The sequence below is a fragment of the Coptis chinensis genome, chromosome 3 (assembly GCF_015680905.1).
Source record: "Coptis chinensis isolate HL-2020 chromosome 3, ASM1568090v1, whole genome shotgun sequence".
NCBI classification, from domain to species: domain Eukaryota; kingdom Viridiplantae; phylum Streptophyta; class Magnoliopsida; order Ranunculales; family Ranunculaceae; genus Coptis; species Coptis chinensis.
In genome coordinates, this window is record NC_141458.1 from 100,919,269 (window position 1) to 100,991,357 (window position 72,089).

At 38.9% G+C, this 72,089-nt stretch overlaps 3 protein-coding genes and 3 long non-coding RNA genes across 7 annotated transcripts; 5 read left to right on the plus strand and 1 right to left on the minus strand.

Moving 5' to 3' along the window:
• The first annotated feature begins 5,630 nt into the window (after window positions 1–5,630).
• On the plus strand, window positions 5,631–6,605 carry LOC147512177 (uncharacterized). The gene has a single exon (XM_086598672.1). The coding sequence runs from the start codon at window positions 5,631–5,633 to the stop codon at window positions 6,603–6,605; it is 975 nt and encodes a 324-aa protein (XP_086454798.1).
• A 13,109-nt stretch (window positions 6,606–19,714) lies between these two features.
• Window positions 19,715–20,458, plus strand: LOC147512178 (uncharacterized). The gene has a single exon (XM_086598673.1). The coding sequence runs from the start codon at window positions 19,715–19,717 to the stop codon at window positions 20,456–20,458; it is 744 nt and encodes a 247-aa protein (XP_086454799.1).
• Window positions 20,459–26,082: 5,624 nt separating this feature from the next.
• Window positions 26,083–28,973, minus strand: LOC147512179 (uncharacterized). The gene is given in 4 exon segments (XM_086599450.1): window positions 26,083–26,662; window positions 26,770–26,886; window positions 27,036–27,868; window positions 27,870–28,973. Coding segments are annotated over 4 exon segments (2,004 nt in total). The 5' UTR covers window positions 28,901–28,973; the 3' UTR covers window positions 26,083–26,639.
• A 1,808-nt stretch (window positions 28,974–30,781) lies between these two features.
• LOC147512180 (uncharacterized) lies at window positions 30,782–50,354 on the plus strand. Of its 2 annotated transcripts, none has more exons than XR_015214773.1 (5): window positions 30,782–31,220; window positions 31,870–32,014; window positions 32,291–32,441; window positions 32,694–32,745; window positions 50,299–50,354. It is a non-coding gene; the product is annotated as an uncharacterized LOC147512180 (long non-coding RNA). The 2 variants fall into 2 exon arrangements; XR_015214774.1 differs by having other exon boundaries at window positions 31,874–32,014.
• A 76-nt stretch (window positions 50,355–50,430) lies between these two features.
• On the plus strand, window positions 50,431–51,173 carry LOC147512181 (uncharacterized). The gene is made up of 4 exons (XR_015214775.1): window positions 50,431–50,520; window positions 50,605–50,675; window positions 50,761–50,783; window positions 51,066–51,173. It is a non-coding gene; the product is annotated as an uncharacterized LOC147512181 (long non-coding RNA).
• Window positions 51,174–58,456: 7,283 nt separating this feature from the next.
• Window positions 58,457–62,747, plus strand: LOC147512182 (uncharacterized). The gene is made up of 4 exons (XR_015217145.1): window positions 58,457–58,529; window positions 58,718–58,823; window positions 59,117–59,169; window positions 62,520–62,747. It is a non-coding gene; the product is annotated as an uncharacterized LOC147512182 (long non-coding RNA).
• Window positions 62,748–72,089: the final 9,342 nt, after the last annotated feature.

The following is a 72,089-nucleotide window of genomic DNA, read 5'->3' on the forward strand; positions in this document are numbered from 1 at the left end:
TGATTCCCACCAAAGATCACCTATAATAAACTTCATTAAAGATGTGGCAACTCTTTGTACAGATAAAGTAAAAAACTTTGATAAAATAAAATACACAACAATACAGTATTAACAAAATATGCATTAAGTTAAACCCATGCAAGGTTCAACCACCAATAAGGTCAAGCTTCAGTGATGGTCTTCCAAAAAATGCCAACTCTTACTTGTACTTCTCAATTCATTTTGGGAGGTTCAATTCATCAATTTCCACAATCCACTTGTATTCGATGGACTATAAGGTTGGTGGTACCTTACTGTCAAGCCAATGCAAACACCTTATACTAATTTCTCTTGGGCATTCTTGATTGAGTCGTGTGTTTGATGCAACTGGATGAATACGCATTCCAATATATGCAATAGGTAGCTGTTGCAGTCCTGTGGAAAAAAATAATGTTAGACTTTAGGAGGCTAAATTTCTCATCTAGGATTATCGGTAAAAAAAGCAATTTAACATCTCTCGACTTTAAGCTCGATCAAGTCGACTCAGCTTAGTGAAAATTCCACTATTCGAAAGTACTTATAAAAACTCATCTAGCCATCAACAATAGTGTTGTCTTTGTTCCTAGCCATCAACTTTGTCAAATCTCAAAAAGTCTGCAGTATAATAATTGTTTTTTGTTCCTAGTTGATTTGAAAATGGTATCGATTTCAAATACCATAAAAATTCTATAATTCATAGATTTTTTTCCCAGCTTTCTTGAGAAGAGTCCTATGGATTCTTATTGTATTGTGAAAAAGAGAAGCAAAAGTGTACCTTTAGTCCCAAATTAGGTATGGGGATTGTGAAAACCTATTTACACTACGTTATGAAAAATTTGGTTCTACATGACACCACTCATGAAACCATTTAATCCAACAATGGAGGATGAGTAACGACAACAACACAAAAATGAAATCCTTTCAACAAATTAGTTAGCATATACGATAAAAAAAAACAAACACATTCATTCCATTTCAAAATCTATAAAGAAAAGAAAATGACTTTTATCTTAGAAACTACTATTGTGGAAGTCACGAACATACCTATAAGAAAAAAGGAAAATAAAAAGTCTGACTTCAAATGGTGAAGATTGACTACAATGAATACACACAAATTATTCCCAAGCCAAAAATTGGTTTTATAGACCTGTTGCCATTGCTTCTTATATATACCTCTGGTCCATATAATATTCTACCACTCAAAAAACCCTAGCAAGAATCATTAACACCTACCATGTTAGCCACCGCTTCTTCCACGAACAAAAAATTATGCCTATATGATGACCCTCAAAGCAATTAAAATTGAAAACGTGCTGACGAAGAAGACAAAAGTACTTCCTACCATTTTCTTGGATACATGCTATATGAAAACAAAGTAAAAACATTTGCAATTAATTTAGGATCAGAACCCTATTCATCAATAATAGGATGGTCCTAACCTCGATCAGACATGGTATGTCAGCACTAAATGCATGAACACTTCGCGACTGTAATCCTAAGCGGATACATAATTAAATGATTATTCTTAAAGATGTGGACCTGAAAGTATAAGATTCAACAAAAGTTTAGAATGAACATCCACACAAAAAAAAAATGCTAAACCACAGAAACACAAAGTACAAAATTGGTCATATTATGAATAAACAAATTCATGCTTCATCAATATATGAATCGCATAAACAAACTAAACAACACCCAAATGCCTCAACCCCACTAAGTTATATGTATATTAGAAAATAACATATAGAGATAAGGAACAGGAGTATTTCTTTCCAGTATTATTAGGTGCAAGGGAATGCCTAGCGTTCTAGGCTCCCCAAATTGTATTTTTGTTAACAATTTGCCTGCGGAGACCCACCGGTTCAAAAATGAAACAATGGCCACTACAATTATTAGGAGATGAGATCGAGCATCCCTTGTACAACAATAATCCTCTCCTATTATCTTCCTACTAACCCCTCTTGAGCTATATATTATTGTTTTAAGGCTACCTCCCCATACTTTATGTTGCCCGCCTCCGCTTAGGTAGTATCGCTTGTATATTTTCCAACCTTTTCAACTACCAACTTGCCTCTCATGAATACACAGTTCAGTATGCAAACACGACCACTATATATTATGGCAACTGAAAGGGCATCGTTCTTTTAGTTCAAACCATACTATTTTGTAAACATATATATATAATTAAAAAAATCTGACCCATACAGAAACAACACGACAAACCACGGAAAGTATAGTCTTAAGCATACTGGAAAAGAAAAAGAAATATGAAACATAGCAAAGTCTATGTAAGGATCAAACAACCGCCGGTTGCAAGACTTTGAGTGTACATGTGATTGAAACAATTAAAATTAGAAATAGGATGACCATACCATTTCTATGGAATAAAATGAAGCCTATGTTTTCTTACAATGCTTCTTGTCTCGTTTTAAGGCTCACTCAACGAACTTCTTGTGTTTTGTGTTCTTTCACGGCTCTTTCCTAAATATATGAAGTTAAAGCAATAAATTAAGGAGGAACATCTAAAATTAATGTCATCTTTCACTTTTGCTTTTTCTCCAAATCTTTCGATAAAGTAAAGGCTATAGTATGTAAAATTTTTCACGAGTAATATACCTTGTTTAGAAAAAATCAAAGTTTAGAAAAATAATACAAAAAATAAATAAATAATCAAGCAACCGTAACTTAAAATGAGCAAGTAATATGCACCACACTTCACCCCAAAGAAATATGAGATCCATGAGAATTGATGAAGTGGGATAAGACGTGCTTCAATGCAAATAAAGTACAGTAAGAAACGAAAGTATATAGTCCAATTCATGCCAACGAAACATTAAAAATCTACCAAACTTAGTCCTTTCAGAAAGAAAAAATAAAAGAAACTGAAAATTAGTGGTTTAGTAACTATGCAAGGGCTTGTAACGTGCGTTTGGAATTTATTCTCCTTGATAATGCTATTTTTCAAGCTAACACTATAAACTCATTCCTAATTCATATTGTCTTCTACTCAGTCACCTACAACATCAACATTCATAACTACTCTTAAAATTAGCATGTACTAATTTTTTTAGCTAGATTAAATAATTGTTTATCGATAGTGATGTAAAATAAGTCGTCACTGTCACTATTTGAACAATGATGATAAAGATATTCTTAATAGATAAATTCAAACATACACTATCTAATAAAATTTCATGTGATGTAAGCGAGATACCTCAACAAACGATAGGAACAAAATCGCAAACTACATATTCAAAATTGATATGACAAAGCAATACAATAAAAACTCTATTTAATATAAATTTAACACCCATGTAAAGGAAGTATATGTAGGAAATTGATTAGCATGGAGAATCAGTTCCTTTTATATGTGTTGCAAGGCGTCTCCGCAGAAACGTTAAACACACACAAATTGACCTTAAAGTCTAGGTATATGAGGGGGCAGCCGTACACTATCTCAAAAAAATTTGGAAGGGCAAAGCCTTATAGATTATTAAGGAATTTTTGCATTTATTGTAGTGTAATTTCTTAGGTTTTCTAAAAAATTTGGGGGGTAACTGCCTCCCTCATCCGCCCCCCGTCTCCGTCCTTGCTTGCCAGAAAAGAGCTGACCATATGTGTGGAAGGTCCAATGTAATAAGAATATGTTTTGCAAATGGAATCAGCAAGGCACTAAGCCACCAAGGTCATTTACTAATTTAGCACACACCAAAAATCATAACAACTTTCGTTTGTTATGCTCAAGTAGGTTGCGCACTAAAAACGTATGGTATTAAACAGATAAGACAAATTAAATAAACAAAGCATATACGCTCAACCATATTAACAATCAAACTATCAAAGTGAAATAGCAAATATTTCTATGGATAAACCATTATTTCTACATATTTCCAATCACATAAGCTTACAAAAGTTACTCCCTTTAGCTTCACATAAATCATAGACCAAGGTACAAACAATAGATTGGAAATTATTGGCATGAGGCTATGAGCAATATTAGGATCAATCGGACATCAAACTAAAAAAATTATACACTTTTAAACCTATGGAAATTCTGAAACACTTTTGAAATTTACTCCCTCCCTTTGTTTACAATATAAACATGTGACAAAAAGATAAACTATATAAAATTTTCTAAAAAATAGGCAAGCTAGGAGTGGATTTTACCTTATTAACTGCAAGTGCATAACTTCAAATGACTTGCATGCATAAATACTGACAAAATATAAAGAGAATATTTCATTGGGAAACGAAGGTTAAGCTACTACTACGAAAATGAAAGATTTCTAAATTCAATGAAATGAGACAGATGTAGTGGCATAGTGTTGTAAGTTGGACTGGGTCAGTGGTGCAGTGGATATAATGCAACATAAGATGGAAAAGAGGGGAGTACGAGATCAGTACCGCGGAACCCTAGACCGCGACGTGGCATACGTACGGTATGAAGGAGAGCCATGCAATGATGCAACAGATGGACGACCTAGAAGGAGAGGAGAGATATATATAAAGAAGAGGTGGGATGAGAAAAGGGGGCGCTAGGGTAAGAAAAAGGAGGAGAATTAGTGAGAGAGAGAGAGGAAAAAGAAGAAAAAGAGAGATTAAGTGGGAGAGAGATTTAGGGTCACTACATTTGGCGCCGTTTGTGGGGACTAGAGAAAAGCAACTTAGGAATGGCACCGAAGAGAGTAGTGGGTAGGCCAAAGAAGGTTAGGGTTCATGAATCGACGCCGGAAGCGGTGATTGAGGAGGGAGAAGAACTAGAAGAAGGGCGAGCAATGGAAGAAACACGCCTGATGCGAGAGGAGATTGAGAGGCTGAGAGAGGAGAACGAGGAAGAGCTGCGGAGAGAGAGAGAGAAGACGGAGGAGGAGGTCGGAGAAGAGTTAAGCGAGGGGTCCGAAAATGAGGGATCTGGAGATGAGGAGGAGCCCGGACCGAATCTAGTAGAAAACTTGGTAGCGGGGTTGACAATGGAGCAAGTCCAAGAAATGATAGACAATGATAGGGAGGCGAACCGGCGATAGACGAAGGAGCGCGGGGGAGCGGCCATTCAGGTGGTGGCTGGGTTGAATCGCAACCCACTAGTAGATGACATATGGGCTTCAGAGGTTCCAAAGCGGTTTGCCCAGCTGAGGTTTGAGAGGTATGACGGCAAGGGGGATCCAGCGGACCACATTCATCATTTTCGGCAGCAGATGCCACTCTGGCAGGAGGCTCGGTATGACGGTCTGCGATGTATGATGTTCCCGGCTAGTCTTAAAGGAGGGGCGTCGGATTGGTATTACAGATTGCCAGCGGGGAGCATCAAGAATTTCCAGGAGTTGGAGCAGGTGTTCATAGATCACTTCATACATCAGAAAAAGCGGGTGGTGGACATCGCGACTCTATTCAATGTGCGACAAAGATTCGCGGAATCAGTTAGGGAGTTTCTTTGTTGGTTCAAGGTAGAGACATTGAAAGTTGAAAATCTGGATGAATGGACAGCGGTGATAGCCTTTGAGAGAGGCTTACGCCCGGGGACAGGGTTGGACCAATCCGTGGCCAAAAATGAGATCGCGACACTACATGAACTGTATCCATGAGTGGAGAAGTATATAAGATATGGAGATTCTATGCAGAAGGATTCCAAGAGGACGGGGAAGGCCGTGTTGTCTTTGGAGAAGGATCGAGAACGCCAGAAAGTGGGGACGTTGGAAAAAGACAATGGGAGATACCGCAGGTACGGAGTGCAAGTAGAGGGAAGCCGAGAAGGAATCCGAAGAGAGTACAGGGAGAGGAAGACATACCGTAAGATGGAACAGACTCCACTGAATAAACCGCTCAATGAGATCTTACCCTTAATAAAGAATCTGTCGGGGTATGAGGGACCGCGAACCACGCCAATGGAGATACCGGAGAAGCCCTTCTGTGCATATCATCAGATAAGGAATCATGAAAGGAATGACTGTTATGCTCTAAAATGGTTGGTTCAGAGAATGGTGGAAAAAGGGAGGATGGGAGAATTTGTGAGAGATGGTCGAAATGAGGAGCGCATGCCGCCGCATGGAAGGATACTGGGAACCATCAACGTGATTTACAGCGGGGAGGTTATGAGTCATAACGCTTATAGAGACAAGATACGGCAGACCGCGAGCATCCAGCAGATTAATGAGAGAACGGATAGGCCTCGGCAGCGAGTGGTGGCAGCAGCAGAAAAAGATAGAATCGTGTTTAGCAATGTGGACTTACGAGCAATGGACTCAGCACATGAAGACGCATTGGTCATTACAGTGGCAATGGGGAATTACATGGTGAAAAGGGTGTTGATTGATTGTGGGAGTGCGGTAGATCTGTTGTTCAGAGGTGCCTTGGAGGAAATGGGAGTTGATCCTAAGCAGTTGCGTCCTTCGCGAACTAATTTGTATGGATTTAACAGAAGTATGACAGAGCCCATGTGGGAACTCTTACTGCCCGTGACAACTGGGCCGGTGACAGTTTTTGCCCATTTCATAGTGGTGGATTCGGCTTCGCAATACAATGCAATCTTGGGAAGGCGGTGGATTCATGAGATGAAGGCGGTCCCATCAACGTATTATCAGGTAATATGATTCCCCACCCCACTGGCATGTATGAGGTCGACGGTTTGATCAGGTTACGACAAACAATAGTCATCGGGGAACCGTGAAGCGGTTGATCGGCAGATTAGAAGGAGAGGCTTCCAATCCTAGGAAAAGGCTGACATAGCAATTACAGTGCACCTTGGACGAGGGTGAGAGTGAGACAGTGGCAGATCCAAAGACGCTCGATGAGATAGAGGTGGTGAATATTGGGATAGGAGAAGAGGAGAAGTTTACATCGATAGGATCCAGTTTGCCCGAGGAGTGGAGGGGTAAGTTGATACAGTTCTTGTCAGACAATAGAGATGTCTTCACTTGGATAATAGAGGATGTTACTGGGTTGGACCCCGAGTTCGCATGTCATCACTTGCATATGAAAGAGAACGCCAAACCCGCAAGGCAAAAGATGCGCAGTATTAGACCAAAATATGCTGAAGGGATCTGGGAAGAGGTCGCAAGATTGAAAGGGGCGGGAATAATCCGAGAGGTAGAGTTCACAGACTGGTTATCTAATATAGTTACGGTGCCAAAAAAGAATGGGAAAGTGCGTATGTGCGTAGACTTTACTAATGTAAATCAAGAGTGTCGAAAGGACAACTATCCCATGCCGTGAGTAGATGAGTTGGTGGACAGGACGGCCGGGTTCAAGATTTTTTCCTTCATGGACGCATCGATGGGGTATAATCAGGTCGGGATGTATGGGCCCGATCAGGAGAAGACCTTGTTTGTGGTGGAGGGTGGAACTTACTGCTATACGAGGATGCCATTTGGTTTGAAAAATGCATGGGCAACCTTCCAGGGGTTGGGGGAGAAAATATTCGAAAGCAAGATTCGGAAGGGAATTGAGATTTATATAGATGATATGGTGGAGAAAATTATGTCAGAAGAGGAACATATCGAGGGGTTGCGAGAAACTTTCGGGATACTGCGTGAATACAACTTGAAACTGAACCCTAAGAAGTGTACTTTCGGGGTGACTACAGGAAAGTTTTTGGGGTACATCGTTACTTATAGGGTAATCGAGGCTAATCCTGAGCAGATAAGGTCCCTGGTAGAGATGCCATCTCTGCGGAGCGTGAAGGAAGTACAACGGTTAGCAGGAAGAGTCGCGGCTCTGAATAGATTCATTTCCAAGTCGTCTGATAAGTGCACACCGCTGTACCGACTGTTGAGGAGCACACCAGATTTTGTATGGACCGCGGAGTGTGAGGAGGCATTCCAAGAATTGAAAAAATATTTGGGCAAAGCGCCTCTGCTGTCGCGGCCCGAGACCGGGGAGAAGTCGTATTTGTACTTGGGGGTCACGGAGTATGCAGTCAGCTCGGTTCTAGTTCGGGTGGTCGACAAGGTGGAGAAGCCGGTATATTTTCAGAGCAAGACTTTGTTAGATACAGAGACGCGATATAGTAGGATTGAGAGGTATGCCTTGGCATTAGTTTTTTCAACCCTGAAGCTGAAACCCTACTTTGAAGCACATGTGGTGGTGGTGGTAACGAATTTGCCTCTGAGATAAGCATTGAGAACAGAAAAATTGGGTAGAATGTTGAAGTGGGCAGTGATGCTGAGTTCCTATGAGATACAGTATCAGATAAGAACCGTGGAGAAGGCGCATGCGGTGGTTGAGTTTCTGGCAGAGTTTCCCGCAGAGGATCCCACGTGGGGAGAGGAAATGATTATGGAACCGGAACGGGAGAGTGAGCCAGACCTTCTAGACCCGTGGGATAAGAGGAATGGGTGGAGGGTATTCGCGGATGGATCGGCTACCGACGCATGCAGTAGCATAGGAGTCGTGTTGGTTACACTTGATAATAGCAGAATAGAGCAAACCATGAAACTCGGGTTCGCGGCGTCCAGCAATAAGGCAGAGTACGAAGTGGTAATCGCAGGATTGAGAATGGCCGAGGATTTGGGAGTGAAGGATCTGACAGTCTATTCTGACTCAAACTTAGTGGTGTGTCAAGTTAATGGGGGGTTTGCCGCTCGATGCCCCAGGATGGCAAGATATTTGGATGCGGTGCGTAAACAAGCTGAGAAATTCACAAAACTCTGTTTCCTTCATTTGGGTCGGGGAGAGAATAGACACGCCGATGCCCTAGCATATGTAACAGCTGCAATTCCCAAATCGGAGGAGAGAACAATACACGTGGGAAGGTTGGAGAAACTGAGCACCGAGGATGAGATGGAGATTTGTCAGGTAGCGGAAGAGAATGAGGGTTGGATGGAGCATATTAAGGACTTTTTAGTAGGAAAGGAAGTCACGGATAAAAGGGAAAGAAGGAGATGGGAGCAGACTTCTCGAAGATACGTTCTACTGGAAGGAGAGTTATATCGGAAAAACTTCAGTGGACCACTGCTAAAATGTTTAGGTCCGCGACTATCCCAGGAGGTGTTGGCAGAACTACACGAGGGGGATTGCAGGAGCCATTCAGCGGGGAGAATGACGACACATCGGCTACTGACACAGGGGTATTTCTGGCCCCACATGAAGAGGGATGCTGTGGAATTTGCTAAGAGGTGTGACAAATGTCAGAAATTTGCACAATTGATATTCGCCCCTGCTGAACCCCTCCACAATGTCTCAAGTCCGTGGCCTTTTGCTATGTGGGCAATGGATATAGTGGGACAGCTGCCCATGGCCAGTGGCAAAAGGAGGTTCATGCTCGCGGCCACGGATTATTTAACAAAATGGATTAAAGTCGTACCTCTGCAGCAGGTGAAGGAAGCGCAAGTCATCAAGTTTTTGTGGGAGAATATTATCTGCATGTTTGGGTTGTCGTACGCCATCATAGCAGACAATAGAACTCAGTTTATGGGAGCAAAGGTGGCTAGGTTCTTGCAAACCTACAAAGTAAGACAGGGGTTCTCGGCCCCTTACAACCCTGAGGGCAACGGACAGGCAGAGTCCTCCAACAAGACCATCATGAACAACCTAAAGAGGAAGTTGGAGGATAAGAAGGGGGCATGGGCCAACGAGCTTAGTCATGTATTATGGGCCTACCAGACCACACCTCGGTCATCCACCCAAGAGACCCCATTTTCATTGGCTTATGGGGTGGAGGCCGGGATCCCGTCGGAGATAGTGTCAGCTACAACACGAACAAAGGTCGTGGAGGAGGGTTCAAATTGGAGAATCTTAGTAGCAGATCTGAATCTAGCAGAGGAAAGAAGAGACCTTGCCCGTATAAGACTTGAGGAGTACCACCGGAGGTTGCAAAAACAGTACAATAGGAAGGTCAAGCCAAGGGAGTTCCATATAGGCGACCTAGTGCTCTACCGAGTGACACCTAGCACCAGAAAAGATAAAGATGAAAAGCTGGGTCCAAACTGGGAGGTACCTTACACTGTGGTGGATATTGGAGGGGTGGGCACCTACAGGTTGCGGACACAGGAAGGCAAACTGATAGAGAAGCCGTGGAATGTGAGAATGTTAAAAAAAATTCACACTTGAATGTAATGAAAATCTATTGCCTGAATTTGGCGATGTATGTAAATATATAATGCAACATCACTTTTGAGAATAAATCATCGTTTATAGAGGTAGGAGTCCAAAACAACTACGAGACGTGAAATACCAAAGAGACCGCGGAGGGTCCCCAATGGTTTTTCAAAAACTATGAAACCTGCAGAGCGGGATAAAGGCGCAAATAGCACGTGGGGCATGGAGCCCAAAGATGGAGAGAGACAACGGAGGGGATGAGCCCTTTGCTAATACATGGCTAGAGATGAGCCTGGGGCAAGATGAGTTGCCTCAAGGGACTTACTGAGATTGCAGAACTGCGGAGTGGGATGAGCCCTCTGCGGGGGAGTAGTGCAAATCGCATAGGGGACTGAAGTCCCAGTGCGGAGAGAGACAGCGGATGGGAGGAGCCTTTCACTGATAAAAGGATAGAGTCTGCGGAGCGGGGCAAGCCCTTCGCGGAGTAGGGATACTAGCACCACGTGGGGGCATGAGGCCCAAACATGGAGAGAGTTAGAGGAGAGTTGGAGTCATTTGCAGATATACTCAACCATCATAAAAACAACGAGAGGAACGAGCCCATCACTAATGCAAGGAACTAATTGAGGATCATGGAGGCTGGCTTAAAGTTGGTGGAGTAGCCAAACATCGAGAAAAAGATAGAGCAAGAGTTACATCGGAGTAAGGTAAAGAGACCAAACCACAGGGGGAGAGATGATAGATATGCCAAGCAAAATCAAACATCACACGTGAAAGAGATTAATATTCAAACATAAACACAACAATTGTACTGCCATCAGTGGCCTAGATGGGATAAAATGTCTTATTACAAAAGGTGCGGAAGACATAAAGTACTTTTAACGCTTCTCGGGGGGAGAGTTGGCGGCAGGTAGGACATCAGAGGCTTCTTCAGAAGGTTCAGTGGTGTGTGCGGCAGCAACGTTCTCAAGTGTCTCGGCAAGGCTCTCATCGGTAGCTGCGGTAGGGTTTGAAATCTCTTCATACACTAGAGAACGGGGAAGGTTATCAATGGCAGACACTTCTTCCTGGGCATCTCTGGAGGGGGCCGCGGCTGGGGTGCAGGGCTTTTTGGGCAGGAGCCGTCCTTCTTGGGTGAGGCGGGTAAGCTCTTCATTTTCTTGGTTACCCTTTTGTCAGCAAGAAGTTTGAAGCGTTCGCGAAGAATAGCCATGTCATCCTGATGTTGCTGAAGTAGGGCGACAGAAGCATCTTTCTGTTCTTGAGAGAGGGTGTCGAGGGCAGCTTGGTGTTGCTGGGCTAAAGCAGATAGGGTGAGCTGATGTTGTTCAAGGAGCATTTCCCTCTGGCGACTCAGACGGTCGTTGACAGTATCCATGTAGTGCTGGTGGGAAGATTCCGCAGACTGCAGTTCGTCCTGGGCCTTGAGTTTGGCTAAGTTAGCAGCGGCTAGTTCAGATTGAAGCCCTGCGTATGCGGCCTTCAGACCGGAAAGACCGTTGACCTCTTTCTCCAAGGAAGCCAACTTGTTCATGGTGCTGAGAAGACCACGGATCATGAAGGAAATGTCCACGCTTTACTGTTTCGGTAAAAAAAATAAAAAATAAAAAGGTGGGGGCTTACCCGTGCCCAGTTAGTATAAAAAGAGGTGTGGTATGTGTCAAACGAACCCCCATCAGCATAGGCAATGTCCCTTGGTAGATGGGCATTGTACAACAGGGAGGAGGCTACTGCCGCATTGTCTAAGGCGGAGTCAGCCATGGATACTCGGCGGTTGCGCACATTGAAGATAGGGCAGAAGTTTTGCGAGGGGCGGTCGAAACCGGAGCTGCCGGTGGAATCGGTTCTTTGCCAGGTCGGCGGGCGTATGGAGGAGAGAATGCGAGTGGAAGTGACGACGTGAGGGGGGCAGGTGCTTCAGGTTTGGAGGTTCGCAGAACTACAAGGACTGATCCGTCAGAGGCTGAGGTCCGTTGTCGCTTGGACAGGGGAATTTCGGTAAAAGCCACCGCCTCGGTTGGGGAAATCTCAGTCACCTCATCGTCCTCAGAGTCACTGTCAAATTTTTTTTGCTTATGGACGTCCATGTCGTCGGTGGGGGAGTGAGGAGAAGTATACTAATCGTCCCAGTTGGAAATGGAGCGGTAGGAGGGGATGTCTTCGGGCGTGGAGGTGGTGGGAGAGTCTTGAGATCTTATGGATTGAGAGGAGGTGCGAGGACGACGGCGGTGGGAGGACGAAAGGTGGGAACTTTTTCGGGTAGGCGGGGAGGCTATGGGTTTTCGCTCTTTTGGAGGGGGAGGGTGGTAAAAGGGAGCTGAGATGCCGCGGAAGGTTTGTAGACAGGGAATTTGCAACAACGGGGTGGCGGTGGTAGGTGGATGCCGAGGTGACTGGCTTGAGCGGGACCGAGGTCATGGAGTCTTTGGAAAATGGGACAAGATATGCCGAAGTAGAATTGGGATTTGGAGTCCGACCGCCAACCTACAACATAGGGGAAAGCAGTGATTTAGAGCATAATGGTAACAGTGCAATAAGAAAGAAGAAAAAGACAAGGTTACTTACCGCGGGGGATGAAGGCAAGGTGGTTAAGATGTAAATCAGAAGGAAGGTCCGAGGACAGAAATTGTCCTAATACATATAAAGGGTAATGGTGCCACACTTTGTCTGAGGATGTAATGCGGAGCAAGAGGGGTAGCTTCTGAGGGCGTACACAAAAAGACTGGTATCCCACGCCGACGTCTTTAGTGCTTTTCTTAAGGAAGTAGTGGGAGAAGATGTCTCGGCTGGTGATTTTGGGCTCGCTGGTTCTATTGTATGTATTCGCGGCATACATAGTCCTCCAAAAGTTTCCTATGCCTTGGCAGGGGGGATGTTGAAGTGATTGCACACCTCGACATCCAAGAGAGTGAGGGGCAGTTGTAGACCGGCAACAATTGGACCCACTGTGATCACAAGGTGACCAGGGCGACGGGGAACTAAGTGCGGGTAGTGTGTGATGGATGGCACGTGCTCTAGAGTTATGTTGGCTGGGATGCCATAAGCAGCCCTAATGGCGTCTAAATTAGGGCGGCGGTAATGTGATGGTGGAAGAAGCAACGAGGCTAGGCGGCCGGAGGTGGAGGGGGCCGCTGTAGGGGCAGAGGGAGGCGGAGACGCTACTTGGGGTGAACGGGAAGTAGAAGAATCGCCGAAATTAGAGCCCGACATCGGAAAGACAGAAAGACAGACGTAAAGAATGGAAAGAGGTGGGGGGGGGGGGGTGGAGGGGGGGCTTACCCGTTCCCAGTTAGTATAAAAAGAGGTATGGTGTGTGTCAAACGAACCCCCATCAGCATAGGCAATGTCCCTAGGTAGATGGGCGTTGTACAACAGGGAGGAGGCTACTGCCGCATTGTCTAAGGCGGAGTCAGCCATGGATACTTGGCGGTTGCGCACATTGAAGATAGGGCAGAAGTCTTCTGCAGGGGCCGATTCAGAAACCGGAGCTGCCGGTGGAATCGGTTCTTTGCCAGGTCGGCGGGCGTATGGAGGAGAGAATGCGGGTGGAAGTGACAACGTGAGGGGGGCAGGTGCTTCAGGTTTGGAGGTTCGCAGAACTACAGGGACTGATCCGTCAGAGGCTGAGGTCCGTTGTTGCTTGGACAGGGGAATTTCGGTAGAAGCCACCGCCTCGGTTGGGGAAATCTCAGTCACCTCATCGTCCTCAGAGTCACTGTCAAATTTTTTTTGCTTATGGACGTCCATGTCGTCGGTGGGGGAGTGAGGAGAAGTATACTGATCGTCCCAGTTGGAAATGGAGCGATAGGAGGGGATGTCTTCGGGCGTGGAGGTGGTGGGAGAGTCTTGAGATCTTATGGATTGAGAGGAGGTGCGAGGACGACGGCGGTGGGAGGACGAAAGGTGGGATCTTTTTCGGGTAGGCGGGGAGGCTATGGGTTTTCGCTCTTTTGGAGGGGGAGGGCGGTAAAAGGGAGCTGAGATGCCGCGGAAGGTTTGTAGACAGGGAATTTGCAACAACGGGGTGGCGGTGGTAGGGTGGATGCCGAGGTGACTGGCTTGAGCGGGACCGAGGTCACGGAGTCTTTGGAAAATGGGACAAGATATGCCGAAGTAGAATTGGGATTTGGAGTCCGACCGCCAACCTACAACATAGGGGAAAGCAGTGATTTAGAGCATAATGGTAACAGTGCAATAAGAAAAAAGAAAAAGACAAGGTTACTTACCGCGGGGGATGAAGGCAAGGTGGTTAAGATGTAAATCAGAAGGAAGGTCCGCGGACAGAAATTGTCCTAATACATATAAAAGGTAATGGTGCCACACTTTGTCTAAGGATGTAATGCGGAGCAAGAGGGGTAGCTTCTGAGGGCGTACACAAAAAGACTGGTATCCCATGCCGACGTCTTTAGTGCTTTTCTTAAGGAAGTAGTGGGAGAAGATGTCTCGGCTGGTGATTTTGGGCTCGCCGGTTCTATTGTATGTATTCGCGGCATACATAGTCCTCCAAAAGTTTCCTATGCCTTGGCAGGGGGGATGTTGAAGTGATTGCACACCTCGACATCCAAGAGAGTGAGGGGCAGTTGTAGACCGGCAACAATTTGACCCACTGTGATCACAAGGTGACCGCGACGACGGGGAACTAAGCGGCGGGTAGTGTGTGATGGATGGCACGTGCTCTAGAGTTATGTTGGTTGGGATGCCATAAGCAGCCCTAATGGCGTCTAAATTAGGGCGGCGGTAATGTGATGGTGGAGGAAGCAACGAGGCTGGGCGGCCGGAGGTGGAGGGGGCCGCTGTAGGGGCAGAGGGAGGCGGAGACGCTACTTGGGGTGAATGGGAAGTAGAAGAATCGCCGGAATTAGAGCCCGACATCGGAAAGACAGAAAGACAGACGTAAAGAATGGAAAGAATTGACTATTTAGCTTGAACAAAAATAAGCAAGGCTTAGAAAACATACCGACAAGAACCAAAAAGAGAGTGTTTATGCTTGAGTAGAGAGCCAGTGAGGGCGGGAAGGAACCGCCGGAAGACCGAAGGAGCGCACGCAAGCCGGAAACAGGTAGAAAAAGAGCAAAAATGGAGGAGCAGTGGAAAATAGAAGATGAAGGGGGGAATAAAATGAAAAAGAGGGAGAAGAAGGAAGTTTAAACAAAGGGAGGGCAAAGAGGTAATTATAGACATTGGGGAATTCGAGGAGTCGGGTAGACCGCCAGCCAGATTGAGACACGTGGAAGCACGAGGTACGAGGGGCGGCTGAAAACGCGCGTGATGAGTGCAGTCCCATCACACACAAATCAAGGAAAGGGAAACGTGTATAGTGAAAAGAGAGTATCCAGGAAAGTTCTCGACCTCGGATCCATTAACAGGACCGCGGAGTCGAGAAGGGGCATTTGTAGTGGCATAGTGTTGTAAGTTGGACTGGGTCAGCGGTGCAGTGGATAGAACGCAACATAAGATGAAAAAGAGGAGAGTACGAGATCAGTATCGCGGAACCCTAGACCGCGACGTGGCATACATACGGTATGAAGGAGAGCCATGCGATGATGCAATAGATGGATGGCCTAGAAGGAGAGAGATATATATATATATATATATATATATATATATATATATATATATATATATAAAGAAGAGGCGGGATGAGAAAAGGGGGCGCTAGGGTAAAAAAAAGGAGGAGAATAGTGAGAAAGAGAGGAAAAAAGAAGAAAAAGAGAGATTGAGTGGGAGAGAGATTTAGGGTCACTACAACAGACACATATCCATAGGACATTTTATGAAGATACTTTATGGCATACAAGTTAACAAAATCTATACATAATTCAATCTAAAATTTATACGCATAAAACCATTGAGTTGCACTATAGAAAAAAAATTGGGCGTTTGAAAAAAATTTATACCTAGCGCGCATTTGGAATTTATTCTCCTTGATAATGCCACTTTTCAAGCTAACATTATAAACTCATTCCCAATTCATGAGAGCCTAAATTCACAAATTAGTCGAATGTCACATTGTATCCTCTGTTGTGTAGGTTGTGTTCGAATTTTTTAAAGCATTCTAAGTTGTGTGGTTATTGTACTAAATATTTATATAACAAATAGATGGTCATTCTAATGCAATGAGCACAACAAATCCACTATGCTTAGTGATGATACAAAAAGCAAAACATACAATACTATCAAGATGCACACACTTGATCATACATCCTCTTCTCTATCATGTGTTGTTCCACAACGATTAATGCGAATCATTCTGACTCTGGGAACAAAAACAGGATCCACCAACCCAATACCAATACGAAGCTCCTATTAAGTTAAAAACTATTAAACCCCATACAATGATAAATTATAATTCGAGACACCATCGATTTACCAAATTGAAGTTATTTCAGTAGCAACATAAATATGGGATCGAAGACACAAAAATCAAACATAGAGATTGAATATAAGACGAAAGAGACAACATATACCTGATCTTGGAGTTTCAGAATCAATTAACCAAGAATTCACCAAGTGCGAACTGATATTGCTATTTTTAAATCACCACCAATTCCGATTGACCAATTCAGGTTAGGGGGTTGAAAAAGTGGAGAGAGTGGCGCTCTTAGCTAGACAATTAACACCCTTACAGCTAGTGAGTAATACATAAGTCAGTAGTCACTCTAAAAAAACCTACCCAAATTTGAATAAAACTTAAGAAATTTGTGGCACAAAATTAACATGTAAAACAACTTACATTTGCACACACTCAAGAGGCGTAAGATGGAATTGCACCGTGTGATTAGATAATAAATATTTACGCATATAATCGCCTAATCGGCTTCAATCTTTGGCACCTGCAATATTGCAATTACAAATAATTTTATGATAACAAATAGATAACAAACGAAAAACGAAAAACAAAAACTAAACGAAAACATAAAAATGTGAAAGATAGAACCTGCTTGTTGATATATGCGTAGAATGAAGTGCAGAGAGGTAGTATAGTTGTTATATAAAAAGCCAAACGAATGAAATTTATATGTGGGAATTCCACGAAAGAAGATGAAGTTGGTTAATGTCAAATGGAGGAGTTACATCAAAATCGAATAAATTTGGACATGGAGAAAAAGAAAATTTTGATGGAAAAAAGAATGTTGTAAGGAGAGGAATAATGATTAACCGATGGGAATTTAAACATGTAAGAGAGAGATTTATTATTCATTATTTCCATTTTAGTTTTATTTCTAATAAATGCATTTACACCCATGAATTTCTTCATTAAGTGGAGGTGTTTTTTTTTTTTTTTTTTTTTTTTTTTTTTGTGGGAGAGGCTAGGGTAATGAAAAATTATAAATAAATATAACAGAATATAATACTATGAAGGAAGGATTAAATGGACTTTAATGTAGTAATTTAGAAATTAATTGAGGGAGTATTCAAAGGTTTTAATAATATAAATGTTTTAAGAGGCTATGAAAAATTAAAAATAAATAAACAAATTGAATAAAACGGAATTAAAATATTATTAAGAAATAATTAAATTATATTTAATTCATTTACAAAACATTTAGTTCATTAAATAATACTTTTAAATGACATTGAAAAGGAGTTTCAAAATGTTCTAGATCGTACGTCTGCTCTAATCTAACTCAGATCCCCACGCGATCTCCACCACCCTTTGTCTATCCATTGTGTTTTATTATAATAGATGGAAGAAAAAAACTTAAGTTGCGACAATGGGGACAGCTTTTGGGGCGACCAGTTGCGACATAACTTAAGTTGCCGAAATGATCTAGTATCCCTTTTCTTACTTAGATTAGCAAATTTGAATAGGCTTAGTTATCTTATCCTTAGCTATCGGGCTTTTCTTTTCCTTTATTGGTAAAATCCTCTGCTGTGAACAGCGTGAGTTCATAAAGGAAAGTGAACACGGGATTCCTTCCCTCCGATTGCAGCTCAGCATGACGTCTTCGTCGCTACCTTTTGGGTTCGGTGTTGGAAGAAACCAAGCTTTCTTTTCTATAGTGGATACGGCCAACGTTTTGTGTGGTGTACCTCCTCCAAAGGAAGTGCCTCCCACAGCAACACCAACTGTTTCATATGCTGACAAAACAAAGGAAAAGCTTAAGAGAACGGTGGACCTCTCCGAGCTCCCCACCCCCTCTCTGAAAGGTGAAACACCTGCTATTAAAATACCACTCTCCTCAGTTCAAAAAGGTATAGATTTTTACAAGTATGCTCTGGTGGGGCGCATTGACCTGAAGGACTTGAAAATGGAAGTAGTTCGGCAGATTGTGGCTGATCAGTGGAGAATCAAGGTGAAAGTCTCACCACTTGGTAAGGGATACCTCTCTTCGGTTTGGCTTGAAGAAGAATTTCTTAAAGTTCAATATGGGGGACCGTGGTTCATCAATCAGCAGCTTGTTCGTTTTACAAAATGGTCGCCGAATTTCAGCGTTGAAAAACACAAGCATTCTTCAGCTCTTGTATGGGTTCATTTCCCTGGACTAAGTATGGAATACTGGGAAGTGGATATACTAATGGCGATGGGCGAAACCACGGGTCCCCTATCAGGTGGACAAAAATTCTATTGAAGCGTGACATGGGATATTATGCTAGCGTCCAGGTGGATATAGACTTGGCAAAAAAAATTCCTGATCAAATCCTTGTTGAAGTGGAGAACCAAAATATTGAATTCTGGCAAGAAGTGAAGGTGGGCAAACTTCCAAAGTTTTGTAACAACTGTAAGATAGTTGGGCACCTGATTACCGACTGTAGACACCTACACAAGGAACAAGAAAAGAATGCTCGAGATAGCTTACACAAAGTTAGTAAAACAGTGGCTGACAAAGTAACTGAATACGAAACTATGTCAAAAAGGCAGAAGAAGAGATGGAGACAACAGAATAAAGAGGTCGTGATTACGGGAGTAAATGCAACCTCAACAAGTGGTGGTAGTGGTGTTTGTGTGCATGCAGCTAATCCTACCCAAGAGTCACCAGAGGTGGTGACTTCTGGGACTTCTGGCCCTATTGAAGGTGGAATATCTGTGCCTACAGAAACCCCTGCAGTAGTAGTTAATAATGAGCAAACCACAGTGGAAAATCCTGTACCAACTGTAGCAGTGGAGAAGGATACCCATATTACGGAGCAAGGGACTATTGGATGCGGTGCCGCTTCAGAACAACAGATCAACTGTGTGCCACCCACAAGCAGGTTTGATAGGTTCCCCCGGTGAACAGGCGAGAACACAGAACTCTTTTGAGATCCTAACAAATGATGACTCGGACCAAATCCAGATAACATCAGAAGCCCTTGTGGTGAGGCAAAGATGGGCAGACCTTGTTGAGGATAATGTCACCACCACGCCGGCAGTTGTGCCAAAAAAAGATCTCGAAGAAGAAGAAAAGTTGAAGTGCATCCACCGGATCCGACTTCACATCCTTCTACCAGGTCACAAAGTCTAGTTGAGCAACCTCTTATCCAATGAAGATCATTTATTGGAATATAAGAGGTGCTAAGAAAGATAAAGGGTATTGATTTGAAAGAACTCCTCCGGTCTCATAATCCCGATTTAGTATGCCTTGCTGAACCCCTTGTTCGACCTCAGCTGGACTTCCTGTCCACAAAAGGCATAAGCAATAAATATCATGGTGTTTGCTTACACAATGACAATCTTGCCAGAATGGGGAACATTTGGGTTTTCTACAGACCTGAGCTAAAGGTTACCCTCATTAGTTCCTCGGACCAACAAATAACTGTTCTAGCAGATGATGTTGTTGTAACTTTTGTCCATGCAAATTGTTCTCTGGTGCACAGACGTAGGCTTTGGGACCAGCTCATACTGTTGAATAATGGAAGGCCATGGCTCTTAGCAGGAGACTTCAACGCTGTTCTTAGATATGAGGAAAAGAAAGGCACCAATCCCCCTAACAGAGCGGCAATGCAGGAGTTTAACTCTTTTGTTAATACATGCAATCTTATTGAAGCTAATTTTGAAGGACTAAAGTTTTCTTGGTGTAATAACAGAAGGGGACCGCTCAGAGTCTTATCGAAACTGGACAGAGTCTTCGTTAATGATGCTTGGAACCTGAAATTTTTTGGTTGGAAGTACTTAGTGGGGACTCGACAAGCCTCGGATCATTCTCCTCTCGTTGGGAGTTCTCCTAGCATCCCTAAGCCTACTAATGCACCTTTTAGATTCCTCAAAATCTGGCTCACGCACCCTTCTTTCATGGAACTAGTCACCCACAGCTGGAACCAAGGTGTTGAAGGAGGCCCTCTACAACGAGCAATGAGGAAGCTTCAGAGATTGAAAAAAGATATCAAAAAATGGAACTACGATGTTTTTGGAAATGTTGATATTAACATTAGAAAGGCACAGGAAGCTTTAATAAGTGCTCAGATACTGGCAGAAGACACAGGATAATGAATCTCTCATTTCTCAAGTGATTCATAAGGAAGTGGAACTAGACATTGCAAGGGATAATAGAGCAAAGGTTCTGAAGCAGAAAAGCCGAATCAAAACAGATGAGGAAGGAGACAGAAATTCTGAATACTTCCACAACATATACAGGCTTCGACAGGGAGCATCTTTGATCACTGAACTTCAAACAGAAGGAGGGGACTCTTATGACTGATCAGGATCAAATAAAACAACATATTGTCCAGTTCTACAAAGACAAATTCAAAGAAGCTCCCATCCTCCCCGATGATCAACTTATGGGTCTAATTCCTAGACTCATAACGCAGGAGGATAACTATAACCTTTCAAAAACTCCAGATTACATGGAAATTGAACAAACTGTCTTTAGCATGAATGCTAATAGCTCTCCTGGTCCCGACGGCTTCCAAGGGCACTTTTATATCAATTGCTGGAGTATTATTAAGCTTGACATTTGCATGGCAGTTCAATCTTTCTTCATCAGCAAGTTCCTCCCTAGCGGCCTTAACTCTAATTTTATTACTCTCATCCCAAAAGAGAAAAGTGTTCGCAAACTCAGCCAGTACCGACCCATCTGTATGGGGAACTTTCTCGTCAAGATTATCACCAAACTTATGCAACGGAGGTTGAATATGATTCGATAAAATTATAACAAAGGAACAAGTGGGTTTTGTTCCGGGCAGATGCTCCCAATCTAGTATTGCCTTGGCTTCTGAGCTAATGAATGAGCTTGAACTCAAAAGAAATGGAGGTAATATTGCTATGAAGATCGATATTTCCCAGGCCTACGATACAATGTCATGGGAATTTCTCTTTAAAGTCCTAACTGCTTTGGGCTTCTCACAAGGATGGATGCAATGCCTTCACTCTATTTTTCATTCGGCACAAATCTCCATTATGGTAAATGGAGGACCGGTTGGTTTCTTTCATATGGAGAGAGGTTTGAAACAGGGTGACCCTCTCCCTCTCCTTTTGCAATTCTTTGAAGACGTTCTAAGCAGAGGATTAACTGACCTCACAGCGAAGGAAATGCTAAAGCCTATGGTATCTCGGAGAGGATGTCCAGCTCCTAGCCACTTGTTTTTTGCTGATGATATCATAATTTTCGCAAATGGCCATTTTAGAGGTATTCGGCACCTTAATTCCCTCCTTGAGAGATACCAAGAGTCCTCTGGCCAAGTCATGAATAAAGCAAAATGCAAGATTTTCTTTGGTGATTTCTCTAATCTCAGAAAGGCTCGAACTATGCAGGAACTTCACATCTCTGAGGGTTGTCTACCAGATAAATACCTTGGAGTCCTCTTAACCCAGGGAAGAGTCACGAATTCCATTATCTATCCCGATTCGGATAAGATAAAAAAGAAACTCTCTAGTTGGAAGGGTCGTATGTTGTCTTTCCAAGGAAGATGCATTTTGATCAAGTCTGTCATCAATAGTATTCCCATATACAATATGGCCATATACAAATGGCCATCTCGGTTGATCAAAGAAGCAGAGACATGTATCCGAAACTTTCTATGGATGGGGATGCATCAAAAAAAGAGCAACGATCGGCCATTTGGGAGAAAGTCCGCAAACCCTCGCCTCGAAGGTGGACTTGGTATTAGGAGATTGAAGGACATCAACAAAGCCATGTTGATGAAGCTAGCCCGAAGTTCTTAAGTGAAGGCGAGACGACTTTTCAACATTTATGCAGCATAAGTATAGAAACAATCGGGGTGACATCATTGAGTACTACAAAATGTCCTCTGTCTGGGGCGGCATTAAGGCGGCACTTTCAGAGATTATTCCTAGAAGCCAATGGGTGGTGGCTAACGGTGAAAAGATTGATTTGTGGAGGGACAATTGGCTCCAACCAGCATCCATAAAATCGGTATTAAACCTTAACTCCTATAACTTAAGGGGATGCACTGCCAAGGTGAGTTCTTTGCTGAATACAAATGTATGGGTCATACCGACGCCTCTCTCCGTCTATACTACCGCTACCGGGTCTAAACATGACGGGGGTTCTTGAGACATTTCACAACCTCTCGATTTTGGTATGGTGCCCTCGATCTTAAGGGATCTTTTTCTTGCAAATCAGCCCATGAAACCATCGAGGAAAGAAGGGAAATACTATCGCGATGGCATAGGCTTGTGTGGAACTCACATTTACATCCAAGAGTGGTCAAGCTGACCGAAAATATAAAGGGGGTGTACGGCAACGCATCTAAGTCATCCGGAAAAAGGTGTTCATCTAGTTTCTATATGCCGACTATGTGGGAAGCATTGTGAAACCTTAAAGCACATCATGTGGGAATGCCAATTTTCTCAGAGGCTTTGGAAGTGGACTGCAGCTAAGTTTGAAGTGTACCGGACCTTTTCGATCCTTTCTGGCGCCTAAAATTTCCAAGCTTTGGAGTGCCAGACTCAAACACTTATGGAATGCAGCTATCATGGGTGGCATGGTCGTTCTTTGGAAACACAGAAACCAGATCAACTTTGAGGGAAAGAAGCCAAACCTCATTGAATGTAAGCACTCGATACAGTATCACATCCTCACCACCTCTCATCTGTCGAAAGCAAGCAACAATTCTTCTAACAGGGATGTGGCTACAATGCGAGCATGGAACTTAATAAACAGGCTGAGAGATGCGCCCACAACAAAGCAATGTTCATGGGTGCCACCGGAGCAAACTGTTATGAAGTTAAATACCGACGGTGCTGCCTTTGGCAATCCAGGACCGTCTGGTATTGGGGTTACATTCAGAGATTCGGAAGGTGTTTTTAAGCTGTCTTTATGCAAGAATATCGGGATTGGATCCAACTTTAGGGCTGAATGTCGGGCTATCATTGAAGGCATAGAGTCGGGCTATTAGTAAGGGATGGTTTCCGGTTATGGGTTGAATCTGATTCTCGAACCGGCAATCAAAGCCTACATTAGTGGGAGAGTGCCATGGGACTTGCAGCCGAGATGGAGGAATAGCTGTACCAAAATTCAGTCTATTTTATTCACCTCGATTTTTAGAGAGGGCAACTTCTCTGCCGACGTCATAGCCAAAACTGGTGTAACCCTCCAGTTGAATGAAGTCCAAATTTTTGAGGGTAAACCACCGTGGTTACTACATTGGGAAGCTCCTTTCCAGATTTTCTTTAGATATGAGATGTGAAGTGAGGTATGAAGCCATGTAAAAGTTGTTTCAATGTACCTAGTTTGAGAATGGTTAGACTATATGTCCAAACCACACAATTTTGTAATGTTTTCTTTTTTATATAATTTCTACTTAACAAGCAAAAAAAAAAAATAGATGGTATTTAGGTCCAGTCTATTGATGATGCTCTTATATAAACATGGTTTTCAAATTTGTCCATGTATTTATAAAGTTCACATGTTTACACTTATACAGTGGGTAGTGGGTTCTTCCGATTTAAAACTTCCTCGTGTGTAGTAAGTATGTCACACCTAGGGGTGATAAAAGGGCCGGGCCGGGCTAGCCCAGCCCTCAAACCATAAAAGCCCTCATGATTGAGGGCCGGGTCAGCCCGCCCCTATTTGATATTGAGGGCCGGGTCGAGTAGGGTCAAGCATGAAAACTCAAGCCCTTAACTTCACCTCGGCCCTCATTTTTTGAGGGCCAAAGGGGCGGCCGGGAGGGCCCTAATTATACTTCACTAGTTTACTATTTTTTTTGTATTTATTTTTTTTTTATTTTTTTTTTGTAATTGATTTAATGATATGTATATAAGTATACAAAACTAATTCTTATATCTTTAGAAAAAAATAGATAGAGATGGTGGAAGAGATGATATTCTTAAAATATCTACATTTTTAATACTTAACTATGTTGTTAGGTTGGATTTGTTTTATGTATGACTTATATACATATCATTAAATCAATTACAAAAGTGCATATATTATATTATGTTATAATTTATCCCCTATTGAAAACTAATTTAATAATTTTTTTATACAATTTAGATAATTATAGTATAATACATAAATATAATGTAAAATAACAAGAAAATATGGTTTTCTTTTAGGGTTTACACAAATATATAGTATAATACATAAATTATCACCTCTATTTTGGGTTTACACAAAATAATCATAATTCACTTTTCTTTTTATATTTGAACTCTTTTACTCAAATTACAAAAAATACCTCATATGATATGTGGTAAACTACTATTATTAAACATCATTTGTAGTGAAAATATTTAGTTCAAATAGGGATAATTGTGGTACCTTACATATATATAATGTAAAAAAATAAAATATATCTTATCGAAAAAAAAATACTGAGGGCCAAGTGAGGGCTTGGAAGGGCCAAATGCGGGTCTTGGGCGGGCCTTCGTAACCTAGACCCTAGCCCGCCCCTAACAAGCATGAGGGCCGGGCCAGCCCGCCCCTCAAATCTGTGAGGGCCAACTTTTGAAGGTTTTGACGCGCATTTTTGAGGGCCAGGTCGGGCCGGGTTGAGGGCCTGAGGGCCAAATTATCACCCCTAGTCACACCCTTGGTGCACGCGATCTGTTTCACATTTTGAAAAGCACATATGGTTATAATTTCATATCTGATTAATCATTACATCCATAAAACATGTATAAATTAACATTTTTTTATCATGCCCATGGGTTTTCCATGAGATATTGCCCATGGACTTCTTTAGCTTAATTTTCATACTCTCTATCATTGAAAAAAAAAAATTAATGGTGCACTGGTAGCTGTCAACCAACTGACCAAACCATAACATACCTTATGACGTTGAAATTTGATAAGCATGTATAAGAATATCACGGTGACTTAATTATCTATGTACCACACAAAAGTTGGCAATGTTCTAAAAAACGCTAGGCGGTAGTCGGACGGTAGGGGAGCGCCTAGCGCCTAGGCCTTCTAGGCGCTAGGCGGTTTTATTTAATTATTTAATTAATTAATTTTTTAAATATATATGTATATTGTATAATTAATTTTTTTTTCTCTGGATAGAACAGGTTATTTCACTTATTTGATACGTGGCAAGACCTCAAGACTTAGCTTGATATCAAAGTTGTTGGAATTGAAAAGGCAAAACGAAATGGAAAAATGGGTCATCGTTTTTCTTCTTTCTTTCATCTGTTTCTCTTGGTTGAAGTGATTGTTTTTTATGTAATTGTATTGTATGGTAAACTGTATGAATTTATTGCAATGGGATGAACGACTTTTAATGAAATCAATATTTTCCTTTTGCCGGTTGAATTCGACATGAATTGAATACTTCTTCATAACTGTTCCACTAAGAAAATAGAGCATGTGATCAAGACATAGTTCAAAACCTATCTTCACCGATCGGTGATCACTACAAACCGACGTGTAACGTAACAATGGCTACTCAAAGCATGCTCAATACAAATCAATTTTCAGGTGAAGATAAATCTGACAGCGCCACTAAAGACTCAATGATCACCAGACTTCAAGACTTCCAATATATAATTTAAGCAGATACATAGCTTATGCAACAGTTTCTGATTTACAGAGCAAGCAGATAAACAATTTTATGTTCTAAGGTCCTAACTCTGCAATGACAATATTGCATTACGTATGTAAAAAGTGCAAAACTGTTGCATAACAAATAGGGTAACAAACCAAATTAAGGTCCTAACATAACAAACTGTTGCATAACAAGTTTATTTGACTATTTGAAAATAGAGTAACAAACCAAATTAACAAAAATACACTTAGCAAAAGTGCAAAACAAATGCTGCAAAACAAATGCAGCAAGTAGTGCTCTAACAAAAAGGTGGAAATATTCCACTATTTGTCTACTCTTCCTCTCCATATCTCTCTAACACGATCTCTTCATCGGATTCAAACTCATAGTCATGTTCTCCTTCATCCTCGGTGTCCTCATCTGATACAAAATCCTCTTCATGGAGCTCTCTAACTTCAACATTTCTAGCACTTCTTCGAGGCTCTAAGACATCATCAGCTCCGGATGCTTCTCCAACCATTCCCCAAGTAACTCCCGAACCGGGTGCAATTTCTTCATCATCATCATCCCCGCCATTAACAATCCATCCTTGTGCGGTACTAGCTTCACTAGCTAGTAGTACATCTACCCTCTTTTCCTTTTGCCTTCTATTCTTGTTGATGATCCTAGCATTGAATTGGACATAGACTAGATTGTTCAATCTCTCTGTATCTAGTCTATTCCTTTTCTTTGTATGTATCTACATAAAAGAGAAGTTCGAAAAAATGTTAGTACACTTTTAAGTGATCCAATTAGTTAACCACCGCCCACACTATATATGTCATAGTCAAGATTTTCAAGACATACCCCTCAAAAGTGCTCCAATTTCTCTGCATCCCGATGAACTAGTAGTCAATGAGAGTATCTTTGAAGCCATTTTTTGCAAGTTGGGTGTAAGAGTGCCATAGTTGGACCACCATCCAACTAGTCAGTAGATAAGCACACACAATGTCACAATATATATATAGCACAAGTTAGTATTAATTAATAATTTAATAACACATAATGCAAATGAATAACTAGGCAATACTATTTATCTAATAACACATAGTCTTACACTCTTACAGTCTTACCCGGATCATAATTAGCATCATTCTTGGCACATCCCGCTGCAGCTAAAGCTCTTCCAAACCCACCCTCTTTCTTCTTATACTTCATCAACTCGACATTGGAGACACGATCTTGTATATCAAAGTCATCGGCGAAGAACTTCTCAACACATGTGAAAAAGGCATCATTGACAAATGGATCATCTTTAATGTCTGGATTTTTGAAGAAGAAGTAAGGATTTAAAAAGTAGGCCGCCAAATGTAACGGACCATCAAGCCGACCATCGCCTTTGTCCTTAATAATATTAAGAATGGGTTTGTAGTTATCCTCCACATTCTTGAATGCCTCTTTAATCTCCTCCTTTGCTTGCAACAATTCACCATGTAAAAAGGGCATTGATGGCTTTCGATCCCCATCAACAAGGCGAAGTACCTTCACTAAAGGAGCAAACACTTTCAAGCAAAGTGTTACTCCATTCCAAAATGCCATACTTAGAACAGTGGAATACGCCGTTTTCCCCTTCACAGTCTTGGACCATTTGGACTTCTCCCAATCATCACTAGTAAACATTTTCCTCAATTTTTCTTTTTTATCCATCAAACTTTGCAAAGTTAGGAATGCAGTTGCAAATCTAGTGACTCCTGGCCTCACTATGTCTCTTTTCTTCGTAGCTCTCCTCATCATTGACAAAGTGTTATGATGTGAATAAATAAATATAGTGAAGGCCTTTGCTTTATCAATCACTCCTTTGAACCTAGGCAGCTTACCGATTCCTTCAAGCATAAGGTTCAACGTGTGAGTGGCACATGAACTCCAAAATATGTGAGGTCTCTTTATCAACATCAAATTTGCCGACCATATTGTTTGAGGCATTGTCCGTCACAACTTGTACTACACATTGTGGCCCAATATCTTCAATACACTTGTCAACATATTTAAAGATGAAATCTCCGGTGTGTGCATCATCCGAAGCTTCATATGAAGAAATAAAAGCCGTACCTTCCTTGCAATTGACACATAAGTTCATGATGCTTCTTCTTTTCCGATCAGTCCAAGCGTCGGTCATAACAGAACAACCATTCTTAGCCCACTCCTCCTTTTGCTTCTTGAGTGTGTCTGTAGTTCGCTCATATTCTTCTTTTAACAATGGCTCCCTCAATTGGTATTGGCTTGGAGGCTGATATCCCGGACCAAATTGACCTACTGCTTCAACAAACCTTCTGAAGCTATCATTATCCGTAGCATGAAATGCAACACCATTTTCATACACCCATCGAGCTAAATATCGATGCACATCATGTGTCCTTTCTTTCCAAAGTGCATCATTGATATTTTGTTGTCGCAGCTTCTTATTTGCATCAATTGAAGATCCGGGACTGATAGTAGAAGCAAACTTATCCATAGGCCCGAGAGAGTGTGGCCTTTTCCTTGACACTACCTCTTCATCTGCTTCATCAGTAATGTGAACTTCTTCTCTCACTTCTTGTTGTTGCTTCTCTTTATTACTTTTCTTCTTTTTCACTTCATCCAATGCGGCTTTACACTTAGCTTTATCTTCATCAGTAGACTTTGAGCATGGGGTTATTTGTCCTCTAATGTTCGCTATGTGTAGCTTTTTTCTATAAACGCCTCCACTGAACTCTTTTCCACACAACTTACACTTCCATTTATCTAGGTTATCTTTCTTGAATAACTTTCCATACTCCCAACCAATATCATTGGAATCCCGTTTCAAAAGATTATCGGGATCGGACACGGTGGCATTGGACGCCGCGGAAGAAGCCACATTTCCCGCATTTTCCGCCATTGAACTGTATAAAATAGGTATGTATAAAATAAATGAATCAAATAGGTATGTATAAAATAAATGAAGTCTACAAGCTGACATCAATTGATCAATGGCATTTATCCGTCACTACAGGGCTACAGGCCTACAGCCATTCCATCAATTCACACCATCCATAGATTGAGCCATTGAGGTCAATTTTTTGCAAACAACAGTTGAGCAGCTATAGCTAAAGAACTTATTGATGGACAAAATTTTTTACTGAGGTCCTCAGTACGGCTATAACAAGTTTACTGAGGACAAAATTTTGAGCAGCTATAGTCCTCACTCCTCAAGACGGCTATAACAAGTTTTTTTTATCGAGCGACTATACATTGTTGAGCGACTATAATCGAAGTTCTATATCATAAACCAAAGAAGATTTTTACTAAGTTTTTTTTCATATTAGCCGAACTCAGTTTTTCATATTGTTGACTTAGTTTCATATTAATTTCATGCCATCATAATTTCAAGTTAGACCAGTCAAAACGAATTAGTGAATTGACAGCCAAGAAGAGTCTTAATTTATTTTGGTTCTTTGCCTTTTTGGAGAAGAAAAAAAAAAGAGAAGAAGAAAAAAAGAGAGCAGAGAAGAAAATACATACCGAGAATTGCAGCTGATGTTTGTTGAAGAGTGACTGATTGTTTGTTTGTTGTTTGTTGATGATTGTTTGATTGTTTGTTTGTTGATGATTGTTTGTTTGTTGTTTGTTGATGATTGTTTGTTTGTTGAAGAACCGAAGAAGAGAGAAGACCGATTGTTTTAAGCCCTATCGGCTTTTTAGTTTTTTTTTTAACTTAAGCCCGAGACCGATTGTTTTTAATTGGGCTTGTAAACCGTCCAAGCCCGCCTAGACCGCCTTAGGCCGATTAATCCACCGCCTAGTCGATTAATCGGTCCACCGTTTTATCAACCGTTTAGGGTGAAAATCAGTACGGCTAGGCACCGCCTAGACGGCCGCCTAGGCCGTTTTTTAGAACACTAAAAGTTGGCGAACACCGCGTCTTTGAGAAATTCTAATAGATATATCCACCTCTTCATCTACATCACAAAGACAGCCTACTCATTGATTAAGACATGGATCCCACCAACGCCAGTGTATGGGTGAATGTTTTATTTTTGTTTTTTTAAAAAAGATAAAATGGTTAGGCTGACCCTTGGACTTGTATTAGATTCTAACATAAACTAGGTGAACTTTCTTACTTCTAAGTAATTACAATACTAGTGACGTCTAGTGTACTATTTACCCACCAAGAAAAAAGTTGTAGTGAAAACATTCTACCTATATTAATATCCGTTCTTTCAAGATATTCATAGTGAGCCACATCATCCAAATTTTTTTAAAAAGTTTCTACTTAAAAAATAAATATTTTCTTTTTGGTACTTATATTAATATCCGTTTTCCCAAAATGTTCGTAGTTTTGAAAAATAAATATTTTCTTTCTTACCAAAATGACCCTGAATTTGGTCTATTTTGTAATTTAATGTCTTTTTCGTTTTTTTGTGTGTTCTGAAACAAAATGAACAAACACACGCCCCTTAATTGAATTATGTGGTAGCACCTTACTTCATCTTTATCGACATTGAACAAAAAATTATGTGGAAAGTGACCTTCATTTTTATTCTTTTTATAGTATGACAAATAATAATTTGCCACAGTCGGCTAAAACTACTGCTCAAGTCATTAGAAAAACAAATGCAAATGTAGACTGATAGTGAAAGTTCACATTTCCTAAATACTGATTTCTATGGCAAATCGTATGTATATGTGAAGACTGATTGAACTGTTATGATTAAAGAACTTAAGACCAAGTCTAACTTAACAGTACCTGTTTTATTACTTAGACATGTTAAAGAATAAATTAGTCGATTATAAGGCTATTATCCTTTTCTCCAGAAATATTGTTGTCAAGCCGGTAATAATAGAACTTTTTCAACATATAGGGTGGTGGAGAGCGTGGGAGATTATGTAGAGGAAGTGAAGGAAGGAGACAGAGTTGTTCCTTCTTTTCTAGCAAATTGCAATGAATGCATTGATTGTAAGTCGGAGAAGAGCAACATGTGCACAAAATTCCAGTTTAGAACAGGTGCTGGCACTACATCAGATTTAAAAAGAAAAGACAAGACTACCGACACTCTTTTTTGTACTTTTGTGAGCACGCCCAACACGCCTGTCGTTGAACTCCCCGTAAACGTCGGATCACAACCCATAAAAAAAACCCAATAAAAGCTGTTTCTTTTCTCGCACAAAAATAAGAAAAATCTCGCTCCCAAATCACTCTCAAAATCCTTAATTTCTCGTCATAATATTTGATTGATCCTCAAATTGCTCTCTTCATCAAATCTACAATCTCAATTACATCAAATCTACTATCTCTTCAGGTAATTTCAATTATTTGATTTCAGTTGTTATGGTTAAGTGATTAGGTTAGATTTTGACAATTTTTAATCCGTCAATGACTAATTCATATAATCTTCAAACATGTAATCAGATTCGAAATTAGTTAAACATATTAGTATTTTAATCAGATTCGAAATTAGTGTTTCATTGATTTGTCAGCTGGTTTTGCGTTTGGTAATGAAACCTAGATGCATAATTAAAAGTTTAGAAATTAAAAATGACCAAACAACATTGTGCGTGTTGATATTGCTGAGGATTATTTGTTAGGCAATCACGTTGTGTAATGCTATGTAATGTCGTAATGCTAATGATGATGTTTATCGGTGGGATTTTTTTTTGTTTGGTGTCCTGACAGAGGAGCTTTGGGGAATATGATAAAAAATTAAAATGAAAGTTTTGTGTTTGGTAACTTGTAATCTGTTGATTTTAACAGTGATAATTATCTTTATCATACTCGATCCATCAACAGAAGACATTTGTATTTCTTTGTAAAGTTGTAGTATTTTTTGATAAATTGCCTCAGTAATGTGGGAGTTGATGAGGATCACTCCCCCTGTATTTGGTAGCTTTAGAAAGGCAGTAGATGACCCGATGGGACTTGTGATACAAATCATTTCTTTTCGTATGAAGGCAGGTATTTTAGGGACACTGTGTATTTAAACCAAAGTGCCGACGAGTATCGACACAGTTACAAACGTAATGCTTATCGCCAAGTCACACGATGTCTGTCCCACCAGCACCAGATGCTCCAAATGCACATAAGTTTGGTTCTGAGGTAAAGTTTATTCTTAGCTTCATACAACATTTCCAGGTGTATGGATTTGATGCCCACCATTTCTTGTTTGGTGTTTACCTGTGCTCATTGATATTGTTCTTGATACTGTTATCCCTTTATATTACTTCATTTATCTAAATTTACTTCTGTTTCTAAATGCTATAAACATTGGTGGCATGGTGTTGAAATCATGAATTATATACATTTAGTTATCATTTAGATATATCGTTTAAAATTACATATCGTTTAAAAATTGCATGTCTCTTGGATACACAGGAAAATGATGTACGTGGGACCTTGTTACAACCTAACTACATTGTCGGCAACGAAGTGACCTATATTAGAAACATGATTGAACCATTTTTAAAGCTTTGGATTGATAAGGTTCCAAGCATCATCACTGAAGGATCAAGCATTTTTCTGTCAGGTGAAATTAATGGCTATGCATATTTTTTTCGTAACCTTTTGCGTAGTGATTGATAAGATCTGTCGAATTCTGAATTCTTTTGTATGATACGACACATATTATATAAGAAAGCTTAGTTCAACATGGACGTCAAGGGATTGGTCGAATGTGATTTATTTTTATACTTCATTCAATAGAAAACTCTCATTACGAATATTTATTCATTAATCTCTCTCAGAATTGTCAATTTGATATCACTGACGGGTTGTTCAGGTACGCAGCAATATTAGGTTCCTCTCCCTCTGACAAATTCAGTTTGAACCCAGTAAGTTCTTAATCTCATATTTTCTGGAAACTCGTGTTATTTTGTTTGTTAGTCTTGTTTATTCCTATTAATTTTTTATTGGTAAATCTTAATGCTTGTATATTTTGTTCTCTCAATATTCAAAAATGTTCCAAACAATAATTTGCTGCATATTATGTTTTAAGTTAGGTTCGCCCCTTGCAAACAAACTTAAGCACAGGTCGGCATGTCGCCGCCACACCCGTGCTTTTTTGTGTAATTTTTATCAGCGTTCCTTTTTGGGAAAATGAATAAAAGAAAGAGTACTTAAAACTTATTAATTGGGGTACATATGTACAATTATAATGTTTCCTTATCCTGTGGATAAGCACAACAAGTATTCAATGCATGTGTTTGAGACTTTTAGGCTTTGACCTCAATATTAATAATGTTGTGTACTTGTGAAAGTGTCACACCCCGAATTTCGACAGAATTCTGAAAAAACATTATTTGTTCCCGACTCTTCGATTTCCGAGGTGTGACGCACTCTCCACTTCCAAAAACCCATAAACAGTTTAAATATGCGGATAATTAAAAACCAATAAAATTTTTAACTTAAACAAAAGTCCTTTTCATTATAAAAATTTACAAATGAAAATACAAAAACATTGTCTAGACTGAAAATCTATATCACCTCAAAGGAAAACAAAACATATCCTGAGATGCAATGCTAACGCAAACCACAAGCAGCAACCAATCTTCTTCAACACTAAACCTGTCAAGACTTATCAACTATGTTCATTTAATGAACACACCCGATAAGCAAATATGCAAATCGGGTCAGCATTATAAAAATGTTGGTGTGAGTAGCTTTAAAATACAACATATTCTTATACAACTATATACACAATCCATAAGGCAGTTAGTTCCTCCACCGAGGCGCCTTAACTTTCAACGACTAATATAACATCCTTAAATATAATAATTAAGGCAGGTAGTTCCTCCACTGAGGCGCCTTAACTTCCCACTAACCACACAACAAACTATACGCATCATAAATAAGGCATTTAGTTCCTCCATCGAGGCGCCTTAGGTTCGAACTAAACAAATAACCAACCAAGCATATTATATACGTACCGCATTTAATTTCATGCTCAATTACAGAGTGGGTCGTCTCTGCCCAAGTAATTAGTTTGACCCACACTTCTGCAAAGCCATATACAATCATATATTTAAAGATATATAGTTAACCAACATATTACCATAATTATACTATTTACGACTTTCTTTGTGTGTCCATAAAATTCACGTCGTATCTATGTCTTACCTAGTTTCCCTGGCTACCACAATCGCTTCCCAACGCCAAACATGTACATCCACATGCCTCCCCTTATATAATGAACCACTCCGTGTGTAACTACCCTGAGCGGGATGGCGCACACCAGGTAACCCTCACACGAAAGCCATTATGCAAGTACTGCCACTATTTGGCATAAAATATCGCGCGTCTCGTTCTATTTTTGCGAACGGAATAATCAAGCCACTACTATTCGCGCCCGCCGAAGGGCCATTCAGATTCGAAGCGCCGGGAAGGGCCAATCACATTACTTCGCCCGAAGGCCATTCAGATTTCTTGAAAGGCCATTCAGATTCACCGAAGGCCAAATTCGCCCGCGCCGGAAGGCCAATTGATAAAACATAAAATTAAATAGTTTACCTACGAAATGAACGATGAACTCAAAACGTAAGTAAACTAAAACTATCTTATGTGCCTATGATTATCAAAGATTCTACTCTCAATCCTATGAGATATAGTGGAGTAGGAAGTTCGTTCCACTCCTAGTCCTTCCGCATGTTAATGTTCTCTACGTATAAGTACTTTTGACACTAAAGTCTAATGAGAGATTTACGAAGTGGCAACTAGACTACGATGCAACTACCCACAAGATGCAACTAGTCGATTATCAAAATAACTATGGTTATGCTACGTTGATTCGATGATAAAGAGTTAGAGGGGGATTGATTCCACCTTAACTCAACTTAATCCTATTAACGACGAATCGTCGAAATCCGATTTGAAGCGCCGCCAGAACAATTGGTTCTTCCTAATCCCTAATTACACATGACATTTCTACCAATTCATAACTAGCATGTGAACGATTAAACCCATTCTCATGGTGAACTAATCGTTTCTAGATTGGAAAGGAAATTACGACGACTCTACGATAATCGGAATCAAGCTTTCATCAAGGCTTCTCAACCCCCTCTAATGGAGGTTTAGCCGAGAATCATTACTTAATCATTTTCGATTAAATTTAAACTAAACATAATATAAAGAATTGAATTTACTAATCTAAATTAAACAATAATTAAAATCTAATTAATAACTAAGAATTTAATAACAAGTAATAAATGAAATCAGATCTAACACAAATGTAAATGACAAGAATCGAAATTAACAAACTAGCTATTTTATTAATCAAACTAATTAAGAGTAATGATTCTAAGAGTTTAATCTAAAATAAGAATTGGATTTGAAACTAAACTTAATTAAAACAATTAAATCTAGATCTATAAGCTATTCTAATGGCTACTTTCTATTTTAACCTACTTTCTATCTACCATTCTCTACCATTAACAAAGAGTTAAGCTTTGGTTTTTATACTTTTAGATCCAAAAATCGTGCATGGGCTTGGAGCCATGTTTTGGGCCAGAGAATCAGGCCCAAAACCCAATTCTTTCAGTCCAAAAAGGCCTCTTCAGCTGCAGTTGGCTTCAACAAATTTTTTGTCCACTTTTGCTCCTCTGATTGGATCAAGGCTTATACCATTGGAAAGCTCTTTCCGAGCCGGTCGTTTTGACATAAGATAGGCCCCATTCCAAGGTCTGAGTCCAAAGATACGGCATTTGGAAGTTCTGCTGACTTGTGTGCTGTTTTTGCCCGCGTCGACTTTTTTAGCTTTTGACCGGGCTTTAGAAAGGCTTTGTCTTCTTGAAACTTGACCTTTAATCACGGAACTCCTTAGTAACCGACCTTTGCTCCTTTATCTCGCTAAAGTGGCACATTTCTGCACATAATGGACTTTGAAGCATGAAATGCATAAAAACACGTAATCAGTGTTAACTCTTAATTATTACTCACATAATTGGTCTAATAGTATGATATTCTGGGGTTAAAACTACAGTTTTGGGCTCTTATCAAACCACCCCAAACAGCATTTTGCTTGTCCTCAAGCAAAGATGAGAAATTAGAATAAGTGACCAAAAATGGAGTTCTATCTACTCTGCGTTTATTTGAGTGCGATTGCATTGATCATATGCAACAAGGCCTTAAACCACTAGGAATTCCCTAGTGGATGAGTTATAGCCTCGTGAGAGTTTTCCAGTGAAGGTACTTACAAACTTCATCTATACTACAACGACTAAGAAATAAAACTATTGTTTCCTTATTCATGCCCTAAATTAACTATACCTCTCACTAGCAATGCATATAGAGTAATCAAGTCGAAACCTAAACTAATATATACATAATAATCAATCATCTACAATAAACATATATACAATGAGTAATACTATGAAATGCCTAGCAGGTCCGTTTCTGAAACTCAGAATAGCGTCCTTAAGTAGGTTCTCACAATAATAGTCAAGATACAACACTCTAATTTTTCCACTCAAGTTTTACTACTCCGATTAATGCGATTGGGCACACTTTACCTTACAATCTCAATGACAACAAGGAAGCCGGAGTCGATCAAACACATCTGCCACTTACTATCACACTAACCTATTCTTAATTGAGCTAGAGGTCTTTATTAGGTGTTGCGGGGATTATGAGATGGTTTAAGAATGAAAGAAATGGATATTCAAAAAGGACAAGTCTGAGATAATAGAGTTTTCATATTATGTAACTTAGAGAAAACCTTGTTATTTTCTTTTGCTTCTATACTTTGTTTCCATCCTTAGCCATATTTTTCTTTTTCTTTGGCTTTTGACTCCCTTTTATTCTATTTTTGGAGTTTTTTTTTTTATTTATTTCTATTTATTTTTTTTTCCTTGGATGGAAACTTCTTTTCTTTTCTGAAGCAACTAACTAATTTTTGTTTACACAGGTTTTTCTCTTCTTCTTTCTTCACTCATTCTATTCTCGGACTTATTCTAGATTGGGTAAGTTGAATTTTTATTTTGTTTTGTTTTTGTAATAGGGTAAAGGAATTGTGGTTTATGAAAGGCTAAAGAAAGGCTCGAGAGGGCGACTTAGCGGAAAATAATTCATAGGTTTGAATTTACGGCTATATCGATCCAAAAGAGGGCCTAAATTCTCGCTTAGGATATGGTTTAGTGATCAAGCAAGTGGGCGTGTGATTTCTCTATCGGATTTACTTCTCCCTTGTGTCATTTCTCAAATGTTTTGGCTCATGTAAGGCTTTAGGCTATATATTCTCACAGGATTTGTAGAATAAGTACTCTAGCCTAGATTTTAAACTTATCGCTAACAATCATAGATACTCATGTAATATATTTATAGATAGATGCAAAGATTATTACCTACATATTAACCTAAGTTTCTAAAAATTATTCTAATGCAAAAACTACGTGAGACTTCTAGATTATTAAGAGCATAGAGAAGGAAAACAATACCAATATTCCTAAGTGTATAACATAACTTATTTATTTATATTTTTAAATTTTTGAAATTTTAACTAGAAAACAAATGCATATTATACATATGTATATCCTAACAGATGCCTTAATTACACGTGTTTCTATGCCCCCCAAACAAGAAGCATGCTTTGTCCTCAAAATATTGTAAATAAAGAGGGTAGGAAAAATACCATTGAAACGTGTGAAATTCAGAAACATCTGCAAAACAAAGTTAGAACGTACTAATATAGGAAATAAAAACTGACACAACTCTATACGAGTTCTACCCATTATGGGGTTAACAAGAATGAAATTGCTTGGGACATAAGCAGACACTAACTAGAATGAAAACTTACATTATCTCTCGCATTACTCATCATCTTCCTCATCCTCTTCTTCCATTAAGAAGTGAGGTTCTTTAGCGATCCCTGCCATGCCATGATAATTTGCCGGGCTTCCCGCCATTTATCATCTATTATTGCTAACCTATTAAGAGCCACTTGGTCCGGCCGGGGTGTAGGGTGCAACCCGATGAGGTTGTATCCTCCACCCTTGCCAAATCATTACGCGGAAGGATAGAATAATACTATTGGTGGGTCGCATGCGATTGTCGACCGTAATCCAATCCGTGAAAGCGTGTACAAAAACGAGGAAAGAAACATAGCATAATACGGAAACTAGAACAGGCATAAGAAGGAACTTATGCCTCATGCTATGGGATCGAGCTAAACTAGACATCAAGGTTCGGGAAGGTCATGACACATACGCCCCGTGGCTAAAGCAAGGAACACTTTGCAAGTGGCATCATTCACGTAAGAAAACGCCATTCCCTAAAATGTTTAGCATGATCCAAAACATAACAGTTCCTATGTTCATGGACAGGCTACCAAAAGCGGCGTTATAGTCCCTTGGTCCTCGATCACGGAAAATGCCGCCCCATACGACTCATGCAAAACTCATAAGTGTAGACATACATATTATCTACCTAATAACACCATGGGTCTTGTATTTCAGGGCATAACAAGTCCAAGACACAAATGCTAGCAAGAACACGGTAATTTCCATTGGTTCATTATCAATGTTGATGGATAACACTTGTTCTCCATCTAGTCTTTCAAAGAAAATGCAGTTATCGTAAAAATAAGATGCTAGTGTTGGAGAATAAAGTGCATCAGTCTTACCATAAGCGGCTCCCAACCAAGCGTATGTGATCGCCATGAAACCAAGCACCATAAGTAGTGCTTTGGAACAAATCTTCGAAAAGACTGTTCGGTATCAATGTTGGAGATGTCATCTCAAAATTACGCCTCTGGAATAGCTGCAAATGATCCGGAAACTACCCGCGAAAACTGGAATTTTTCAGGTCCACGGAAGTCGGCGAGTCGCTCTCTTAGAAGCTGAAAAGCGCTCTGAAGAATTGAAATCTAGTGTTTGAGCTGGTCGCTGGCTCACCTTGAAGCCTTGATGCTCGACAAAAAACTGAAAAAATTGCGAGTGCGCCTCGGGTGAAGGCCGAGAATGCGTTCGAGTTCTTTGAAACTTCGGAAAATGAGGCGAAACGTGGGATTCGTGGGGAGTGAACACGGTGAGTGATGGAGGTTAGGTGTATTGTGAGTTGTGAGTGTAGAATGTATGAAGTTTATATAGGTTTTAAGTTGCTAAACGGATCGGGGAAGTTGCCAAAAGGTTTTTACGGCGGTTTCGGAAATACCAAAATTTCCAAACCCGAAAACGGAAACAACTCATTTTCTTGATTCTAAAACAAATCTAGTATCTTTTAGGTTGAATTTATGATAGAATCTACCTATTTAATCGATATTTAATCCTACCATGATACTTATTCATAGATATGCCTAAACGGCCATATTTTTTTCACCTTGACTCGCAATAAATTCTAAGGCGAGGGTCATATAAAAATAATGCTGGAATAGATAAAACCACCCCCAAACAATTTAGGAAGGTGGGATCAATATTAAACAACCACGCATAATGAAAATAACCACATTATATTAAAATTTTCATTCAAAGTATATTTCACTACAAAATTCAAATTACGGAAATAAAATTTACATGAAAATAAATGACAATAATGAAACTACAAATAAAAATAGAACATCAAACGATACTATCCCTAACCACTCCTGTACTGGTAGCGGAGGGCACACGGTCCGGAGATGGCTCCTGTGCTCCCGATGGGCCAGCACCATCCGTCCTTCGGCGATGACGCTCGTGGCTCGATGGTGTGTCCTCAGAAGGAGAATCCCCGTGAGGTGGGAATCGTGCAAGCATGTCGGTCTGAAACTGGCGCTGAGCTTCTAGCTCGGCCCTCATCTGTTCCCACCTCTCATCCTCTCTCTGGGTACGGATCTCGAAGTTATGATGGATAGTTGCCTGTCGAGTCTGGAGGTCTTCACAGATAGTGTTGAGCTTAACGATGCCACGATGAATCACAGCCATGCGTTGACCACCAACACCTCCAAGGCATCCGCGATCAAAACAAGTCAAATCCTCCTTATCCTCCGAGGCATTCTCGTTTCCCCATCCTCCTCGGCATTCTCATCTCCACCATCCTCCTCGTCTTCTTCTTCTCTATCCTCAGGCAGCCTCCAAACTTGTTGGACAAACTCCTTATAGATGCAAGGGGTTTGGTGTAGGGTGATATAAGACCTATCGGGCCGCTGGCTCCTCAACTTCAAAGATGATCTTGGTTATCAACACGGGGAGAGGTGCAACGGACTTCCCTACTCCCCTAATCATGCTAAGCAAAAACTCCAAGATGTAACTCATACTTCGCGCTCCGGAGTATCCATAAGATGTGGAGGTAGTTCAGCCGATGTCGCCGACCTTCTCCTTCCCCAGGGCGTTCCGACCAATCCATCGAAATGCGGCCGATTTGGATTTGGTCCTTAAGGATGCCTGGCGAACACAATGCGATCTCGCATTGTAGTTCCCTTCTGTAACTATCACGTTCATCAATGGCTCTACCCCATTATATTGGGATTCCTATAACGTGACATCCAGATGGATTCTAGGCGGAATGCCTAGAATCTCAGCCAACAACCCAGTAGTCACTTCCTTCCTCCTCTTCACCACCACAACAAAAATCCTAGTCCCTTCCAACTCCCTCGTATTGTAGAACCGTCTGACTAAGTCTTCGTGGTAATAGGCTTTAGTCGAGTACCACAAGCTATTCCAGTCTCGACTGATCATTTCGTCACCGTAAAACGGCGCGAAGTGGTCGCCTGTAAAAGCTTGCTCTGGTAAAATTCGGCGTTGTTGAGCCATTGGAAGTTTGAATACGGTTTGAGGTTTGTAGAAGGTAAGGGGAAGCAATGAGGGACACCTCACTAAAAGGAACGATGGTGGTGGTGGTGTGGTGGCGCGGTAGCACAACTTTATTTTATTTTATTTTGATTTCCGGTGGTTTTTGTTGATGTAAATTGGTGGAGGTTGGGCGGTGCGGTTGGAGTCGATTTGGGTTGGGTCTTGGATTGTGGGCGTGGGTAATTTGGTTTTGTTTTTTTTTTTTTATTTTTTTAGGTTTTGGAAGCTTTTTGTTAATGGCGTTAATGGCGGTTTGGAGAAGATGAACGCGAATGTTTGAAGGTAAGAGGCGGGGTGCGGCTGTCGATGGGCTGGTTGGGCCCAAGCCCAATTCGAAATTTGTGAATTTTTGATTTTTTTCGCGAAACTTCAAATCAAAATTGCCGCTTCGTTACCGGTCCGATTTTTGCGAATGAGATATGAAAATGATCAAGAAAGAATTTCCAATCCAATGATCCATAAAACACTCTATTCCGACCGTGGATGACATATAAGATAGTGGAAAATGCCTCGAAGTGCGTGCATGACGTACGTTATGCGAACGACTGAACTCTAAATTCATAGATTATGTCAACCCGAATCGGAATACAATTAAACGACCTAAGCAATTCTAATGGGACATAAAACATTTTAGGATGGAAACACGAACACCCCACCCCCAAACAAATTTTTTACCACGAAGCTTAGAAAATTTGTTTTTAGCAGTGGGTCTTTTAAAGTCAGATTCCCGAGACTTCCTAGATTACTATGTTTATTCTTTAATATATATATATATATTTATACTTTTTTTTAAAAAAAAAAGAAAAACAATAAACAAGAAAAACATAATTCACCCCATAGAGAAACATGACTCAAAAATCCGAGAAAAACATGCAAGAGTGGAAAACGTGAATTATGTTAATCGTGGACTTAGGATCCGGTACTTACAGCCACACACTCCGTAGGGAGGGCCCGGTTACCTTAATGGTGCACTCACCAATATATGGAAATGAAAGGAAATACACCAACACAAAAGTTGAGTCGTTTATAGTCAGATACTCGAGACTTTATCTAAACATATGTATGAACATGCAGTTTATTATATATCAACAACCGAAATAGTTGAGGATCATTCCATAAATAAATATCACAGAAAACATATCCAAACACAATCAAGCACCAAGATTTCCTATGACGCAACCTAGTGAAATGAAAACGAAGTCGGATAACCCTATTACGTAACCTAGCATGTACCTTCTTTTTCATTTTTGAACGAGAGGGTGTCCTAGTGAATAAGTGTGGAAGAGTGAATGGTTGTGGAGAATATGGTGGATATGGATAAGTTGTAGAAGGATAGCATGGAAAAAAATGAGGATGTGGGTTTAACACAAAACTCATTCATAGTGTAGGTAGGGACTGTCTCAAGTCTGAAAATGAAGGTGTCAAACGCTTTTGTCTTCTGAAGTATTTGTTTACTAGGTGGATTTAAAAAATTATGAAGCACAGAAGAAACAAAAGGATTGAGTGCAAACTCGAGATTCCTTTGAAAGGGTGGAAGGAGGGAAGTCGAGGTGGATGTTGTGGAAAGTAGTTCTTGATAGGGTGAATCATGACTTTCTCTAAGAAACTCATCGAGTTGCTCATCTAGATTGGTCATATCCTCGTTACTATGATAGTCCTCTACATCTTTGAGAAAGTCATCTATCTCATCCTCATCCGTAATATGTGTATCGACTAGTGTAGGGATGGAAATGATGGAGTCTGAACTTCCTAAGGAAAGAAATTTGGGCATATGATTATCAGGGAATGTGTAGTTGAAATAATCTCGAGCAAAGCTCTCGATCATGCTAACCTCTCCATCCATAGACGAATCGGGTAACCGTGTGTCTTTGTTTTAAAACATTGACTTCAACAACAAGATGGCCAAAAACATGGACATTGAACCATCGCGCAATTAATGAGCGCATTGGCGGTTGCCGCGGGGAAAGGGCGCCCTAAGATTATCGGACAGAGTCGTTAACGACTTCTCAGATCGAGGATGACAAAATCAGCCGGATAGTAGAAATCCTGAATTTTTACGAGCGTTTTCGACCACACCCTTAGGATACTTAATAGACCGATCAGCCTAATTGCAACGTCATTTTAGTGGGTTGCATCTCGCCTAGACCTATTTGTCTATACAAATAAAATGGGAGTAAGTTAACACTAGCCCCCAAGTCTAATAAATAGCGGGTCGTCAGTATAAGAATCTCCTAAAGTGCATTATGCTGAAGGGGACGATTGGGGTCCTTGTACTTAACAATTCCATTATGTTCGGATAGAGTTGGGAATTGTTACTTAAAAGGCGTCTTTTGGTATATTGGTTTTCGCCCTAGTAGTACACAATTCCTTAAGAAACTTAGCATGGTGTGGTAGCTTTTAATAGCTTCGAGGAAGGGAAGGTTTATAGTTAGATTCTTGAAAACATCCCTAATCTCCTCATAATTTGTATCCCTAGTTAACACGGTTAATTTTTGTGGAAACGGTGGTTTTCGTCTATATTTAGCAATGGTATCACCGGATGTTTAACCGTGGCTTTTCGTTTCTTAGGTTGTGTTGTGGCGGTACCTCTACGGTGGTAGGCTCTTGAGTTTCTATTTCAATTATCTAGTAAAATAGCGGTGTAGGGGCTCTTGGTGGGGTAACTATAGGTATAGTTACTTTGTTATCAACCACTCTTTAAGCGGAGTGGTGGTGATGGCCTTTAGCTCACCTACATTTTCATATTCCTTACTAGTATTATCGGTTACCTCAAAGGCTGTATTTGTTGTTTTAGGATTAGATATTTTGTGACTTGGAAACACACCTTTGGGTTGGGCTTTATCTTGAGCCAACTGTTGGGTTAAATTATTAACGGATTGTAGAAGCTGTTGGTTAGATTGAGCCATGGTTTGGAAAAGTTTTTGGCTCACTTGTATGAAGGTGTCAAGACGATCTGGTTGTGTGGGTGTAGTAGTCACGGGTGGTGTGACTGAAACTATTTCGCGTGAATTATTTATGGGTGAATTTTGATAGTTATTATTTACCGGAACGATACCTCTATTAGCATTATAATTATTATAACTACCTTGACTTTGTGCTTGACCTTGTCGAGGTTGCATTTGGTTGTTATAATTATTAAAATTACCCTGACTCTGTCCTTGTCGTGGTGGAGCTTGGTTAAAACTTTGTGTTGGCCTAACATATTGATTATTGTACCCTAGAGGTGTGACGTGTTGGTTATTTCTCCAACCGAAGTTGGGATTTTGTCTCCAAGGGGCGTTAGGTTCACTATTAATGGAACAAGCCTGTTCATAGGCAATAGGACAGTGGGAGTTGGGATGCTCAGGGCTCCAACAGAAACTACATGGATTTGAATTTACGTTCATGACGGGGATAGACTTTTGTTGAACAGAAATGGCCTCTACCTCTTTAGTGAGTGATTCGATTAGAGTTTTAATCTCGGGGTCGTGTTTAATTTCAAACATACCGGCAGCCTTAACTGTATTAGAAGAACTAGCTGAGCGGTGGATATCATCACTACCCCCCCCCCCCCCAGTTATTATTTCGCTTAGTTTGATCCTCTAAAAATTTATAAGCCTCCGAGGCTCCTTTGCTTAGAAACCAACCCCATTCATAATGTCTAGGACTTCTTTATGGTGGTGTAGAAGTCCTTTGAAAAGGCACGAACTAACGCGGTCTTTCGCTAAGTTATGATGTGGACACTCTATAAGGAGATTGGTGAAACGATTCCAAGCCTCGAAAATGATTCATGAGGATATTGTCGAAAAGAAATGAATCTTGGAAAGCATCTCATCCGTCTTTAGGGGTGGGTAAAATGTTCCATAAACAATTTGAACAAGTTTAGCCCACGAGTCCTGAGAATTAGGCGTTTGGGCGAGTTAGCCAAGACGCCGCCTTATCCACTAAGGTGAAAGGGAATACCCCTGTGTTTAATTTGTTCACCAACCATAGGATGGTGGAATGTTGTTAGGACTTGTTCAATCCTACGATGTAGCCGATAAGGTTTTTCATGGTCTAATCCATGAAAAGCGGGTAACAAATTAAAATATTTGGGGGATTCGAAATCCCCCACCGGTCCGCTAGAACGATGCAAGATTTGGGGTTATCGCTCAAGGCTTTGTAGAAGTCAGAGAGAGGAGTCTCTTCTTCGTCGGGCATTGTGTCAGGTGATTTGTGTGAATTAGTAGCTAGAGGTGTAGTGGGTGGTATACTAGATAGACTTGTTTTTTGACGTTGTTGTGTAATTACGTTCGGTGTTTTTGTTCGGCCAGACCTTAATCTCATACAAGGCTAAAACCAAACTTAGCTAAACACATCAACACTCCAAACAATTACGATATACTAGTATAAACCTCTAACGGGAGATCGCGAGGTGTGGAAGAAAGGAATACCTGATTGCGTCCTTGCTTAAGCTTTTATGAATAGCGTCTTGTTTTACGCGTGTTAGGTGTATATAACAAGTTAGAACACCGAAAAACTTGAAAAATCAAAGTTTGGGTCAAACTGTTGAATTAGGAAAAATTAGCAAAGCGGGCGGGCGCTCTCATAGAAGCGTGGTCGCGCTCCGTGTAATTTTCAAATTAGAGTGTTTTTTATGGGTGGTGTTCGTGTTCTATATAGGGGCAGGTGCGCTCCTTTATAGCCTTGGTCGGCTTCGGTGTATTTTTGTCCGGAACTATTCAACGATGAAACGGAAAACCACAGTATGAATCAAACAAGGGTGGGTGGGTGAAATGGGACTTTAAGAAAAGTACTTATTCTACGAAAACAATGCGAAAGTGAAACTAAGATGGCAGCGGCGCCATTTGATAAAACATAAAATTAAATAGTTTACCTACGAAATGAACGATGAACTCAAAACGTAAGTAAACTAAAACTATCTTATGTACCTATGATTATCAAAGATTATACTCTCAATCCTATGAGATATAGTGGAGTAGGAAGTTCGTTCCACTCCTAGTCCTTCCGCAAGATGTTAATGTTCTCACGATAAGTACTTTTGACACTAAAGTCTAATGAGAGATTCTGAAGTGGCAACTAGACTACGATGCAACTACCCACAAGATACAACTAGTCGATTATCAAAATAACTATGGTTATGCTTACGTTGATTCGATGATAAAGAGTTAGAGGGGATTGATTCCACCTTAACTCACTTTATCCTATTAACGATTTAATCGTCGAAATCCGACTTGAATCGCTTCGCAGAACAATTGGTTCTTCCTAATCCCTAATTACACATGGCATTTCTACCAATTCATAACTAGCATGTGAGCGATTAAACCCATTCTCATGGTGAACTAATCGTTTCTAGATTGGAAAGGAAATTACGACGATTTCTACGATAATCGGAATCAAGCTTTAATCAAGGCTTCTCAACCCCTATTAATGGAGGTTTAGCCGAGAATCATTACGCTTAATCATTTCGATTAAATTTAAACTAAACATAATATAAAGAATTGAATTTACTAATCTAAATTAAACAATAATTAAAATCTAATTAATAACTAAGAATTGAATAACAAGTAATAAATGAAATCAGATCTAACACAAATGTAAATGACAAGAATCGAAATTAACAAACTAACTATTTTATTAATCAAACTAATTAAGAGTAATGATTCTAAGAGTTTAATCTAAAACAAGAATTGGATTTGAAACTAAACTTAATTAAAACAATTAAATCTAGATCTAGAAGCTATTCTAATGGCTACTTTCTATTTTAAGCTACTTTCTATCTACCATTCTCTACCATTAACAAAGAGTTAAGCTTTGGTTTTTATACTTTCAGATCCAAAAATCGTGCATGGGCTTGGAGCCATGTTTTGGGCCTGATTCTCAAAACCCAATTCTTTCAGTCCAAAAAGGCCTCTTCAGCTGCAGTTGGCTTCAACAGACTTTTTGTCCATTTCTGCTCCTCTGATTGGATTAAGGCTTAAACCATTGGAAAGCTCTTTCCGAGCCGGTCGTTTTGACATAAGATAGGCCCCATTCCGAGGTCTGAGTCCAAAGATACGGCCTTTGGAAGTTCTGCTGACTTGTGTGTTGTTTCTGCCCGCGTCGACTTTTCAGCTTTTAACCGGGCTTTAGAAAGGCTTTGTCTTCTTGAAACTTGGCCTTTAATCACGGAACTCCTTAGTAACCGACCTTTGCTCCTTTATCTCGCTAAAGTGGCACATTTCTGCACATAATGGACTTTGAAGCCTGAAATGCATAAAACATGAATGTTAACTCTTAATTATTACTCACATAATTGGTCTAATAGTATGACTGTTACAGGGTTAAAACTACAGTTTTGGGCTCTTATCACCAATCACATTACTTACGCCCAAAGGCCATTCAAATTCACTGAAACGCAAGAAGGGCCAAATCACATGAGTTGTGGTAGCTAGGTTCTAGGATTTTCGTTACGTAATTTATTCAAGTGTCATCCATTTATGACTCATAATAATTCTACTATATCACGTGCAGGTCAAATACCTTATTGCACTAAGCCACACTCCCGTGAGAAATATCCACAAATACTATACTACCTCATAGTAGCATCTCACATATATAATAATGGAGTGTTTATACATTTATTTCTCCAAAACTATTGCATTTAATATATATATATATCCCAACATATTATATAATGTCACAATATCAACGTCAAATCTTAATTAGATAATGACAACCAAATTTATACAAGCTTCCACAGCATTTTAGCATTTGATTTGTCCATACAATTTATAACGTAAAACGTAGCACAATTAAATAGTCCACAATCAAATCCCAAACATCTGAAGTCCATAAAATCAAATATGTGAAAAACTGGAAAAAGTCAACATTCCAAAGTCAACGGTCAAAGTCAACAGTCAACGGTCAAAGTCAAAGTCAACACTTTATGGTCAAAGTCACCACATCATGGTCGAAGTCAAACTGTCATTTTCATATTCAACAGGTTCAGAGTCATAGCCATGGTTCATGGCTAAGGTCAAAGGTGCATGGCTCAAGGGCTCATGACTAAGGAAATGGTTCGGACCCAACTGGCCAAGCCCAAACCTTAGAACCCGGCCCCAAAAGTCTACATGTTGAAAGACTCGTTTGGATCTCTATTAAGTCCTATGGACTGGCCCCGAACAATATTAGAAACTGGCCCAAAAACTTTAAACTGAACTGGTCCACAAATTAAACTAAACTGGTCCGAAACAAAAGATTAATCCGGCCCAATAACTAACTAGTGTTTAGGCCCAAAAACTTTAAACTGAACTGGTCCACAAATTAAACTAAACAGGTCCGAAACAAAGGAGCCCAATAACTAACTAGTGTTTAGGCCCAAAAACTTTAAACTGAACTGGTCCACAAATTAAACTAAACTGGTCCGAAACAAAGGATTAATCCGGCCCAATAACTAACTAGTGTTTAGGCCCAAAAACTTTAAACTAAACTGGTCCACAAATTAAACTAAACTGGTCCGAAACAAAGGATTAATTCGGCCCAATAACTAACTAGTGTTTAGGCCCAAAAACTTTAAAACAAAACCGGGCCCAACAACTTAAACATTTCGGCCCCAAGGCCCAACAGCTAACAGGGGTAGAGAAACTAGAATGCGTTCGGGAGCACTGGATCACATTCCCTTTCTTCTCCCTCCAACAGATCCAGCACCGCACCAGCCACCAAAATCCGGCCACCACTCCTCCACACACCACCCATTTTTAACCAGGCGGTTTTAATCCCTGCGAAAAACCCACTAACTTTAATTAACGCCCCAACTCGATTTATTGACTCCATCTCCTACCTCCAAACTAGATCTAGATAAATTTTGACCGCCATTAACGGCTTTCTCCAAGCTCCCAACACCCCCATTTGCATCCCTTACACACTACATTAGCCACCCAACATCCAACCACACTTCAACAAAACAAATCAACAAAACAATCAACGAAATACAAAAAAACGATACTGGGGTTGCGCTACCATTAACGCTGGTCGACGCTTCGATAGCACCCAGCCAAACTTTAACACCCTTCACACGTACACCATCAACCAATGTCAAAACTAAAGAGTTCAACCAAATTAATAGGATTTCGTTCTTTTTTTTTTTCCAAGGCTATGCCATTAAGCGCTGTTCAAAGCTTTGAAGCGAGCTTCCATGCACAATTCTAAACCCACATCCAAACAAAACAACATAATCTAAGGGCTGTACGATTCATGGGCTAGCGCCTCCATGAACGCCTGTTCATAGTTTCAACAGTTCAAATAAAACTAACAGATATCGACAAAACTAAATAATTGTGAAAACTGGTCGGAAACACTCGACAGTAAATTCATAAATTCTAAACAGACCAAAAATTACAGTTTTAGTAGTGGTGAGAGATAAACTCTACTCACCTGTATCAAAAGCTCAACTCGACGAAACCCTCATCGTCCAAATTGTTGCGCTCCAACGCTCGAGCAAACAAGTTTCTACCTCTGCTTCCATTTTTATTATTTTTTTTATTCTCTAAAAACCCTATTCTCTATAACAATGTGATTATATACTTGGGTTTGAAACCCAAGCCCAATACAGACTCGGGCCCAAAAATCAGGCCCGCGTATCCCAAATCCAATCCAGCCAATTTTTTTAAATAAATAATTTAATTAATAAATTAATAACTAAATACGTATTTTAAATACTGGCGTTACAGAAAGAGCTTAAATTTCAGATTACTTCCTTTTCCATGGTGTTGACAAACAAGACATGATTCACTGAAAGTTAAGGACGAGAGAGATATCTGCACATGCGTTGCGTTGCGTATTTTGCCCAATTGGGTGCGAAATGATTTTAGCAAGGGTATGCACTGGATTAGCTCTAACCTGTCGACAATTATGCATGTAGTTATGCTTGTAAAATATTATTATTTAGGGGCACATTTATGGTAAATCATACAAAAGTTGGTTTTTATCAAATAATGTATTGAACTAGGTGAGCATTAATGCATGATAGACTACTCTTTTACCGAAAAAAAATTAAATGATAGCTTACTCCTTGAATAATGTCTATGCATGAGTGGTATATAGGTAACTGTTAGTAAGACAGGGCAGTCACCAATTTCTGTTCAGCTTCCTAACTCAGTCTAGAGAAGGGAATGTGATTGTAAGTTTGTAACGACCTTTTTCTTCCTTCCTCTACTATGCTACTTTTAATGATATTGTAGAGTTAGTTTACATACTATTTTGCTATTGACATTAAAGTCAACAACTCTGCATGAGTGTAAACCTGTGTATAAGTTTCTTCCACCAAAGGTCTTCACTAACTGATAGTGATTTCCTTCTCTACTTTTAATGCAAAAAGACTTCCCAAAGAAAATGTTAGAAAGTATGGAGGAACAAGAAGAGAGATTCTAATTAAATGGTTCCCTTCTTTTAAGCTTTATTAAGTAAAAGTTATTACTTCTGCTCATGTTAAGAAGTTAGATCTTGTTTATGGAGGTGGAGGTGTGGGGTTAATGGGTTTGGTTTCTCGGGCTGTTCATCATGGTGGGGGTCATGTTTTAGGGTAAATGAAGCTCTATTTCTCACACTTGGGTATCTTTATTTTGCAAATAACATCTTTTTAACTAGCGGTTCGTCCTTTTATTTTTACAGGATCATTCCTAAGACACTAATGGGCAAAGAGGTTAGATTAGTTGTTTTGCTGAAAATGTCAAATATATTGAGATATGTGCTTTTATAATTCATTATTTGGTCTAAAAAAATTGTTTATTAAAGATAATAATAAAACTGTTGGAGAAGTAAGACCAATAGCCAACATGCATCAAAGGAAAGCTGAAATGGCTAGGCATTCTGATTGCTTCATTGCATTACCAGGTCTAAAATCTTACCTTTTCTTATTCCATCAGTCCCCATTTATTTCTATTCTCTGTAAGATGGAAGAGTTATTTGTGTATTTAGGTGGGTATGGAACATTGGAAGAGTTATTGGAAGTTATAACTTGGGCTCAACTTGGTATCCAAGACAAACCAGTAAGCAAAATTGCACATATATAAGAACTTTTTTATGTTTTTTTTTCCCAAATGAGATTTGAAGCTATTTCTTTCTTTTGTGCAGGTGGGTTTGCTGAATGTTGATGGGTATTACAACTATTTCCTCACATTTCATATTTTTCATTTGATTTTGATTTCACTGAACCACAATAATACATAAGAGTTTTTTGTGTGTTTTGACTTCACTTCTTTTTAAAATATGTCTTTAATAAACAATCTGTGTTTACAGATTAAATTTTTGTTTCTTAATAAGTATGAGAAAATTTGTTGCTTCATTAAGATCTGCATTTAATGAAGAAAATAAAATCTTATATTGCTTCTTACTCAGGGAAGAGGTGATTTACTGCGGGCAATCATTCTTCCTTACAGGATGGTGTTCGGACCTTATTAGATGTGGCAAGTGAGCTACCAGATAATGAGCTACTACTTCAGAAACATTTCACTGCTGTAATGTCTTCAATTTGGAGAGCAAGGTCCGAAAGTAGACCCATTTGGCGAGAGCGTGTCATCTTCTCTGTGAGAACAACTATTTTAGGAAATCCATTTAGCCACCACAAAAATTCAATTTTGCATGTTTCAGTCAAAGCAAACAAGTTAGTTTCTGCGCTCTATGTGATGTTGTTAACATCAAGGAACAAGATGCAGTATTTCCACCTAGACATAATACAAAGGAAGCTTTGACTGAAGTGGATAAGTTGGAGGTTACACTAGAATTGCTGGCCGACAAAGAAGATTTTGGAACTCCTTTGCCATCCACCATCAACCTGTCAATTTTTGGCTCATATCCACCCCTACCAACCGATTCAAATGGGGAGTATCGCTACGGACTCTTCTTGGAATGCTGCTAAGAACTATTTCAGGTATTTAACCATGTTAGAAACTACTGCTGTTGATACTACTACAGCTTATTACAAATCATATGTATGCTTTGTTCTTTTATCTTCTTTTGTTCTTATCTTTAAAATTAATTCGTTATATTCAAGTACATCGCGGTCACTGCTGTCAGCTTTTGGGCTTATTAAGTGTTGTGGGAGCATGGACCCATTATTCACTTTGTGAAGTTTCTTTATTTTTTTTTATGGAAAGTATATTTGGATATGGGCTGTGCTTCTAAAGAGAATTTTGGGTCAGGAAAGAATGGATCCAATTACCCTGTACTGGGTGGGCTTCTTTTGGACATGATTTAGTAGATTTTGGGCTAGGGGCTTTTTTTTTCCCCTGATTCGGCCTTTTTTTTAAAAAAATGAAAATAATGATAAACGACACTTGTCAAGTGTTGTAGAAAAAAAACGACTGCAAAAAAAATGGGTCACCATACAACACCCAAAAGTGTCTTTTATTTGGAAAAACGACGCATCTGTCATGTCTTTATTCAACACATATGGTGTAGTGTGGTATGCCGAGGGATGGGACGAGCAGATTTATAGATTCCAATGGAGATGTTGTGCATCGTTTCTTGTCTGTGTCAAGTTTTGTTGAGTATACTGTGGTGGATATAGCTCATGTAGTGAAGATCAACACATAAATTGCTCTAGATAAGGCCTGCTTACTTAGTTGTGGTGTCTTAACTGGTAAGATTACTTTAAACACATTGTCAATCATCTAATAGAAAGAAATAGTTCAGATGGTATTCGTCTGGAGTTTGATCGATTTTTTTTGCACAAGCATTTTCAATTGCAAATGTACGTGATTAATCAAAATTGCAAAGAGATTATTGTATGAAATGAACAAGTGATGCTGTTGAAAATACCTGATGCCTCGGGTAGGTCTCCGGCATTTTCCATACGATTATTTGATAAATATGTGAATGGAGATGCGTGCAGGACTTGGTCTTTGCTTAGAAAGTGGCGACACATCCAAAAGGATTCAACGGTCGCAATCTTTGGACTTGGAGTTGTTGGACTGATGGTAATATAAAATGACATATGGAAGTATTTGCTTGGAACAACACATAGTTCATACGACTTTGTAATGGATATGATTAACAGAAAAAAAAAAATTAAGACATGATTTCCCAAAATCTCTATTCTTCTGGTAGGAGGCATGAGTTTGTTCACACGCCGATCTTAAACACGATTGAGAAATAAAACTTTCGGTTGATTCTGGAAGTTCTATTTGAGGTCGTGTCATTGTAGTTTTGTTTTTCTCGTATATATCATATTCTCAGTTTTGTATATTGACTATGCAATTCCTGATTATTTTTTTTCATTTATTTAATTTTTTTGCATAGGAATGGTAATGATCAATTGCTACCCTTAACGTACACGTACTTGCTGCAATATTACATTATGTTTTTTTTTTTGTTCGTGTCCCTCGAGAATCTAAAAAATCTTGCCTGGAGTTTGAAGCAAAGAGTGATGATTGTAATGTCATAGATGTTGAGTGGCAATCTTTAACAAAAACAAATACTTCACACAGTCCCTTCAATTTTGTTCATTCTTCTCTTGAGTCGTCGAGCTGAGCTTGGACGCGTAACCAAAGGTATTTCTCATGCTTTCGCATCTCTTTTGTCTGTTATTTTTAACTTCATATGTAGCATCTCTATAGCATTTTCAAGGAATAAAAACTCTTCAATCACTCTTGACATCATCGTGTTTAGTTGTCGCTTTACATTGCAAATGAGCAGCTAGCACCATAGGAGATCCCACAGCACATAGTATATACCAGCTAGGCGCGAAACATATGCAGAATGCACCATTGGAGATTCTCAACAAGTTTCTTTTTTATTGTATAGAATTCAATATACTCTGAGAATTATAGTATTTGTTTTTGGTTAAGAAAGTTTAGTAATTAGTATATGGTATCTTTCTGGTAAGCTTTTCTATATATATGAGTTCTTTAATGCATATGACTATATGAGTTCTTCCTATATATATATATATATATATATATATATATATATATAAGAAGTAGTTTTGTTTTATTGATAGATGACAGGAAGCTAATAATATTTAAGATTGCCTTTGTTTTCTACTGGAGTTATTAATTCATTCCATCATCATCAATGAATGCAACTTGTGATATTGGATATTTTCATCATTAGGGACACTAGTAAGAAAAGTGCAACTTAGACCAGATCCTTTTATCATTATATTCCTAAGTATTCCACCTCCTAGAATTCATGGCTAGAAACTATATGAGTACAGAACAGGGAGGAAAATCATGAAATAGAATTATTAAAAAACCAAAGTTATGGTGATGATGCAAAGCATTTACTAGATCGTTTTAAGCTGGTTAACAGACACCAACGAAATTAACAGAGAGGTTCTGAGTAAACATTCTTTCTCTCCTTGAAGTTTGATTAGACCCACTACAAATAGAGGTAGGTCCTGGACAATTGTTTACTTGAAAGAAGATATGTTTGCACACAATAAATGCTTTTGATTCTTTACACCTGATTCAAATCAGATTGGGTTGTAATTGGATCGGTTTTTGGATGCTATCTTTGAGTTCATACAAGCACTTTACTACTTTAGTACCTTTGTAGGACCTGGAACCACACTTGCCTAATATTTATCCAATCCGTTGACTGCCATATTATATATGCTGCAATTTTTGCAGAATCATTATAAGCGAGATTGGGGGCACCTTTCCGTTAGATTCTTATCAAACCTTAAAGTGAACTGAATGGTGCAGGGCTCATAACTCTAGAAACTTTTGAAAAATTATGAACCACTTCAGTGGTTATGACGAAATTCTCTAATGGATTTTACTTTTATCACAGGTTATATTAGCTTCTAACATAACAGAATCTTCAATAACAATACGGAGTAGCGTTTGTTATTGATTCATGTCAATCTTTACAAGTCTATTCGGACAGTATCAGAAAAAAGGAATCAGCTGAACTTGCTTAGGTATCTATGTCTCAGGTACCCAAAAGAACTTATTATTCGGTTTGAGATTTGCTTGGAAGACCTGATTAATCAATTTCTAGGATTTGTTGTAGGCTGAGCAACGTAAAGGAAGGACAGGGCAGACTTGTGATGGTCATATCTACCGATTGATTTCTCGGTCTTTTTTCAACAAATGAAATGACCATGATCCACCATCTATATTGAGATTATCCTTGAGGCAGCAGGTTCTTATGATTTGTTGTGCTGAATCAAAAGCCATTAATGATCCCAAAGGTATATGGCACTAAGTTTTGGTTAGAGTATGGAACATTGAACTGCAAGTAGAGTCGACCAGACAATGTGTTCTTTCAAACTGAATGTTGTTATTTGTAAGTTGTAACAGTGGTTGTCAGAATTTTCATTGATACGTTTTAAGCTATGTATCTGTTATTTCATCATTCCCGTAGTCGACGCGTGTGCTGTTCCAATTATATAGAGCAATAATTTTGAAATATGCTTACAAGGACAAGTTCTGAAATGCAAATTAGATTGACTTCTACCAATGCCTAAATTGCAGATACATGTCTAAGAGAATTAGAGTTTGAAGGTAAAATGGCATCTCTTACTCCATGGGTACTTCTAAAGCTTCTCCAGAGCATAAACTTAATAGCAAGAGATTGTATGGTTTTGATATTTACTCTGTTTTTCCTTAATACTTTGTTGCAGAATGTGACTATGTTTGGATGAGGTTCTGTTTGTGATTGCCTTTGTTTCGAGATAGGTTTTGGTGCTCAAGTGGGGAGGTTTTTTAACGTTCAGGTATGCAAGGTTTTCGACTTTTGTTGTGATTATAGCTTCATAACTATTTTGGGTGTGTAACCGGGGACTTTGATAAGTAAAGGATGTGGGTTTTATTGTTTGTTCTCGTGCTTCACTGGGATTTGTTGTCTCAATCAGGGTGAAAAACTTAGCATCTTATTCTTTTCATTTTTATCTTCTGTAAAAGCCCTCTTATAAAGTATATATGTTTGAATGCTTGAATTTCAAATGACCGGTTGACGACTCCTACTAATTCATTAAATTACTTTTTCCAAGACAAGCTGAATGAAAGAGGGACTGGACCAGAGTTGTTGTTCCTCGATGCAGTCTCTTTTGATTAAGTGGTTGATAGCGATCTTTTAAATATGCTCTTATAGATTCATACTATAATGAGTTATCCGTTCCGTTAAACTCTCTCCATCTTCCCACAAGTTCGGGGGCTAAAAAATGTCAATGTTTGATGCGGTTCAAAATTCCAATGAGTTGAGTGATATTGTGGTTTCTTTAATTGGTTTGTACTGTTTTTACTTCTACCGTTGGATTTAGGGGTGTCTCTTTTTGCCGAATTTTCAATTTTTCCGAAATCCGATCCGAAATTGGTCTGGCTCTGGGTGTAGTTTTCATGGGCCGATTTTCCGATTTTCAAAAATTCCGAAAAAAAATTGGATCGGATTTGGATATAATTCTAAAATCCGATCCGATCCGAAAATTCCGATATTATTGCCAATTTATTCCGAAAATATATACTTCTCTCACTATCCACTTGATTAGATCTCGACCGTTCATTCATTTTCTAATTTTTACTTCCAAAAACAAAACAAAAACATAACCTAGCCGCTACTTCCCCACTTGAATTGGACCACTCTACTGTCATTACACCGTCTGCCATAACAACAATAATATGAAAAAACATGTCATTGAGTCATACAATGACTTACAGACCAATTCAAAAGCCAAATTCCAATAGATAGAATATTATGTAAAGCTACTTAGAGTCCAAGACCATAATCCATTATTTATGCAGACACTTAACGCTTTAATTTCCACACATGAAAAAAGATTGAAACATTACAAATACCCAGACCTCAACAGAATGCAATGCTTGCTATTGGTGGCTGCAGATTCTTTTTCTCGTTTTTTCTTGGATCACTTGTTTGAATGAAAATGAGTTTTCTCAGTAAACAAGTGCATATTGTTGTTGGTGCATTGGTGTTGTGGACATGGTTTTCTCTCCCTACAATGAACATTGGCGTATGATATTCCAAAAATAATTGAAAGTAAAGAGATCTTTGAAAATTTACCAAGTATTCGAAATTTCGAGTTATTCGAAATTTCCAAAAGTTCCGAAATTGGAAATATATTTTGAATCCGAAAAAAAATTGGATCGGATTTGGCTAGCATATTAGGTTCCGAAAAAAAATTGGAAAAATTCCGAAGGAGGTTAATCCGATCCGATCCGATCCGAAGTCACCCCTAGTCGGATTAGTTATAACTCTTTTGAGCAGATAACCCTTGGAAATGAGATATACCCGACGACATTGGACAAAACTTATGTCTTTGTGAGTTATGGTTTTTGATCAATTTTCAATTAGACTTTTCGTACACCTTTTTATCATCTCTCCATCATCCCAGAAGGTCAGGGGCTCAAAATGTTAATGTTTGACTCGATTCAAAATTCCATTGAGTTGAGTCGATTGTGTTAGCTAATAATGATTAGGTTGGTTTCTCCCACAATATGTTCTACATTAACTCTTAAAGTTATTGTGCTTACCAACGTTATGGCTCAACTTTTTATTTACATGATGTATTAAGTCATTCACTTTTATACCTTTTGTGCAGCAGATTTGAAGGAAACTCTTTTGAAGGTTAAAAACTATTAAGGCTTTCAAATTTGACATTATTGAATGATCTGTAAGTGGTCAAATGCCAAAAAACTTGGCATCTTTGAATTTTAGTATGCTCTTATGTAGTATTTGATGCTCAGTTTGGCCTTTGATGGCATAACGACCCCTCAAAAAACACAAGAAAGGTGCTAGAATTGTTTAAATCATATTATGTGATTTATACGTGCGTCACATGTTATATTAGTGCTTTACACAACTATGTAAATGAGGATGCTCAAGAGCTAATCCATGTAAGATTTTTAATATTTAATAATGGGTTTGGCCTTCCTTAACCCAATAACTTTCTTGAAAAAAAATAGAGTAATGGCCATGTTAGAAATCATGGTTCAAATAATGACTAACATGAGTAACACGTGAATGATTTATACTTTGAACCTTTGCTTTTTGTCTAGCTTGGCAACCCTTGATGGTGTTAGTATTATTTAATTAGCAAAGAGAAGTTGACCCAAAGCCAATGGTTGAAGTTGATCTATGGGAGTATGTGACAATAATTCAAGTACAAGACAAAAAGTCCATACACAAGACAATGATCCAAGAACCCTTGACAGGGTTATGCATTCTTAGCTCATTTTTTTGTCTAATATTGCTATTCATCCGATTAAGTATGCATTGTGTTAACCTTAAGAAGGCACATCCGTTATATAGTGTCTTGATCTATTTTTCTTTTGTATATGACGTTGTTATTTGCGAACTGTGTAATGCCATTAACTTCGGAACCGTTTGGTGTCTAACATTGTGTCTCTACAATATTATATTATTGATATCAATATATCAAATTATCAATGTTTGCCTTTCCGCTTCAGTGCTTTCTTCCCTGAATACTTAAGCTTTCACACTTCAATTTTTGATCCGTTAAGGCAATTGTTCCAAGCCATCTCTCCACCCAGTCTCCCAATAGGCCTTTTTTTCATTACCTTTTTTTTTTTTTTTTTTTTTTAAATGTCTTACAAATAAGTGCATCCAATCTCTGTAAGGTATGCGTGCTGATTTTGTTCACATTTTATATCAGTATGCTTAATTAGAACTGGTGTTAATTTATCTCCCATTGAACTTTTATATCCTTTTCTGCTTAACTTTATCATGTTCTCAACGAATTGGGCATCTATGATCGTCTTCAGTGGTATGAAATGTTAGTAGCACAATCAGTGTGATTAAATAGTTATACAAGTTTTGTGTATGAAACTTCTAATTACTTTAGCTTTAAGCATTCAAATAATAAAAAATATGTCTTCTTCTACAGAGAGTGTTGAATTTCCTCGCGTCCTTTGTTTATACTGGTAAGTGATTTGCTTCTTGACATTCTTTAAGGGTGTTTTTTTTTTGCCTTAAACTTTCTATCCTTTCATAACTATATGGAAGACTAAAATGAACATAAAACTACAAGGAGTTTTGAACTTATATATAAGCTGTGATATTAATATAAGTAACAATGGAAGTGTAATGTGTATACTAATGCTGATAACAGGCAAGAGCAGTTTGAGAATTTTGCTACTGAAGTAGCTGCACATGCTCAAATAACTGTAATGTTAAAGCAATCTGTTCTGTCCAACAATGTTGAACAAATATCCAAGGTAAGATATTTTCTTGCTTGGTTTAAATGCATGCAAGACACTGTTGTGGATTAGGAGGTTGTGATCTAAGGTATCTTGGTTTCTCAAGGATACCCATGGTTCAGTTTGGTGGATCAAGGCACTTTGATGTTGTTCAATTTTTCACGACCTTAAGGTTCATAATATAGTAAAATGTAATATAAATCTAATTTGAATTCAACTGACGTAGGAAGTATTATATTCTTTTTCTAAATTATGACACTGAAGAGTACACAAAGCTGAGTTCCTTCAATGGTTTTTGTTTATGGTTGCAGTGGCAGATGAGATGATGTTTATCCTCTGAGGCATTCAGTTTTAATCATTTAAGGTTAGTTGCATTAAGTCTCTCATGTAAAGTTCAGTTAAATTATCTGTTCATTACTACATTTGAGGCATCGCTATTGGGTGTCTCTGAGGTTTTCAATTTTCTGCCTCAAGTATTTGGTTTGGGATTCTGGGGATTTTTATCGAGCAACTTTATATATACTGGTTAGTGATTTTCTTCTTGACATTCTTTAAGGGTGTATTTTTAGCAAAAACTTCCTATCCTTTTCGTTCGAACTACGAAGGACGCAAGGACTTTTCCGATAGTGGAAGAAGAACTCGAATCTTTTTAATTATGTTTGATTTGGTTATATAGACTGAAAATTGTGAATAGGCATCGAATGTAGTGGAAAAAAAAAGGTTTGTTTGAAGGTTTTGGTATAGTAACTATTAAATCAGTTAATGCTAATATATATAAGAAATGGTTTATGGTCATCTTGACTCAAAATCACATATTGAACAGGGTTTATTTTTTGTTTGGGAAATGGAGTCTATTAAAGTATGGAAAGTATCCCACGTATCTATAAGTGTGGATACATATTTAAGAGTTTTTGTTTTGAGTAGTTTGACACCCAAGTTAGTCAAGTATAAATAGATGAAACTATGGGTAGAGTATTGAGAACTCTCTAACCCTATTATTCTAGCCTCCTATCTTCTTTATTATTCTTCTTACTGGTTTCCCTATTACAATCATATTTAAACTCTTCTAGCATCACCACTAACATGGTATCAAAGCATCAGGTTCAAATATAAGTTTAGTGGTTTGCTAGGAGAGGTAACCCCCAAAATAAGTATACAAGAAAAAAAATCAATTCTTTTTCAGTTTTCAATATAATATTCAATTCAAGTTTTAATATTTCTCACAAGAAGTTTCCGCTGGTGTTTAAAGTTTACTTAAAGAATGCTAGAAGAGAGATCCGAAGTTTCTCAGTATTGTTTTCTTAGTATTGTTTTGCTTCCGTAGTCTCCTTCTTCCGCAATCTCTCTGTCTTAGTATTGATAAGAGGGGTACAACCTCTCTGTATCTCGCAGTCTCTGAAGTTAGTATTGGACGAGGCGCGCATGCGCTCGATTTAGCCTTCTGCTAGGAGCGCGCACGCTCTGAGCTTTATATCTTGCAGTTTCTAGTGGAAGGCATGCACACGCTTTGGGCTGTTCGTCTAGCACGCTCTCTTCATATCCATACAGTAAGTACTTCTTCTCTTTACAATGATTGAAGTAGTCCTATTTCAGAAGTTCTCCACCTTGGTATCTTGATTGGAGGCTTCTGTTTCATCTTGGTTTTCTTGACAACTTGCACATTTCAGAAACTGTATTGCAATCGTTGGGTTTCTTGATTGAAAGTATTGATTCGCTTCCACAATTGGTGTATGGTGGAAATATGGAGATATGAGCTAGTTGAGTAATTTCGAGTATTGTTGGTATGTCAAATTTGAGGAATACAAAGTTTGATGTCAGTCTTGTTATGGACGTTTGAGCTTCTAGCTTCCGCGCAGTTGGTATTGATGACTAAAGTATTTGTTAGATGCTTCAAGTTGTTTGTTTGAAGTATTATAGGGGCACACGACCTCTATCTCGCGAGGAATTATTCTTTTTATCTTCCTCTGTTTTCAGTACTGTTCCAGAAGTTCGCAGTAATAACAAGGAGGCCCGACCCACCCTCCACCCTCTATAGTGAGTAGTATATGATACATGTTATATTCAAAAATTTTTTGTGAAGTATTGTTCTTTGAAGAAAGCATTGGTCAGTTTTGTTGATGGGGTGGTCAGTTTATTTATTGAGTTAGTATTTGGTCTCCTCAGTTTCAAGTTCAAGTCGGAATAGGCAAGCCTTTGTATGTTCCATTTCCAACTTATATATTCCACCTTGAGGGGGGGAATATGGAGATATGAGAACATTGAGTAGTATATGAGGCACGACGAATATGGAGACATATATGGAAGAGTATGAGATCCATATTCGTATGAGATAATGACATCCCCACTATTCAGTATAGTATTCAGGTAGCAGTCACGCCTAAACTGCACGTATGTTTCAGGTAGCAGTCACGCCTAAGTTGCACGTATGTTCCAAGTATCAGTCAAGCCTAAACTGCACGTATGTTTCAGGTAGCAGTCATGCATAAACTGCACGTATGTTCCAGATAGCAGTCACGCCTAAACTGCACGTATGTTTCAGGTAGCAATCAACCCTAAACTGCACCTTTGTTTAGGTAGCAATCACGCCTAAACTGCACGTATGTTTCAGGTAGCAATCAAGCCTAAACTGCACTCATCCGTATTTAGGTAGCAGTCACGCCTAAACTGCACATATAGTTCAGGTAGCAGTTAAGTCTAAACTGCACCAGTATTCAGTATTCAGGAGTACCCATAGTAATATTTTGTTGACTTCAACAGTGATATTGATAGTAGCAGCCAAGAAGCGTACATCAAATCAGTGTTATTGTTTTTCAATTTATATTATGACAGCCATAAAAGCAAATGGAGTGAGCAGTAGCCAAAAGCAGCGTGCCACTAAATCGGTGTTATGGTTTCAGTTTGTGACTGTGGTACACCTTCAGTATTCAGGTTATGCCATTGCCTACACCGACAGTTTCACTTTCTAGAACGTCTCAACAGTTATTCGAGTTCTTCAACTAAAGACAGTTCTATGCAAAAGGGGAGCAGTATTCTTTTAGTATTCTTATCGTTTATTTTTGCAATCCAATCTGTAATTTACATAGTTTGCGTAATTATAGCTTGAGGGGGAGTGTTGAAGTATGTAAAGTATCCCACGTATCTATAAGTGTGGATACATATTTAGGAGTTTATGTTTTGAGTAGTTTGACACCCAAGTAAGTCAAGTATAAATAGATGAAACTATGGGTAGAGTATTGAGAACTCTCTAACCCTATTATTCTAGCCTCCTCTCTTCTTTATTATTCTTCTTACTGGTTTTCCTATTACAATCATATTTAAACTCTCCTAGCATCACTACTAACAGAGTCGATGATAAAATTTGAGCTCCTTAATTATAGCTATTGGTTTCGGTGTTGTTTAAACAATAACTAATATCTCAAATATACACAATTTATGATTTTCCTTTTACTATATCATGGCCATTAGCCTGTTCTGCTCATGTTGCTTCTTTTTCCATATGTACTAGAGTTTTTCCCGGGCTAGATGTAATAATGATATTCAAATACGTAGTCGAGGATCTATTTACTTAATATGTTCTATCAGCAGTTGAACTACTTGCTAATGCACTTGCTATAGTTGTTGTAAGACTCGTTTCTCATTTATTGAAAGGTATATAAATTGTTTTTATCAGGCATTGATTTAACAATGGTTTTCTTTGTGTTATACAAAGAATAGGTCTTTTCTCATCCTTTGGAGATTCAAAGCAGGATGAATTGGAATGCGACCTCAAGCGTGCACCAATGTATATAGCAAATCCAAACTTGAGTGACGGCTATCTTTGAACGAGATGCACCCTGTAGCAAGAGTTTAATTTAATGATGTGTCAGTATATATTTTATGTATCTCTATTGATAAAATACATCATAATTAACCTGGCCATTTAAATTACACGAGAATTACTCACATTTTTTTTTTTGCTAAGGGTAATTGTATTAATAAGAAATTTTTGAAGTACAAAGAATAGATAGGATTGATAGTAAATCACTATCTCAAAGCTCAGTTTACAAATCTATAGTACTCTCATACTTACAGCTATACAAACTTTGGGCGTTGAGATGCAAAAAGACACGATCTATGAAAATTTCGCAGAAGACACTATGGTTAAATATGGAGCAGCTTAACTCTCCTCTTGATAACTATGTTCACATTCTCTTCAATAAGTTTTGTGTATCGTTCATGTGCAGAGCACGTGCATTTTGCTAGTAATATATAATGCTTTGCCCCTCCAATTATTTTTCAACCCCCATATAACTTAAAAAAAAAAAAAAAAAAAAAAAAGTTCGACTCACGGTATCTCATCCATGATAGGGATTTTTTTTAATCCCATAATGCCATATATATTTTCCAACTATTACAAGTCTGCCATTCTTTTATTCAGTCCCATAAACCCCACTCCTTCACTGCCCTTCGCTTCCACTCTCAAATCCCCACTCTTCGAGTGCCCATTTGACATCTTATACTTCGAACATCAATAGGGCCGGCCCTGGGCCTATGCAGTTTAAGGCCTTGAATAGGCCCCCCAAACAAAAACCAAAATCAAGGGGCCATTCAGCTTTAAAAGCCTACTACATTATTCAAAAACTAACAAAAAAACCCGATCCAGTGCAAAAGCCCATATCCTAAAACAATAAGGCCCAATTTTGAGGAGTTCTTCTTACTCAGGTAGTGGTTCATGTATGCACATTTTCTGCATCTTTTATCTCAATAGGTCCAATCCCATCATGAACAATATATGATCGTCATCATGAGCCTCAAACCCATGGTTCTCTGCATTCTCAATGCCCTTTACCACTTGTTCCAATGCCGGAACTTCCGATTCTAAATAAAAAAGGTCATTAACGAAAGCTTGTAACGTCTCCCTATCCTCAAAGTCCTCTATTGTTTCATATTCCAAAAACAGAACATCTCGACTTCGAATTATCTTCTTTTTAATCGCATCATAAAGTTGCATTGTAACCAAATTTCTTATCCTCATAACCAAGAAAAATACATTATTTGGCTTTGTCATTAAACTTAGACATCTCATTCATGGGAATATGAACAAATGCTCTGCACCCAAATACCCTCAAGTATCCATAATCAACATCTCTGCTTGACCATACTCTCTCTAGATATATCACTATTTAGAGGCTTCGAAGACGATAGGTTGATCATATGTATGGTTGTGCGCATTGCTTCTACCTAGTAACTTCTTGGTAACTTAGAATGAGACAACATACATCTCATCCTCTCTACAATGGTACGATTCACCCTCTCGGCTATACCACTGTGTTGTGGTGTCTTGGGTACTGTTTACTCATGATGAATCCCATGACTTTTGCAATACTCTTCAAACAACCCAATGTAGTCTCCCCCATTATCTGAACGAATATACTTCAAAGGCTTTTCGGTTTCTCTTTCCACCACACTATGGAAAGTCTCGAACACACTGAGAGCCTCATCCTTGGTCTTCAAACTATATGCACATACCTTTTTTGAAGCATCATCAATGAAAGTTAAGAAGTATAAAGCTCCCCCGTGGGACTTCATTTTTATGGGACCACATAAATCCGAGTGTACTAACTCAAGAACAGCCTCCTTGCGGTGAGAGGGGGATCTTTGGAAAAATACTCTATGTTGCTTTCTAACCAAACAATGACTACATCTATTTAAATGCGTACCTTTGATGTTTAACAACACATTTTGGTTGGCAAGAACTTCCATGACTTTCTCTCCCATATGACACAATCTCTTATGTCATAGGTCGGTGAAAACTTCTTCTTGTGCCGCATTTAACTCTGCTTTATACAAACTAGCTTGTGTCTTGTAAAGTGAACAACACTTCTTCCTTTTGGCTACCACAAAGGAACCTCTTCTAAGTTTCCATACCCCATTACCAAACGAACTCTGAAAACTGATAAGCACTCTCATTTGCTATAAAAAGGAGGTTTGATGGGCAAAACATAACTTTTGCTCCTTAGTTAAGTTTTGTTATGGAGTTAAAAGTTTTCATATTTGTATTTTTTTGTGGTTTGTTTAAGTTAATCTTGTAATGTGTTTTCAAATTCTAAGTTATTAATTAAACTCTTTTCTAAGTTGAGTCTTGCATATTAAGTTATCTAGTGGAATATGTTTTTATCTTAATATATTTCTCATTTTATATCATGATCAGTTGCTTTAGCCAAAACTAATATAAGGTAAGTTTAGTAACTTGCATATTAAGTAACATAGTAAAGTTGGTTAAAAATCAAATTAAAAGTAAATCCTACTCACATAATTTCCTCTTAGAGAAATTTCCGATTGGTTGTAAAACAAATGCTCTAAAATTTTAGGTGGAACGATTCCCTTACTCAAAGTGTATTACAACGTAGACGTGAGTTTATGTACTTGAACGGTCGTATTCGAGTGTGTGTGAAAACATATATTTTTACATATGCAAAAGTGCATCTATCAATTGGTGTCGTTGCCATCCTAAAACCTCAATGGAGCTGTGATACAAGCTGGAATATCTCCACGGGAACCCCCCCCCCCCTACTCCTACCCTTTCCTCTATTTCGGTTTTCATTTTGCTTTGTGTTTTGTTTAAATTTTCTTTATGTTTTCCTACTAATCCACAACTGTCATTTTTTTTCTCACTCCTAGGTTGCATACGAGTTGAACAACCAACTACTTGAAGCACTGGAAACTCACTGAAAAAATTCCAGCTCACTGCAAATAGTTGAGAGCGCGTGCGCACTCTAAATTGCCCTATCACAAGCACGCCTCACGATCCAGTACAGTAACAAGTCTATCAAAAAAAAAAAAAGAGTAAAAAAGAGAGAAAAAAAAAAATTTGCCTGCATACCGAAAGTACCAAGCGTGGCCCGCGCCTCAGTTTGCACTGTACCAAGCGTGCCCCGTGCTCCATGAAATACTGATCAGGTTGAATTTTTTGGGGGACTATCCAATCCACTTTTTGGACCTGAAGCAGTACTCGTATCGTGTTCCAGTCGCATAAGAACGTGGAACGGTGTTGAAGACGCTATTTATAAGCATAACACGGGCAATTTTTAGGTTTCAACTCCTACCACTCATGTTTCTTAATATTATCATGTTGTATATTATTATTGCATGATAGCCTATATATACGTATCAGTGGACGTTGTTGCATGCTTAACATCTATCTATATATGAGTGCATTGTTTTGTTCAATAATTTGATGTTGTCATGAAAGAGGAGAACATTCCAACGAGGGTTAAAATCTGAGTTAGGTAAATTGTTTCTAAGCCCTTCGGGGTGAAGTTGTTTTTTCTATATGACATTCGCAATCTCACTGAGTATTGACAAAATCAAATTATTATGCAAAATATGTATTGTTTGGAGTAGTATATTATTTTATGTTGCATGTTTAGTTTTTACGTATATGATCCATCTTTGTTTATATATATATATATATATATATATATATGAGTGGTTTTGATTTGCCTATTATCGTAGATATACGTATTTGTAATATATATTTGCCTATTAACCTCCATATACGTATTACTGATGTATATATATTTGCTTGTTAATATAGACATATATATCGATGATACATCTTTGCCTATTAAAATATATATACGTATGAGTAGAATCTCTTCACATACTAACGCCTATATCTACGTATGAATAAACTATGTTTGCATGATTAGATTTTATATGCATATTTAGTAACTTACACTAAAAAGAAGAAGAAGAAGTAATATTAATAATAATAATCATACTAATGAATATTTTGTGCTTTTATCTTATGCATAATTTGTAAAAAAAATTTAAAAAAAAAAAAAAAAATCATAAATCATAATCATAATCATATTCCAACAGTGTCTAAAAACTTGAAAGATTGAGGTTATCTAATTAAAGAACATGCTTGCACGGAAAACCTCCCTTATTGGTTGTTGGTTTATGAACATTTATTCCTCGCTTCACTGCTACATTAGCAGCAGCGTAGGCCTACGTTGTTCACTTCTAATGCTTATATAAATGATAAAATTCATGTAAAAATAAGTTCTTTTTGTGCTTCAGATTTAATTTTATGGTTGCATGAGATTAAGGTTTGGTAATAATAAAGAATTTGAATATATTTATCGTAGACGAAAACAATAAGCATTTGGGTAAGTTATCACCTTAACAAAGTTCTTCATCTGTTAATAGTAATCATCAAAATCCTGTGTCGCCATTAACTCCATTCGTTATGGCCGACGAAACAAATCCTCCAGCGGAGAAGCCCCTTTCGGACTTCTATACTGCTTTACAGGAAGGACCTTCTTCCTGCATCAAACTCGAGGAGATTGCAGGTGATTTTCGAATCCCACCCAACGTTTTTGGATTGTTTCCTGTTTATCATGGTTTAGACCATGAGAAACCATACAATTACCTTCGTAGGATTCAACAAGTCGCCACCACTTTCCAACATCCATCCGTCTCCAACGGACAAGTCTTGCTACAATTGTTTCCTTTCACCTTAGCTGATAGAGCTTCAGTTTGGCTACCAGGTCAACTAGGGATGCCCAAACGGATACCCAACCCGGCCCAAACCCGACTTTTCGGGTTTTAAACGGGTATTGGGTTACCCAAACCGAGACCGGTTTTCAATGGGTTGGGTTCAGAGTCGAGTATTTTGTTGAGAAGTATGACCAAACCCTATCCTAATCCTATATTTTGGGTACCCATCGGGCTCGGGTTCGGGTAGGATAAAGCCCAGTATAAATGAAGAAAGAAGACAATAAGAAACTTTATTTGAAATATATATCTACATTTTATTCCTTCTTCGGCTATCCACCAATCCTTCAAACAAAATAAAACTTTTAATGAACTTGAAAGTAATTATCACCTATACTTGGACATAATTATTTGATATGATTTAAAAATAGATAGACTCGGAATGAACTATAAACACATGATCACGTTCAATTACTGAAAAAATTAGAAATCCCGACATAAATTTTTTCATAATCCAATATATTAAATAACTCATCATTGTACACATGAATGAGATTATAATCCAAATATTTATCTAACTCATTCTTTTATATGAGATTAGTAGTATGCAATTGAAACCGGATTTGGGGTTCGATTTCGGTCCGGGTTTGGTTTCGGGTTTTTTAGCCCTTTTAACAGGTTTAGGGCTAAATTATCGGGTCGGGCTTGGGTCGGTCCGGGTTTAGAGAGTGTGACCAAACCCTACCCTATGTATTTCGGTTTGGGTTTGAGTTTTGTTGGGTTTGGGCAGGGTTTGGTGCGGGTATTTTGTTCGAGTTTTGGGCGGGTTTCAGGCAAGATGGACATCCCTAAGGTCAACCGCCACAATCCCTCAACACATGGAACAAACTTGTGCAATCTTTCATGGTCAAATTCTACACTCAAAAGAAAACTACTGAAATGCTTCAGAAAATCCAATTCTTTCGCCAACATCCTCAGGAATCGTTTACCGAAGCATGGAGTTGATTTATCGATCTTCTTTTGGAATGTCCCCATCATCAACTTGACACCAATGTCCTCGTCCATTCATTCTTTAATGGCCTTTCCAATCATAAAAAATAAACTCTTGATATTATGAACGGAGGTTGTTTAATGGACAAAGGGGCTACTGAGGCATATAATTTTCTTGAAAAACAAGCAATGAGAGGTACCCACTGGGGTAACACTGATCCTTCAAGATCATTCCAAGATACTACTTCTAAAGTTACATCTATGTTTGAGGTCAAACCTGATCCAGAATTAAAAACTCTGATTGAGTCCCTAACCAAGAAGGTAGATTCTCTCGCAGTTCAAGTAAATGATCAAAAACCCAAACAGGTCATGAACGTTAACACTTCCCCATGTTTTCTTTGCCTAAGTCCTGACCATCCTGATGTATATTGTCCCTTGTTATATGACTCCACTGCCCAAACATATGAAGAAGCTTGTGCATTCAACATCCCTAATGCACCATGGAGACAACATCCGAATCTCTCTTGGCGAACCAAATACACAGCAGATGGCTCCTCTAGGTTTCACCAATCCGCCTGTTCGACTATCCACCAATTATATTTTATACCATCAAGAGAATAATCTACAGTACCAACAAAGTCAAAATCAGGTTTCGAGCAATTCAAATCCTACCTACCAAAACAACCGCAACCTTGTTTCCTTAAATCAAAATTATGGATATCATCCTCAGCCCACCAACAATAATTGTGAACTAGTTATTGCTACTCCACCTGTGTAACCTTCTACTAATAAGACGACTGAGACTTTCCTGGCATATATGAATCAACAGTCTCAAATCTTGACGTCTATCCAGCAATCTCTTCAACTTTTAGCTCAGGATAAGAGTCAAAAGGGCATGTTTCCTGGATAAGTAGTTCCAAACCCTAAGCCAGCAAACACTGCCTTTGAACTCAACAATGCCCCAGGTACAAGTAATCCAAACCAAGGTGAGGTGAATGCAGTCACTACTCTTCGTTCTGGCAAAATAGTAGATAATCAAATACGTATGCCAAAGGATCACTCAAACACTGCTGAATCTCCCAATGTACCTGTTTATGATGTTGAACCTACACGGGATGTAGCACTTCCAACCAAGTCACCATCCATGACACTGGGCAACAATCAAGCTGATCCGTATGCCAAATTCGACAAAAGGCACTATTTCCTGTACGTTTGGCAAAGAACAAACCTGATGAAAATTTTGATAAACTTAGAGAAACATTCAAAAATTTGACCATCAACTTACCATTTCTCGAGGCCCTCAAACAATTGACAAAGCATGTAAAGTTTCTCAAAGATATGTGCACTACAAAAAGGAGAACCAATGTTCCTCAACAAACATTCATCACCGAACAATTCCCTTCCATCATGGAAACGAATGGTATTGTCAAATATAAGGACCCAGGAAGACCCACCGTTCCATGCACATTGAGAGACAAATATACTGCTACTGCATTACTAGACCTAGGCACAAGTGTGAACTTACTTCCATATTACCTGTTCAAACAACTAGTACATGAGCTAAAGCCTACCACCATGATGATGTAGTTAGCCGATCGCTCTATCAAGTATCCCAAAAGCATTGTGGAAAACGTCCTTGTAAAAGTCCAACTATCTTGTCAATTTTGTCATTCTAGATACCGAAGTCGCCTGTGACTCCATTCCGATCATCTTAGGGCATCCTTTCCTTGCAACTGCCAATGCCCTCATAAACTGTTGGGATGGTTCCATGACCATGTCCTTCATAAATTTTTCTGTCGAGGTCAATATTTTCAAGTTAATAAAACAAATTCCAGATGCTAACATTGATGGTGAGATTAGCATGGTTGATAGTATTGCGCAAGGGTATTTAACAAATTATTTTCCTAACGATGAAGTGCACCAATTTCTTTCTTTTGGTGTTCAAAATTTGAAGTTGACTCATGCACTAAGGACGTCACCACGTTATTAGAGTCAGTACCACTATTTGACCCTACTACCGTGATGTCTAGCGATTTGGAAGAACATAAATCCGTTTTCTTTGTTGAAGAAAATTTTCCATAAGAATCTTTGATTCCCACTCCTCCTATTTCTGATCTAAAGCCTCTTACTTCAGATTTGAAGTACGTACATCTTGATCTTGATGGTAGTCACCCAATTATCATTTCATCCACGTTGACTGCCGAATAGGAAGGCCGTTTAATTGATGTCATTCAAGAACACCGTTCTGCGCTTGGATGGTCTTTAGATGACAACAAGAGCATTGACCCTAGTGTGTGCACCCATCACATACATCTTGAAGAAGGAGTAAAGACGTCGTGTGAACTGCAACATCGTTTGAACCCCGCCATAAAGGATATGGTGCGGGAGGAATTTTTAAGATTACTTGATACTAGTATTATATACCCTATCTTTGATAGTGTTTGGGTGAGTCCAGTTCATGTTGTCCCTAAAAAGTCTGGCATTACAGTTGTGCAAAATGAAAATGATGAATGCATCTCCACTCGCATCCCAGTGAAATGGATAATTTGCATTAACTATCACAAACTTAATGCAGTGACATGAAAATATCACTTCCTTCTTCCCTTCGTCGACCAGATGCTTGAACGTTTAGCAGGTCATGCGTATTACTATTTTCTTGATGGATATTCAGGCTATTTTCAAATTATCATCGATCCGACAGATCAAGAAAAAATGACGTTCACTTGTCCCTTTGGCACCTTTGTATATAAACGAATGCCTTTCGGCTTTTGTAATGCCCCTGGTACATTCCAATGTTGTATGCTTCACATTTTCAGTGATATGGTTGAACGTTTACTCATTCGATAGATGCCTATCAAATCTTTTTCAGGTTTTTGTACATTGTGAAGAGAAAAATCTAGTCCTTAACTGGGAAAAATGTCATTTTATGGTCACCAAAAGAATCGTTTTAGGGCATATTGTTTCAAAAGATGGAATAGAGGTTGATAAAGCAATGATTGATAAGATTTCATCTCTTCTTATCCCACAAACAGTTCGTGACATCCGTGCCTTCTTAGATCACGCTGGATTCTACAGGAGATTCATTCAAGATTTCTCAAAGGTTGCTAGACCTTTAACCAATCTCCTAATTAAGGATGCCATATATATTCGATTTCAATTTCAATTGCAAACAATCTTTTGAGACTCTGACTACTGCTCCTATCATCCAACCACCTGATTGGTCAAAACCGTTTGAACTCATGTGTGATGCTAGCGACTATTCTATTGGAGCTGTCCTAGGTCAACGCCGAGACGAAAAACCCATTGTCATTTACTACGCTAGTAAAACTCTTAATGAAGCTCAACGTAACTATACCACCACTGAGAAGGAGTTCCTAGCTGTAGTATATGCTTTGGATAAGTTTCGTCCATACCTAGTTGGTTCTTCGACAATTGTCTACACTAACCCTGCGGCACTTCGTTACCTACACTACACCAAAACAGGATATTAGTAACGCTTGCATTTTTTGCTTAGTAACGGTCTTAAAGTGTAACTAGGTTCCTAACGTTTTATAAGCATTAAAATTGTATATAAAGTGTTACGTTAATTTTGCCCAATTTGATAATTAATTTGTTACATTTTTAAAGTGTTTGCTTTGACCATAAAGCGTAAATAAATCATGAAGATTAAATATAATATAAAAATAATAGCTAAATTAGAATTTAAGATTACTAATTAAATAAGAATTTTTGGTGAGAGGGAAAAACCAAAAAGATCGCGCTCTTCTCTCCCATTTAAGATTACTAAAAAGCAGCTTTATATCGTATGCTCTT

Coding starts and splice junctions, on each gene's coding strand:
- LOC147512177 (XM_086598672.1), top strand. CDS start 5,631: ATGCAGAAGGATTCCAAGAGGACGGGGAAGGCCGTGTTGTCTTTGGAG.
- LOC147512178 (XM_086598673.1), top strand. CDS start 19,715: ATGGGGAACATTTGGGTTTTCTACAGACCTGAGCTAAAGGTTACCCTC.